Genomic DNA, 55,905 nt, shown 5'->3' on the forward strand with positions numbered 1-55,905 from the left:
AGAGCATGGGAAGCTGGAAAGTCCTTGACTAGTGTGTAAGCACCGGAGCAACAACTAAAACATCGGTGTGTTATCAACATTGTTCTCATCCTAAATCCAAAACACACCCCTGTACCAGCTACTAGGAAGAACATTAACTCTATCCCAGCCGAAACCAGGACAAACAGTGTGAATTTTTGCCCTTAAGAATTAGCATGCATGGAAACAATCTAGGGATTGTGCTGGCTTTGCAGTTGGGAGGGAGGCAGACAGATGGGACACAGTTACGCAGTAAGATGAACGGAAGATAGATTGTCATTCTTCATTACAAATTTAGATGCGTCTGTCAGTTTAAATCACAACTCGGTATGGGGAGTATGTTCACAGCAGCTTATCAGGGATACAGTTAGTACAGTACTAATCGCACTGACAGGGAATGCCTTATTATAATCGTAGCTACTTTTGAGCAGTTACTGACCCAGACGATGGGTTCCAGCCCAAAGAGCATCGCTGAGCCGTATGGCGGTACTGCTCACAATATTATTTCATTAGTCACCATCCAGGAAGGAGCACCAGCTCAGGGAAACAGATGCTACGAGCTGGAATAGTGGTGAGAAAACAGTGCCAGGCACCGTGTGGGTCACCAGAAGTGACACCATCAGCACATTTCTGTAACTTTATCTTGGCTTCTTGACTGTCCTCACTCTTATTTCTTCCTGCAGCAAGCCGAGTATCTGAGCTGCAGCAGAACCACCTTGGGACGGCTCTGACTTGAGAATGATTTTACTGCAGCTCCTCTAAAAATTATTTTTAGTCTTTCTTAAGCCTTCTGAAGGGTGGTTAAATGGGGACTTACTGCATGGTGCACAGACTGCGTAACATCCACTGTACAGAGACTTTTTGATTCATTCACCAGCTTGTTAGATGTTGACATGACGGCTGCAACAGAAAGGGCGTCATGGAGATGCAGAGGAAGAAGATGGCAGTTAAGCTCTGACAAATGACCTGAAAGGACCCAAAGGGAATTTGTCTCATCTTTTGCATATACTAGGTTGCTGTCCTCTCTCCTCAGGTTACACTTCAGTGGTTTTAGGGAGTGCATCTACACATCCATGCCGATACAAGTGTTGGTGAGGATGCAGTTGTTTTACTGAGCCGAATTTCCCAATTGCTTAGCCCTACAAATCACCTCAACTTCCACAAGCTTCATTAAGATCAGAACTTGCACAGAACCTCATCATGCCAGGAACCCAAGTAGAATGAAGACTATATGCAGGCGCTGATCAGTCCCTCCCGACCTGATGCCTGCAGGACCATGGCTAAAGATAGCAACCACGCACGTGGAAGTTCAGTATCTCGGAAAGCAGCTAAACATTTTTACCGCTTCAAGTATTTTCTATTGTTTTTCTCTATTAAAAAGCCTCTGTGGTTCCAACTGAGAAGATGGCTCAGGATGTTGGATGTGGAGACTGAGAACAAGAGATCAAGACTCCAAGTCTGTGCCGCGCTGCCAGGAGACTTTTATAATGATTTAGGATTGTACTGAGGCTACTCAACCCAAGTTCCTCTCCTGGGTGCTGTGATTGCTTTTGTAATGCCCCTAAGAGCCAGACTTCAACAGGCCACCTGAATCACCATCGTGACACCATGGTTTTGAGGCCTGAGCAAGGCACAAGCAGGTGATGTGTATATGGCCTTTAAGGTTGCCCATAATACACGGTGAAAGTTTCGTATAAAAGTTAACTTACCATTTAAGTGTCTGTGACTGGTTTTTTTTTTTATCCTTTTGTACCACAACAAACTGCAACAGAGCATCCACATTGGAGGCCAAGGACTCTTAGGAACATGATTTACAAATTCTACATAGTGTGAGGTCAAACGTATTGTGTAAATAAATTGTTCAGAAGCCATAAAACAGGGGTAAATCCAAAACCCAGTGAAACCAACCCAAAACACCCCTACTCTTGCCTTCATTAAGCCTGGGGTTTAGCTCATAATCTGATATTCCCTGCCGCGCTGTAGAGTGCTGCTGGATCACTACAATGTGTGAAGTCAGCTGAGACCTGAAGGCATCTCCCTGTCTACAGAAATTCAGCAATAATTAGTCTCTTTTCTCCCCTATCCTTAATGAAATTCGAGGATTTAGAGGAGGCTCTCACACCTCCATTTGCTGAAATATATCTGCTAAATCCAAGCTTCTAATACAGCTTTGCCAGCTTCTGTTTTCAAATTCTTTAACCACCACCAAAACCCCCAACTCTCCCTCTCTTAGTTCCATTTTCCAGGATGGCTTTAAAGACATTTATTTCTATAGCCTGTTTTCTGCTTCATTAAGTTTAGCCAATAAGAATGCAGCTATGAGAGATTTGAGATGTCTCGGGGTACAATAGTTCAATGCCTCAATTACTTCTCGGACTGACCAGTTCCATGCACTAAGATTGTCAGGGTCACTATGGAGATACAGCAGGAGCTCTGCCAAAAATCTGACAGATTGATTATTTACACATTTTTAGAAATGCATTGTCATGAGGCCTCAGTTTGAAGATCTCAGACCTTGACTCGAAGCCCAAAGGGACCTCCTGCTGGCTTTACTTCTCCACAAAACAAATACAAATGCTTCATATTTGTGGAAACAGCTCTATTTCAATAAATTCAGGTTTGCTTTAGCCAAACTGTGGTATTACTTCCAAATGGTAATTGCAAGCTGTCTCTGCCCTAAGCATATGTAAGAGTTTGCTACCTGTTTTGATGAAAGCTGAAATTTCTCCTATCTTCCCCCTGGGTAATCTGCCCTTGTTTACAACCGTTGCGCTGTGTGCCCTGTTGCCACTGAAATATTGCACGAGAAGCCTGTAAACATACACCTTACAGATGTTTCCTTCTCATCTGTGATCTCCAGAGAGCCTGTAAGCTTAACGCAGGGGCTAGTCAGTATCTGGATGCAAGACTCGGAGGACAAATCCAGTGTGCAGTGACAATTAAAGCTGGGAATCTGGTCAACGAGGGCTTCTTGAATTCTTTCACGGAACGGCTTGGCTGGCAAGCTTCACCGCAGTGCCTCGTGGGGTACCTGTCAGTCACCCTCGATGGGGTACCCATCGAGAGCCCAGCGCAACAAGCGATTGCGTGGGAACACATGCCGTCAGGAAACAAAGTCTCTAATGGTATTTAATCCAACAAATACCCTGTCCATTTTGAGGAAAGCACAATTTAGCACTGAAACAGCTGAAACAGTAGGACAGCACTATTTACTAAATCAAAACACTAACATCCTGGGTCTTCCTTCTCAGTCTCTGAACCAGACTGAAATACACTTTGTTTGCAAGAGCTGAAATCATAGCTCCAGATGGGATAGCTATGAGCAGCTGTATCCAAAAAAGAAACTTGTACTAAAAAATGCTTATTTTCAGATATTGCAACAAGGAGACATAAATATTGTGTGAATTTACATTACAATCAAACTGAAGAATCACCCAGGGGATCCTACCCATGCTGACATCAACAGCAAGTTTCCCACTGACTTAAATGGACAGAATGCCAGTTTTTATTTAGTAGTGGTATACAGAAAAATTGCACTTTGTTGGTGGGAGGGGTATTGTGGGGTGCTCTGTGTTAGGCTTTTAAACTGCCTGCTTTACCCTGATACCTGAACACCTCTGAGCCACACCTGAGTTCTAGTGTGTTTAAGAAAAGGCTTTTTGCCAGCAATCTTACAGGACCTGTAATGGTTTACAACAGCAGTGAACTGAAGGCAAATCTCTGAAATCTTTGGCAAGCAACCCAACCACCTTCTTATTTTGTATCACTACATTCAACGCCTTGCAGAGACAAGGAGTCACACATTCATTTTGGTTTCTGGATTCTCATACATTAATAAAATTTTTTTAATGCCTTTTGTTTGAAAAGCGTGATAAAACCCAATTTAAAATGTATTTACTCCTACATTCAGCAGCAAAGAGATAAGCCATTTTTCCAAATTTGCTGATGAAGAGAGGGAACAGACATTTAGTTTCACAAAAGAAAATACAGTGCAAATCAAACAACTCAAGCAGAAAAATAATTTATCAGCTTATCCTCCTAATGAGAAAAGAAAGATATGGAAGTGCACATTTTTGGCAGCGTAACAACATTAGCTAGAGAACATTAAGTAATTAGTTGGCAGTGGTGAGCCTTTGATTCAACTTCTTTGCTATGAATGAGTTTTGCATTGCAAAGCATGTTTGTAAAATTTAACAGCGTTTTCACACCATAAATTTTTTTCTTATGTTAAGTATCTCAAAATTAGCTGGGCCCACTGGACTTTAATGCTGTTGCACACTGGTAAAATAAAAGGGGAGATTTTCAAAGACACAAATGGAAGTTCAACATCCAGCTCCTGACTTTCAGGATGACTTTCAATGGGAACCAAGTATTTAACTACTGTTTATCTAGGAGAAAGAAAGTGTAACATGTACAGTGAAGCACAGCTAAAAGACGCCCTCCTGCAGATGTGGTAGCTCTTGCCGTATACCTCAGGAGGTGGTCAGGCTGTTCTGTCTGGACCACTGAAACACATTATTACTCCAAATCCCTTCTCAGCTGCTTGACCCATCCCTTGCTTTTGCTGCAGCATGACACCACATATAATCATACTCTAATGTTTTCCTGACAAAACGATCAATTTAAAAAATCCACTCTACTAAAAACATAATCTAGATTATTCTGAATGATTTGTGTTAGAAAGCAGCTTCATCTAGACGCACGTGCCAGCACACCTAAGAGGAGAATTGCCTCCAATAGGGAACGGTAACCAGCAGATGGACCATGCTGGAAAATAATCTCTTCAAGCTGGCCCAGGAGCACCCCAAATACAGCTTTATTGTTGCACAGCTGCTTCCAGGCCAGTGGAAGGGTCAGCTCCAGGAACATCTATTCCAGAGCAGTCAGAGCTGCGTGCAGAGTCGTCAAACACAGCCTCCAAAAACTAGAGAGCTGGAGAACTTGAGACACTCGTGCAAGAAAAAGAAATCCCTGTTCCCTTCAATCTACAGTTCATGCCCCCTCATTACTGTGAAGGGCACAACCACCCCTATGACAAGACAATATCAAAGCTGAATTCACAACTCCCCTTCACAACAGAATGCTTGATGCAACAAAATTTATGCTTTTTTTGTACTTGTTATCTGGGTCTACTTCTATTTTCATTTCAGAACCATTTGATTTTTGTGAGGTGATTTTAAAAAAGCCTGCTTTTCATTTTATGTTGTGGTGACAGATCTTTACATTATGACACAAGAAACCAAAAATCTTTCCAAAAGTTCTATTAATAAAAATTAATAAAAATCCTCCCAGCTGATCAGTTAGCTTCACTAAGATTTAGGAAGAAAGCCAGTCTTCCAACTGTGATTTGGAAGCAAGCCTATAAATGGTCTAAATACCAACAAATCCAGCTGTTCCCCCTATCCCTGGAAGTCCATCCCATGAAGCTGTCAAATTGTACCATCTCAAGACCAGGCATGATGTCTTTCAAATATCTGATTGCTTCTCACTCTCAAGTACCTCAACCACATACCAATTCCATCTTCCTGCACAGCACACATCCTTAAAATAGTGCCTGACCTAGAGAAACATAACGGGGAAGTGTGCTGAGAGCTGATGACATGTATTGCTTGAGACAAAAGCCAGCCCTGTTCTGAAATGTACTGCTTTGAGAAAACAGATTGTGATACATTCCCGTTGTACTCACTTATCACAGACCCTGAAGCAATTCTTGGTTATATCAAAAACATCCCTCTGTCTTTGTCTCAGAATAGGGGCAAAACGCAAAAGGTTTTCATCTGCAAAATCTCAACTGAATTATAAAAAAGGAAAATCCTTACTGAAAGCAGTCCAGCACTAGAATCACAGAACCTGTCATTTATTTGTTTTTTGTTCTCTTTCAATGATAAACTAACTTCATATCATGAACATGAAAATAAACTCAAAGCATGAGTATGGCAATTAGATTTCACAGTGAAATGTTCATAAACTGTTAAACATCAAATCATTCACCTCAGTTGCATAGGATTCCCCAAATCCCAAAGATAATTCAAACAAAATTCTAATAATAAAAAGGAAAATTAACTATGAATTGGCTCATTTAAGTCTATAATTTGACTGCTATGCATCTGTAATATTTTTCCCATTGGGTCATGTTAGTTTAATGGTTTCACTTACGCAAGATAGAAGAGATGCAAGTTATTTTGAGCACATCAGTTGCAGATTTTGGAGTTCGTAACTGGATTTCTGCATCCTCTGCGCCTATTCAAGGTCAGGTTGGACGGGGCTCTGAGCAACCTGATTTAGTTGAAGATGTCCCTGCCCATGGCAGGGGGGTTGGACTAGATGACCTTTAGAGGTCCCTTCCAACCCAAACTATTCTATGATGCTATGATTCTACTACTACTTTGTCAAAGGCAGCATGTTCTCCATAATAAAATGTTAAAAACTAGCATGAAAAATAAGGGAATAAGCAGCTTATATTGAGAAGGTTGAAGAGTGTCTAAAACAGTTCTAGAAAGTCAACTGTGTGATGAAAGGAGAGGAAGAGATAGGTTCTGGCCAAGCTCAAACCTCCCAACTCAAGCGACTTGCTCCAAGTGTTCATGGTAGAGCCCCGAGCTGCTCCCACTGAGCACCACAGCAAACCCCTTCAACACATCTTCTGTACAGTCCCCGCCTGAGACAGAACGGCAGCAGCAGCCACAGCATCTTCTATTTCCCTAAAAGGTGGAGCGTATCAGCTTTCACCTTGGCCACACTAAAGGACCCATTGCTCAGCTCCCCTCTAGGATGCACAAGCAGCTGTGACACAAGAGTGGTCCCAACCATCAGGTCACAAGATGATAGCCTGAGAGACAGAGGAAGCTGGCATAAATTAAGTTATGCTTAGGTGGCTCTAATTTAAAGGCTTTTTGAGCCCAAGATGTATAATCCTGTTTGAATGTACCAAATTCTCACCTAGGTGAGTCCAGGAAACCAGTCTAAGTTTAGAAACAAAAGTATAATGTCTACAGAAGGCCCTTCTGAAATTAGTAGGAAGCTATTCTTGTCAAAGGGAAAAGTAAGAGACAGCTTTTTATGTAGTTCATGAAAATATCTGTAAACCTATTTCTCTTCAGCATCAAGAGTAGTACAAATAAAGACAGGTTGTGCACCTATTAAAAAAAAAAAAAGAATTGGTAATTTAACTCTCTACAGGAAGTGCTTTCTTCCCCCAAAAAAGATTCTTTTCCTATTGGCATTAACCTCGATCAATTCAGTGCTGTCACCCGTTTTATGAACGACATAATTCCCAGAAGCAAATAATGGGAAAGGGAAAACTTTCTCAGGAAAAAAAAGGAAGGATAAAAGCTAGCTTTTTCAGTAACAGTGATGAAATTTGTAATAAAGATCAGCTGCCACCGAGTTCTTTTACTATTCAAGAGATCAGTTGAATCCACCTTACGTTACACATATATTGTTATTTATATCTGCTGCCTGTCAGTACATGGCTAATTTCTACAGAGACGGCGACGTGATTTACTAGGCACGCTGAGGTATGCGGCGCAGCTGCGCAGTCAGGAATGGAAGTGCTGACTCTCTCGTGACTTTTAAACAACCGAACCACTGAAGGACTTTGTAGTCTTGAAGGTCAGACAGACACTACGCAATAACGTTAGAACAAGTTTTCCCCAACGTTAGAGGAGCAGCCGTAAGCATACGGCAGTGAGGAAGGAGAGCTAAAAACCACTGGGGTGTTTGGCACTCACTTCAGGATAGCCTTACACTGCATTACTGAAAGAGCCGAAGATGATGCTGTGCAACGGTGGGCTAGCATGAGCACCCCGGCCAGTGCTGTTCCTCAGTCAAACGGGATCAAACGGATAAGGTTTACTCAGGCAAGTTAGCCTAGCAAGAATCAGGCCTTCAGAAGGACGCAAGTAAGATTATTACAAGGTTGTATTGCAATGGTATTATAATTTCATGTATCACCAAAAGGAAATTTAGTGTCTATACAGTAATAGAAAAGCTTCTACAAAATGTATGCGTCACTGCTGCAAACCAGCAATTTAGACAGAAGATACAGCAAAAACAATCCGAGAGAGTCGGTCTGAACGAATTGCCGTGGATGCATAAAAGCTGAGCCAGCTGTGCTATTTGTTAACTACAAGATGCAATGGCTGACTGATTATTCAGACTGTTTGTAAAAATATGATGAACCATTTAAAAAAATAATAAAAAAAGACAGTGTTATCACTATGCAAATCAAAGAACACGGCAACCTAAGTCACTTTTCCATATGTGGGATACAGCTCCATGCTACTGAAAAGCAAAAGAAACCCAGTAAAGAAATGGGAAATCAAGGAAACTGCTTGTCTCAAATATAAACAGCGTATGACAAAAGTGACTCTTTAGAGGGCTGTCTGCACTTACTGTTACTGGTTATATCAATTGATATGGACTGTTGCTAGGACAGTAAATTGGAGCACAGTTTCAGCACAAGAAAGTCAGGTTTTGAGGCAACCTCCCTGTAGAACAAGTAACCTAATTAGTTTCAAGATGAAGCCTGGTAGATTTATGAATGGTATCATAGGCCGCAAGTTCCCATAACAAGGACCTGGATTTAATCACACGAGAATCCCCTTTTGGTCCTGCATCGCGAAGTAAGTGGGGACTAATTTCTTGTTACGTGCCTATAAAGTGCCATGGGGCTGCTACTCAGCCCTTCCACAAAAGTCACAGAAAACAGTAATAAAGCAGGTTTACACCACGCTAACAGAGTGGCAAGCCCCTTCTGGAGAGCTGGGCAAGGATATTTCTAGACTGCACAAACTATTTACCTTTTTAATTTCTTTTCTAAGCTCTTGCTAGGTAGTCTGCTGTCACCGTTCCCAGGCCACTTTTAAACCATAAGAGGCCTGCAAATCACACTGCTTCTTGGTAGTTAATACTACACCTACACGTTAAGGTCCCATTTCTGAAAGTTTTATGAATCCTTGGGAGATGTATTATGATGTATATAAACAGCAGTGCCGTAGGACAGTATGACAAGGTGTTAGATGGTTTCATCTCATAAGCAACTTACTGACTTACTAGAATCTACTAGGTTTATCAACTACAAAAATTCTCCTTAATATCAACCTGTAGCAAAATATCAACAATGAAACTTTAGTAAGTGTGACAAAGAAATGCAAATTCTTCTCTTCTGCACCTGTACCAAGGTTCCTACTAGGGATTTTCTCTTTCAACTCATACATCTACTTCCAAATGTTTATCAGTCATGTAAAAAAAAAAAAGCACCTAACATCTTTATACACTGATGTATTCAAGCTCTATCCAGGGTATTCGAGCCAATGTATAATACCATACTATTTTGATACCTCAGCTCCACTGAGACCTGGGTCTTGGCTTGCCTTTTGTTAGAATTTCCAGTCTGAACCCTGCTTGCATATTGAATAGTTACATTAAACAACTTCATCTCTTTCTAGAGTCTTATGCCCTCATCTCTGGAAAGCAGGGACATTTCAGACACGTCGCTCTGCAAATTGATTCAGCAGAAAATAGAGTACATAGTTCACTTGATTCGTTAATTCTAACATTTGCTGTTTAGTGCCAAACATCTACAATGCCTTTTTTTTCTTAAGTAGCATGAGTCAAGCTTTTTTGATTATGTCAACCTAATTAGCAATCAGAACCTACAAATACAGAATGAACCCTCCATCATAAAAAGCTCAACAAAAAGAAAATCCAACCCTAAGAACTTGAACTTACTGATTTATATGTATGTCTCTTTACACTCAGTCACCCTAAATAAGAAACAATTCCCATAATGTTTCACATACAGAGGGAAAAGATGAGAAAGCTCAAACGCACTTTCAGTTCTGTTGGACAGGAAAGATGTTATTTATGAATGTGAATTTATGTGGTACTTCTGTTCTGTGAGTGTTAATGACACATTCATGATTTACTGTTTGGTGACCCTACCTGTGCTACATATAATTTTGGCTGTAGGAGGATATTACCATTGTCTTTCACCTTCAAAGTGCTTTCTTAGACAGTCTTGGGCTTTTCATCCCGTTATATACACCTTATATTCACGTTAGGAGATATTTGATTGCCTGTAAACAAGGAAATAGAGTAAATTAATCTTTTAGGCATTCATGTAATTTTGCCTCCATTAGTTCCGTCTTACTGACTTCCTACTAACCTGGAAAAGTTTAAGTGGGGGTGATGGAGGGATGGAAATGCTGCTTAGAGAACAATGACTGGAATTGCTTTAGCTGGTATGCAATTCCCATAAGACCATATCACTGTTTCTGCACAGAAACTCTTATGACTAGAAAAACAGTGGGGAAAACCATGTTTCTGTGTAAAAAGCTGCTTTTGATAGAAGGGGGATAAAATTTCATCATGAAAAGACATATTTGCGCCTGAACAAATTCACCGTTTTGCCCAGAGGGAGAAGTTCAGTCATTTACACCATGAATAGGAGTGTTGGCTGGCAGAAAGAGCAAACTATACACTGGATCAAGTTTTCACATACTTGCAAAACTATCAGTTTTCACATTAAGTGAAAATTGGTAGTTTTCTATAGCTCTGTTTTCAATATTCTCGATCACCATCAGTCCAGGAACCAGAAAGCCCAAGGTCAAGAACAAGCCCCCGCTTTCAGAGTCAAAAGTTCAGAATGTCCTTTTACAAAAACAGGCATCTTTTCACTAGTCCCTCCAGGTCTCCTGGAGTTACACTGCTTTTTCACAATGAACCATTTTGTAACAACTTCAAATTAACAGGCTAAATAACAGCTCTGTTAAATAAAATCAGATATTACAGGTGGAAATGCTTGTCTTCCCACTAAGACTCCTAAATCTTCGAAAACTAAACCAAGAGGAAGCTAAATGAAGAATTAGTTTGACTACACCATTCACCTGACTTAGTTTGCAGAAAGTTAATTTGCATCTATTAGTAGTAACCTACAATATTCTGCATTAATTGGGGCCTGCTTATAAGGCAACTGACATTCCTCTTAAAAGGTGTGCGTCTGTGGCTCACACAAAGAGGTCCCAATCCAGGACTAACACTTCTCAATGTTAGGATGATAATATTCATCATAATCCAAATTCCCTCAATACAATTCAATAAGAGGCTCTAGCTGACTTAGCGAGTTTTTAAAGCATCTCGTATTATGGTCGTGTCATCAGTCCTTTTTGTAGAAACTGAACAGAAAAAAATAGTGGTAATAAGGAGCTGAACCACCAACATCCACTCCAGCAGGCCTCCTCAGTCAGGCTCTCATGGGTTGCAAACCTCGGTGGATTGGATTTTTTAAAATTTGATTTGTGCTCATCTGAAAGTGTTAGCTATTAGATTGACGGTTGCGTTCTTGAACAACAGCAATATCTTAATGTCTTTTGACTAGTGGCAGTTTGGGGCTTTTTGATTTGGGGATAGCAAGTAATTATTTCTTTACAGAGGCTGATAGAGATGCAGCTGCACCCCTGCATGCTGCAGTAATTTCTACCTACAAAAATCAATCAATAATGCCAGGAAGAGAGTAAATGAAGGCTTGCATAAGGTACAAACACATGTAGCACTCTCACCATACCCTCTCCGCCCCTACTTGTTTCCTTCTGTTGCGTATTCGCTTTAAGCGCCTGAGCACAATCTTAACATATGCTGACAGAGCGCTCTGGCAGAACAGAGTTGAACGAGGCGCTGGTGCTCTCCCACTGCAATACAGTATTTTCTCTATCCGGAGTCCCCTTTAGTCGGTGTTTTCACACACACTAGTTGAAGTTTGTCACATCCTACACCTGCAGAAGTCATTAAGACCACAGTATAAGGAACCAGACAAAATGTAGCAGCATTGAGATCTTAAACTCTGCTTGACAGAACATTACTATTGACCAAAGCTAACAGAAGGACAAACTGCTGGTATCGGGCACAGCAAAGGACTTCAGCGCTAGTAAGTCAGTTTGCTGCTTTGCTGGTTTCCTGTCCTGAGAAAGGACCGTGAATTCAAAGTGAAGTTCCTGAGGGCCCATGTGGTCAGCATACAGGCACGGACAGTACAAGATTTCACAATCCTAACGTAGACTAAAGCCATCAAAACTCTGAATATTCACATATATCTGTATAGAGCAAAGGAAGAGCAAATACTGAGGCAAGGCCATAACCTCCAAACCCGAGGAGACCACTGATGCAGTGAGCACTATCTGTCCAGTCAAGGTAACAGCCAAGAACTCACCTGGGAGATTGGATGCACTTTCTTTCAAAGAACCCCAAGCAAGGCAGACTGCTTTCTGCCATGGGAAGTGGCACAGCAAATCAAAGTCTCTCCTTCACTAGAGGAAATTCAAATGCATAAAAGCTCATTTATCTTGGAAGAGACAGTCTCAACTTCCAGTGCTAAAGTGGAGCTGCTGTGCAGAAAACAAAAAAAGTCTTTGGAGAAGGGAAGTCAAAAAGTGTGCATAAGAAAAATAAACTTCATGGCAAAAGACAAATCACTCCTTGGGAACAAAGCCTTGATGTTATTCTTTGTTCTCCATTTTTGCCAGTGACTTGAGTAAAGAGGCCAGAACCAGCCAGCACCATACCTGTCTCTCCCTCCTTTCTTTTCTCCAAGTTCCCTGAATTCTTTACAGCTGCGATACATGCTGGAGAGGCAGGAAAGGTTCCTCTGACCCAGGAACAGCCTGTCACACACTTTTGAAAGGCAACAATCTTCTAGACAAGAAAAGGAATTTTAATTTGGGTCTCCTCTGTCTTCCCTGAGCACTCTTACCTTTATTTTATTTTTGTAAAGCAAAGTAAAACCCACTCAAGTAGAATGACACCAGCCATAGCAGTAAGGAAAGCAGCAGTCATTCCTTGCATTTTATTTCATACCTATTTCCAGGCCAAGCTCGTTAAGGAACCTGAAAAAAGGAATGCTAAGTTTCAGTATCTCAGTTGAGCTTAGGGCTGAGCTGCATGTTCCTGTCCCACTGAGGCATTTGTGGATATGAGCAGAGAATAATTTCCAGATGTTTGGCAAAACAAAATGCTGGGGGATTTCTGCAGTTCATCTACTATCAAGACGATGCAGCAAGGAGTCTTTGGCAAAACATAAGTGCCTAAGTCTCACTTTATACACCCAAGCCCTTTTTAGTCTATAGCATCAAGTGTCCAGATAGGTCCTCTTCAATCCCTAAATTTTAAGATTAAGTAGAAGAGGGTTTTTTTTTTAAGATTAAGTAGGTTGTTTTTTTTTTTTTTTAAGATTAAGTAGAAGAGGGGTTAACTGTAGATTTTACCTGTGCTGCATCAGAAGGAGGTATCTCTGTTTTCACACAACTACACTGTTGTGGTGCTTTCTATTCATGTTGAATGATGTGCTGACAGCAACAACTTGTAGAGTACCTAAGACTTTTCACAAAGGTGTTTGTCAGTAAAGTTTAAGCTTTGGTTACAGCACTGGGCATTTAGCCATCTGAAATCCATCAACTACAAAGGCTTACGCTTTTGCATAACTATCTTCTCTCTGGTCTGTAATGCCTGGAAACATCTCGGCTTCAGTGCTTATGCTACAAAGGAAGCTCTCCAGCTCCCAAGTTACTTAGGGCTGACATGCTGCTTTGAGAAACAAGCTCTTTCCAAGGGCATCAGAATAGCAAGGCAAAGCTCTTCCATCTTGTGCATCTTGTTCCATCAAGTACAAGGGAACCTGGGCATGCAAATTACATAAAGCTAAGTTAACCAAACTCTTCATTTTGATATAAAATGAAAGAAGGCGATTCTTCTTAAATCAACCATTAGAAGCTGCACTTTAATCTATCGTTTTGATGTAGTACAGACAACTTCAGACATGGGGAGAAGGGCGCGAGTAAAGCAGGGCCTGTTGCGATAGGACAAGGGGGAATGGTTTTAAACTAAAAGAGGGTAGATTTAGACTAGATATAAGGAAGAAATTTTTTTACAGCGAGGGTGGTGAGGCACTGGCACAGGTTGCCCAGAGAGGTGGTGGATGCCCCATCCCTGGAAACATTCCAGGTCAGGTTGGACAGGGCTCTGAGCAACCTGCTCTAGTTGAAGATGTCCCTGCCCACGGCAGGGGGGTTGGACTAGATGACCTTTAGAGGTCCCTTCCAACCCAAACTATTCTATGATTCTGAAGTTTCTCATTTGCAGTCTTCCAGGAAAGAGACATTGTATCATGAGGACTTAATGATCGTTACGTTATGCTGCAGTACCACCAAGTCCATAACAAAATGCTGCAAGTTTGGTACATGCTGAGGCCTGAATGCAATCATCCATCACAGCTCAAGAAAAACTGCAACATTAATCAATCTATTCAGTGATGCCTTCATCCAAACACTCCAGCAGACAGCTAATATTGACATACCATGTGTGAAAAAGCTCTGGTCTACATGCTAGGATCTACTGCATACAGCAATATTCTTCTTATTTCAGTGCAAATTTGCTCTTTGACTTCTAAATTAACACCACACAACTTCATCCCTAAACCTACTTAGGCATACTAAGCTATTTTCAGAACACTGTTAGTCTAACACTGTTAGACTATTCCCTGCTCTGGAGTGAGCTGATAGTTCATTTTTCCTTATGCAAATCTTCACTGACTAATACCTCCATTTTTTTTTCCTTTTGTCTTGGCCTTAATTTCATGTAAGAGTGAATTAGCCAGGTTCAGTATGAAAACCATTCAGCCTTCTCTTAGATATAGCCCACCTCATTTTTCTCAGGGTGACTCTGCTGACATTCTGCTCTTACCCTGCCTTTAGCAGAGACTACCAGGCTTCTTGCTCAGTCACAAGAATGCTGTTTATTCTGTCAGTCAGCTCAGGTGGTTTGTAGATATCACTGTCATAGAAGCTTTTTTTGCAGTGCTGACTTCAGTTTTCTTGTAGAAAAACTGATGTACTTCGATAATCTCGCTTTCTCCATCCATTATCCCTTTTAACACCAGAAGTCTGCAACTCAAACCATACAACCACACACAAGGAAATAAGCATCTAGTAAACAGATGCAAAGTCAAACCATGAGGAGAGCTAGGCAGTTTCTTTGTTCCTTGTTAACAGTTTAAACCCACCCCCTTCTCCAATTTACTTTTGTATCTAGCTTCAGCAAAGAGGGGCAACACTGAGTGTGCAAACAGGCCTAGGAATTGCTGCAGCTTTATTCCATCTCCCTTCAAAGTTGCATTTGGACACAAGGCTGAGGAGAAATCAGATATTAGGAAAGTTCCTCTACTCATTCCCCAGAACATGCAAACTAGAAAGACTGGATATAATTGAGTAGGATGCATATAGTATGTCATACCATACAGATTTCAGCTCAGAGCCTCATTCATCCCAGGGACTCAAATAAGCAGTTCAAAGTCATAGCAACTCCCTGTTTTCTCCAGGTACTGTCTCTTTGTCTGTATCCTTCTTTAGGAAGGGATTTACAGCGCTGAATCCCAATGTTATTTCAACTTTAGGAAGGAACGGGAAGCTTGGCAGATACTGCCACCACACATTGCCAACTCTCCATAATGAATAACGAGAGGTGTCTTTCATGGCTAGGGAGGAATAAAGCTCTAAGTTTCTCAAAGATTTGTCTGTCTTGAGATATTTGGGAAGAGGGGGTGGTTATGTCTTTTGGTCTTTTTCAGTAAGCCAAAACCCTCATACTTTCTTACTTATCTTTCAGTGTCTTTTCATGTCTTTCGTCTCTAAAAATCCCATCCCTCCCAAATTAATTCTGCACACCTTTTCAGGGAGGGGGGAAGAGTGAGGTAAGTGACAGCCCAAGTAAAAAGCTCAGATCCTGAGAATTACAGAATGCTGTCCCACAGAAATACCCCGTCATGTCCGAGGACCAGTCTCCCTGCCTTGCCATAAGAAAACAATTTTTTACCCTGGGAAAAAAGGTGATGGGAAGTAAGTATAGTTCTGGCTGAACTGAGCTATGGGGAACTGCAAGCACAAACTGGTTCACCCCTGTGTGGTTAAGGCATTTCAGTGTGTGTGGTTTTAACAGCTCTAAGCTGCTGTTGCTCGAGAGGTAATATTCCATTTACATCCAAGTTATAAAGTTTTGGCAATAGTCCCCTTGGTTTACAACAGTTTAGGACTAGGGCAGATATTCTTCTCTCTAATGGGGAAAGGTCAATATTTTTTATACTGGTTTTGTGATTTATTTTTTTTTTTTTTAGTATTGCAAAGAAAGCACTTTAAATCTTTGTCTATTGCCTGAATGAATTAGGGAATAATATTGGACCACCCTACAAGCATAGCTGGATGGTTGTCATTTTTCAGTATTTTCCCTCAACTAGTCTCTTAGGAAAATGTGTGAATGACAATAGATCATTCTTGTTTCAAGTAATTCAAACCATATTCCCATGTCTTTAAACATATTCAGCACAAATCCAGCTGGAGCTCCCCAAAGCAACTTGCAAGTCATTCAATCACTGTGAAGGCCAGGAAACGTTTGTAGTGGCAGAGCAAGGTAATATAAACTCTGTAAACTTTTACTGATAGCTACATTTCAGAAGAGACAGAAGGGAAACAAATACCTCAAGGAATGACAGAATGAAAGCACCCGAGAACTATCAGTAAAATTCACCAGCTTAGAAGCAAATTCTGCTTGCCTGCCTTTAGCAGCCAGAGGGAAAAAAGTTATCTGCACGTCATTAAGAATTATTTCCTGTAGGAAACAATGTTTGTGGACAGTGAAAGGAGTAACAACAGGATACGTGTCTTTAGCTATTTCCAGAGGATGAGGAAGGAAACCCCCATTTCTTCCCCAGACCACCTCTTGCTCCTGGATATGGCTGAAAATAGGGAATGCCTAGGGAAATCCATTGTGACTTCCCACAGAATTCCGTGCAGAATGTCCCACCCTCTGGGAAGAGATTCACACTTACTGGGGTTTCTTAGTAAGAACAGAGTTGTTATTTTTTTCAGCAGTCACTTCCTTTTTCTATCCAAAGGATAAACTACAGAAACTGGAGAGAATTTTCTCTCAAGAGGTGTGCTCTCCCTTCAGTATCTGTATCCACAGGGCTCTCACCGACACTCATTTTTACCCGAAGTCTACTCCGAGTGAATATTGAACAGTCCTGAGAACTGGTCTTTTCTCTTTAGAACAGGGCAATCTGAGTCCACAAAAATGTTTCTATGGACGTTATCCTGGAGAGGCTGTTGAGGAGCTAGAGACAGCACAAAGCCAGATGTGGCCCTGAAAAGTATTCATACTATTACCTTCTCAATGGAAGAATCTGTCACAGCTAAATTGGGATAAAAATTCTGCAAAGCTGTACTTGGAGATCTTTATTCCCTTAGGGTGGGAATTGCTGGCAAAGGGGACCACTTTTTCCATTATCTTAAAAATACTGTTACACATCTAACCTCAGATGATGAAAACAATAATAAAACCAAATCACACATTGCCTTCTCATTCCTTCTGGTCTATTTTTACATGTTTCTTCTTGTTATGGCAAGGACACTACTTACTCTTACTCTAACTCAGATGTGTCAAAGTAACTTCCAGATTTTTTATGCTTTCCAGAGAAATTCTTAACCTGTAACTTGGAAAAGACAGCTTCTCACCAACAAGTTCCCTCGAAACATTTACGACACCTCCACTCATTATTCCCAAATCCTTGCTTAATGCAGAAACTTGCCTTCACTACATAAACAGTTTGCATACAGACAGAGTTAGATGTCACCTTGGAAGTGCTGGATTTTCCTTCTGTACCCATTGCTGCAACACTCCCTCATTTTACCTTTAGCCAAAGCCTAACCTGAGTGACTACAGAATGATTTCATGGGAGTCTCGCTGGACCTTAAGGATGTGAGATGGCTGTTTCTAAAGAGGATGAGGCACGTTTGTTGTCGCAATCCATTTTACATCTACAAAATCCTTTCCCTGGGAAGCTAGAGGAAGACAACTGTATGCAACAGGAATGCACTAAGTTGAACCAGCCCAGAAGGACGTTCCCAGTAACATTTATCCCAAGTCAAAACAGTAATCAATAATATTAAGAGAAATGGAAAAGGGGACGGACTGATAGTTAGGTAATTTGTATTTAACTGATTAGTTTGGAACATACTGTATGAACTCATTAAACTGCAGTACGGAACAGGAACCAATACAACTAAATGTAGCAGGAACAAAGTAACAAACAAGGATAAAATTATTCATATTAGTATAAGAATTGGCAAATTTCAGTCCCAGTTTAGGTCAACTGAAGTAGATTTACACCAGGAATCTCCTTGACTCCTTGCATGCTCCGTGAGAAAGCCATGTATTCTTTCCTAACGTCTTGGCATACAACAGTGTCATTCCTCAGACCCTGACAAAAATTTAACACTTGCAGAAAAGCAACATGTGGTATAAGACCTGGAAAAATTCAGATCAGCAACAAAATATATGGTATTGTTCAGTTAAAGTGATAAACTGCTTAAAGATAGATGTATGAAGGGAGATGTTGGAAAGACAAGTTCTTGGTATCGGTTGATCGGGAGAAGCTGGGGGGGGGCAGGGAAGATAAGCCCTAGTTCATCTTTTCTATAAATCCTCTCTAAGGGAGAAGCTGGGGGGGGGCAGGGAAGATGAGCCCTAGTTCATCTTTTCTATAAATCCTCCTGAGAGAAGCCACGTGCACCCCACAAGCACAGGGTGATTAACTCCATCATAAACAGAGAGCCTAATCCTTATTAAACACACAAAAGAGATCATTTAGGTCTGTGCTATCGCAGGTCGCCAGATCACGCATCCCTTTCACGTGCTGTTCAGGCACTCTGAAGTGCCTGCCTTCCTGCTCTCACTACTATTTAAGACTGTTTTACATTGATCATTAAAAGCTTTCTTACATTCAGGGTAGATATAATAACAGCCAGCAAACAGTTCTTCATTTTGTAGCAGCAGGTCTTGTAACTTAATGCTTTCTCCCATAGTACTGAGTTTTTTCGTATGTAAAACCACCATATCCCTTTTCAGATTCTATTAGGTTAAGCTACAGTTTTATGCTCTGACAGGATACGCACACTTCTTTCCCTGATCAATTTTTATAACCTTCTCTTTTTTATAGCTGTGATGAACCAGAGCTGTGCATGTACCCCAAGTTAGGTGAGCCCAAGATTTGTACATACAGTGCTGTTCATGCTTCCCTTTAGCATCCTGGAACTGTATTATTTTTTTTTTTTTTTTTTTTTTTTTTTTTTTTTTAAGTAAGACGAGTAACAGTGATCATTATTGAACAGACTATACCTGGAGTCTTTTTCATCTCTCTTCTCCAGCTAAGGAAGTGACGCTCCTGGCCTATAGCAAAAATTCTCATTAGTATTTTGTAACTGATTGAATATGCATTTTGCGCTGTTATTTAATCTTACTTTGCTAGTCATAGCAATCTTTTTTTTAAAAAAATCATATTCAAAACAGTGTACTGCAAATTGTTTCAAATTGGTCATCCACAAATCACACTAATGCAGCCCAAGTCTTTCTGCCAAAACCATTGACAGACATAGTAAATACAATACCAAGACCAATTCTTGTAAAGGTCGTCTTCAGAGGTCATCAAGTACTTGTAGTATTCACTACCAATCCAACAGCTCCCATTACAAAACACTTTCTCTTTAGCCAAGATCTTACCCATGCTGGAATATCTAGAGATTTCCTTTGTGGCTCCACATCAGATAGTTCCACAAAAAACATATGGATTGGATCTCCTGCATTTACTTAATCTAAAATACAGATGAGTCACAAATAATCATCAGCTTATTTCAACATCATCAATTCTTCCTTATTGGCCAGTTACCGTATGTCTATAACATACTTTGCAGAAGAGGGATGTACTTAGAGCTCTGCTTGCTACAGACATGAGCCTGTAGTTTCCTCATTTAATTGTTTTCCCTTTTAAATACTGGTACTACATTACCTAGTCTCTAATTACATAGTGACAGTCCTAAATTCACAGAATCTTTAAAGTATTTTCTGCCACACTTGTGCATTGTATACCCGTTTTCAGAATTCTGGATGATGATCAAGTCTCAGAACAGACTGCTTTGGATTTTGTTTACGTTCCAGATACAGTAATTTCAACATTTACATCCTTGGTCCGATCCCAAGTGTCTGCTGCAGGAGCAGGATTAGGAAAAGCTACCAACTTCTAAACAGCCACAGTTAAGGGAGGAAACACTCCCTTGGGTAGAAGTCTACCCAGAATTAGCAGTAAGTTTCACCATCTGGAGCTTGTCTCTGAAAGCTTGTCATTAACTTCACACAATTCTATCTTTAACAAGTATTAGCGAAACCAGTCTTAAGAGCATCCCTTGAAATATTCCATCTACAAAACCAGAAGCTCCTCCTCTCCAATATATCTTCCACAGTTAAACACATTGTTTTGTTTGCATCAATTTGCCCAGGAGAACTAGATTCCTGCCCTGGCATTTCCTGCCTTTGACAGAAGCTGTGCAAGAAGATAATGATGTTCTGAGTCAGCACAAAGCACACTGGCTGGCAACAGCGCAGAGAAGATGAGAGGAGTATTTGTCTTCAGAAGTACCTTTTTATTTTAGTGTTAAGTGCATTACCAAATTCAAGGGCTTTCTTCTGTGAAAGAGATCATTGCTAAACCTCACACGCTTTTAGGTTGCATCTACATCAGACTACACTACTGCATTGATGCCAAGCCCTAACTCAATTAGGAGTTTAAACATACCTTCATTTTTCATACATGCTTTTTGTCCAGGGCAAGTTTAATTACAACCCCTCCGGCAGAAGGGGTTGTAAAGCAGCACGAATGTCAAAACATCCCCAAACACTTAACCTGAGCTCTGCCCTGCCAATCTGCCTCTTTCAGAGAGTTAAGTGGAAGATCAATTACAGACAGTTACAATTATGCCAGTTACGAGACATAATTTCAGATGTGTCAGGGATAAGCACACTGGTTGCCTGTACCAATTCCAGAAGACTGATCACCTCTAAGCCTGGCTGACCTGGAAGCCAGAAAGCCTTAGAAGCAGAGCAAGGTAGGTCAATTCACATTAACACCTACTGGAAGAAAAGAAAAGTTATCACAGATGTGCTGTTTTAATGCAAGTTTTGAAATAGTTCTGAATAGCTGAAAGAATCAAATCAGAGGCATCAAGCCTGGCTCCATATTAAAGGCTGCAAAGGATTCAGTTCCAGAACACACACTGACGGGAAAAAAATGCAGCACACAATCACCACCAAACAAAACCTACATACACATTTGCAGAATGATTTCTGAGGAAGTTCTGAGGACAGACTTCAGATCAAACAGCTATTGTTAAGAGAAACAAGATCTAATAATGTTTCAGATTCAAGGACTTGGTTATAACTGCACATGCAATTAATTCTGAACATTTTACGGAATTACTGCCCTTCATTTTTCTCAGCAGTGGTTTGTGCTAGCTGGGACTTGAAATGGATAGGAGTTTTCTGATCACTAGTTACTGAATCTCAGTTGACAGACAGTAACAGTTCTACAGAAGTAACAGTATTCAAATCCAACTGCAAGAACACATCCAACTAGTTTAAGTCATCCATGAACCCCTCTCCAAAAATAACATTATAGGTACAATACAGATACATTATTTTCAGCTACTGTAAAATGGCACAAGATGAAGTGATTCACTGGGATCTCCTCTGAATTGCTCATTTTTAATCACAACTGTCCAGGCACTGGTATATATCAATAATAAAAAAAATTAAAAGGTTAAAAATAGCATACAGTTTAGCACAGAAGGCAACGTTTGAATAGAAGCACATAATTTTAATTCGCTTTGAAGTTTAAAGCAATCCAAACAAAAAAGTTAACTATATAAATACAGAGTAAATGCACATAGTTTACAGCCAACTACATGTATGCAAGAATAATAGCAAACCTCACATGAGCACTGAAGTATTCTCAAACTGTCACTTGTGAGTGTTTAGCTATGACTCCAAGGGCATAATTATGTTCACATATGCAGGGTAGGCAGACTCTCAAATAGAAGAACTGAAAACTTACATAACTGAGTCTTAACAGACAAAGTTGAAAGAAGTAGTACATTTACCCAGGCACACTGCAGTGTTCAGCTTGTTTTCTGAATTTAAACAGTTTAAACAGGAAGCAACATTTATAAAGGCTCTCCAATCTTTTGTCTCTGGAAGCATTCTTTTAAAATGCTACAGTCTGAGGAATGTTACAAATGTCATTATAAGAACAAAAACAGAATAGCAGAAACTGTCATTAATAAACATCTCAATCAGAAAGGAAATATATGGAGTGCATTATGTAAACAGGGAACTAGATAGGTGCAATGTCAATGTACAAGTGGACAGGTTGATGTTTCAGTTACAATTAAAAGAACCAAAAAACTCCATAAATCCCTAGTGTAAACCTACTTAAAACAACACAGGCTAGCAGATCGGAAACTCAGACAGAAACAGCAGATATGTCAGTCGGTTTGAAGGCTGGGCTCAGCCCTCTGCAACACAAAACTTGCCTGTTTTCATACGGCGCTACAGGGACCAAACGGGTAATAGAGGGGCTGTGAAATGCAACTGCATTCACTGAAATCTGTTTTTTTTATGGCTTTCCAAACTCGGGCCACCCTTGCCACGTCCCCCCAACATGCCACGGGCACTCAGTGACAGCCAGTGCACCGTAAGGCACCGAGCTGGCCAGACCCTAGCAGAGGAGCCCCTTTTCCCTCCGATGAATGCATGCTCCAGTGCCATCTTTTGACTGCTTTGGGAAACCGCAGTCTCACAGTGTTTCCCAAATCTAACCGGTTGCCGAGTCAAAATTAACAGCTCGCAATAACATTTAAGTTTCGTCTAGGCAAGGGAAATATGAGGAAACCAATTAATTACTGAGAGTTTTTCAGACATCCAAGACCTTTGCCTCTAGCACAGAAAAGTATGACATAAATACACTACATTCAAATATAAATCAGGATGACCATCTAAGTTACAAGAAAGTTTAAATGCACTCCTTTCAGTTCTGTAGTTAAGGATATTACTGAATGTAGCATCTTCTTATTCCCTTTGAGTTTTTATAATAAATATCAAGAAAATTATATAAATAATTTAAAGATCTTTGGGAAATATTTCAGAGGTAACTTTGTATGTACTGGTAGTTTAAAAATAACAAAAAATCTCAAGAGACTTTGGGTTTATGTTTTGTTATGTAAAGCAAGCCAAAAAGAAGATCACCCCTGAAGTTTAAAACACTGCTTAAACACCCATTAAAAAGGTGGAATAATAAGCTGATTGTCTATTTTTAGCTGTTGTCTCCCATATTCAGTTGTCTTAGTTAAGATTTTCTACTTAGCAACTCCAGGGGGTCTGCTCTCACCCAGACAAGGCACACACACGGTACCCAGTGAATTAACGGGAGATGAACACGTAACCAAGGGAGAACATATCCAATAAACAGAGGAGAGTAACTCTCATGAAGCCTAGGCTAATCCAAATGTTAATTGTATTCCTGAACTCCACAGCTGAATAATGTCTTTGCCAATTTACATTTTGGCTATGGCTGAATAATCTGGATAGCCTGAAGAGTACATCCACTTTCTACAGAACAAAAATTACAGTAAGTAGCTATTCCTGCACTTAGTTATCTGAACAATGGCATCACAGCAAGACTTAGCTCAGAGTCATGAATACTCCAGACTTTTCCTAGAGAGATCACTAGAAAAAGCCCACTTTAGAACACACGTTTAAGCACTCCCCTCACTTCTTTAAAACAATCAAGTTCACCTTTGGTCACATCACAGACCATGCTATCTGTCTTTAAAAAGGTAAGAAAACATTTTCCAAGGAGAAGGACGTCAATACAGCCAAGCCTCCACGGCAAGGTTGCTGTACATACTATAGGTGGCTTTTAGAAGGATGAGCAATTAGTACAGAGAATTACATGAAGTACTCAAATACTCTGACACTGTGTGGAGAACATGACAATGGTCAAAATAAAGGAGAGCAAGTGAGAAAAACCCAGACTGATTGTTCTGTAAGCTTTGAGCTTTTACATACAGCCTACAGAACTACTGCAACAGAGATGCTATGGATCTAGAGCATAAAATGTTTTACCCTGCACAGCTTACACAGAAATCAAACCACATGCTTTGTTTAAAACCAAACTGCATGTTCTGAACACAGATTGACTACAGATAACCAGTAAGAGGAAGAAAAGTCACAAGCCATAAGAAGGCCACAAAGTGCATAAGGAGTCATTCATAAAATAAAGCCATTGCACACAACGCACAGTTTAAATGTACTGAAGTACCACACTGGAAGAGTTGATAGCACAGTTCTGTCCACACCAGTGTAGCAGCATTTATATGTAGAAAGCTATTGCCCCCAATTTATAATGATCATCTTCCTCATAAGGATCATGGATGCAGACTGAGAAGTACTCAAGGTGCAGATAAAAGATAAGATATCTGTTTGGAAAGCTGTACAAGTTCTTGTAACATTAAGCTTCTGATTTTGACACTCCAGCTGTATGGTTTTGGAAAACCCTGTAAATTATGGCAGAATAAACTAGCTAAGCCTCACTGCTGAATGCAAAGCATTGTTTTGCAATTGCCTTATAGAACAACAAAAACAATGCCTGAACATTCAGATAATTTGGAGGACAAGGTTATACTGTCAGCTGCAGTTCAGTACACAGGCTCAAGTTGGAAGAAGTGATACAGCAATTATCAAGGGGAATGCTTACAAGAAAAGTCTTAATTACAATTTTCTCCATTGTTCTACACAGAGGCTGTCTGCACTGAAAAGATCACAACTGTTTTCTGCTTTCTGGTCACCTTAGCCATGGTGATGTGTTCTCCCATATAGATACTGGTAATCCCAGTCAGGATTTGCCAGACATTTTAGGGTAATACAGCTTGTTCTTAGGTAGCATGAAACTATTTGAGTGAATCCTGTCTTCACAAATAGTAGGCTGGACTGGTTGAGATTTCTCATCACATTACGAATCCTTAAAAAGGCTATGAAGTAGCATTCAGCAGGTTCTTCCTTAGCTGTGTAAGTGACCTGACAGATTGGCAAGGAAAACTGATGATATAGGAGAACATTTCATAGGTGTCTCTTACTTAAAGAAGGAAAGTTCCAGAAAAGAAAAAGGATGATGTGGCAGAACTAAAAATCCACATACACCAATTTTAACAGATTGATAGCCTGAAGAGTTCAACAGTCAGATCCTCTCTCACTAACCTACAATACTGCTCAAACTTAAAAAAAACCAAAACACAAGTATCACCTTTTGTAGTGAAGAAATAACTCTGCTTGGGTCCCTGCGCCATATTTTGTCTTGAGGTAGCAACATGGAAAACTTTACACACTGACTACTACCTCAGTCTCTTTATGAATCTTCAGAGCAACTGAATGGAAGTTTTAGGTATGGAAAGGTATAAAAGTACTGTCTTCCCCATTCTTCCAACAGGTTACTGTGCAGTAAAACAGAACAAAAAGGATGTAGTTGAGAGCAATCACTAAGAGAAGTGAATAAGGCTGCCCAAGAATATATTTTACGCCCCCTCCCTCACCCATCAGGTCTCTGAAGATGACTGAATGGCCTTGTCTAGACTAACAGATGAAAAGAGAGTAACAATTTTGAATTAAGAGATGTATAAAGGCATTCCCTAAGGGGCAGTTCCCATTTGTCACATTGCCAAGAGACCATACAATAAGGCAGCAAAATTATTCAGTTGCCCACAATCAACCTTCTGTTTTGTCCATAGCTGCGTGTTCCTGATACAACTTTCCTTTTGCCCACCACATTGGCATTGACATTCAGTGGTCCACTCCAGTCTTTCCATCTTCCACCTTCTTCTAGGAAGCCTTGTCACACTGCTATCCATCGAGCAAGTAGACTACCACTTCATAGGTTGACATCATGATAGCCGTGTTTGGAATCTGTCTGATCAGATGTGTAGTTAAACCTCGGTAGAGGGATCCATACCCTTCTTCTCGCACAAGCAAAGATAGTGTCTGGAAGAAAGCTCTGTATTTTGTTCCCTCTTCTCTTAGTCTTGTTCGTACAACCTCTGTACAAAGAAAACCACATGTGGTTATGTTCACCACTTTTCAGACAAACAAAGAAGCAAACCAAGTATGTGTAAGGAAAACAAGTTAAATTTTTGGCAGTATTAGATATCTAACTAAGCAAGGAAAGTTCATTTGCTTAGTTAAAATCCAGACTGTTGTTTGGGCTTACGTTTTAGCTTGGAAGTTACCACTAACGAAGTACTCAATCCATTAACAAACAATGTATACGCAACTACTTTGCAGGAAAATTAAGTGCAACTGAAAATGAAACTAGTCTGGAAACAGGCTGTCAAGAACTTGCTGGCAAATTATGTGAAATTGCTGAGTATATAGAGATTGCAAATGAAAAAGGTACCTTCTCCTTAAGTACTTGGGCCATACCCTGGCAAATCCTTTGGAAAAAACAAACATCGCCTAAGAAGAGGCAATGCTAGATATCCACTTAAACATACTCCCGTTTCTGAATACTATACTCACGTGGACTCGTTGAATCTGACGAGAAAAACTTTAGACAAAGAAATAGTTCTTGAGCAAGTGAGCCAAAGTCTGCTACAAGTATCACTGAAAAGACTCCCTTTGATCAATTTGATTCAGGCTCTCAGCTGTACATGCCCCACTTACCATGGGGATACGCTATTGATGTTGCACAAGTTTTGGAAGTGGCAGCAGCCATCATCATTCCAACAAAGTCTGAAGCTTCTTTTGCCGATTCATCCTCATTGTCCATGGCAGAAGCAGTCTTATACTCCAGTAGTTTTCTCTTAATACTCTCATAAATAACAAAATGAATAACAGTCTCAGATATGCCTGCGTAGGATGCCGACATTCCTCTGTAAAAGCCTTTAATACCATCTGATCGATAAACTTTTCGGACACATTCAAAAGCACTCATTCGCTTTTCTCCACGATTCCTAGAAAGGAGAAAACAGGACAGACATCAAGCTAGTGCAACTTGAGACTGGAAAATAATTAAACAGTTCTGCCTGAGTGACAAGAGGACTTGGGAAACATCTTACACTGATGCTGAGGGGCTCCAGTTCAGATACATATAAGAACACGCAGAACTTAAAGTGAAAATCTCAAAGGCCTTCAGCACTAAACACAGGTGAAGCACTACACTGAATCCAAGGCAAAGTTCGTATGGTGACTAAAGAGTATCACGTGGACAAGCTGAACAGCTCTAGGCCTCCCCAAGTCTTACAGAATAAAGGACTAAACTGCTTGAAAACAGACTCCCAGATGTCAATGTCAGTGACTCATGAAAAAAAGTGACCGTTTTCTTCTGCATAATGGGAGTGGATTTCCCCTAAATTTTGCCTCAAATAAACAGCTCCATAGCATGTAATTACAGTGGCTAAGAGTTCGAACAGCAGGCCTCATAGCATCACAGCTATCAGCAAATAACTAGCACATCCAAAAGGAGCATACCAACCAATACAACACAGGTAGCTGTTATTTGATTCAACTAAGCCACTGCTGATGTCAAGGAAAATACTCATTAGACATGACTGTATCAAGCAGTATTTGGTAAATAAAAATCCTATTCCCATTTTTAGCTTGCTCACTGAATTGAGTCATGCATATTGAAATACTTCGCATACTGTACACAGCTATGCAAAACCATTACAACACTGCATAAAATATGCTTCATTGCAGCAGCGAGTACAGACACTTGAAGCATATGGATTCTGCCAGCAGAGGTCTCCCGAGCGAGCAAGTCAGAATAAAACAGCAAATAACCTTGTAAGAAGTTACGGTATCTCATATGGATACTGTCAAAGCAAGACAGACAGTGGCAGCAGCTATCATGTAAGTAGCATGAGGCACGACTCGATGGCAGAATTTAAGTCCTGATGGTTTGAACCTGCAATGTCAGAGAGCAATGAAACAAGGTACCAAGCACAATTAAGAGAAAGAGTAGGCACACATAGCTGCGAATCAGATCTTGAGTAAGCTAGGTGGCAGATGCTGCAGAGAACTGGGGCTGGCACTGATTTGCTGGCAGGCAAGAGGAAAAAGAGTCAAAGAACAACCGGTGAGAAGAGCAGCTGGACCTACAGCTGCAGCTCCAGGGGCACCCCGGTCCCCATACGTCCCTGGTACACCTGGACAGGTGCACTGACACAGACTGCTGTAACAGTTTGTTATTCTGATGCGCAAGATGCACAACATTGTCTTGAAGGCCAAAGCAATTTCACTTTGGAAACAGAACACATGCCTTGTCCAGCTCTTACTGGGATCAGAGGGATTTTTGAGAACTTCAACAGAAACAAGATCAGGCCAGGATAATCCCACAGGCCAAGTGTTTTTATGCCTCTGATAACAACCGAATTAGAAGAGCTGAGAATACAGCATGTGCTAGACTAGCCCACATAATTGCAGTGTCCCACACAAAGTTAGAAGATCCTTCTTCAGGTCCCCCACATGAACAATGTGCCTGATATAATGTACAGAAGTAATGTGCACAAGAAATCCATAATTTTCCCTAATTTCCTTAAAGCCCTATAGTTTAAGCAATTTAACTGATTAATCAGTAAAAACTAAGCAGAGGCACAAGATGCCATCAGGTTGCACATAGCACCAAAACCCCCTTGGAATTAGTCACAGAATTATCACTCCAATCATACGATGGCATCGCAAAAAAAAATCTCACGGTAAAACTAGTTCTGGGATATATTTACCGTGGTCACCTTGCAGCTGACAATATGCCTGCTAAGAGGAAAAATGCTAATATGCACTCAATACAGAAAGTCCAACAGATCTCCAAAATAGGAATATGTGGCTCAATGTATTTAGGATGGCTGAAGAAAGGGTTTTACATTGCATGCTAAGTTTTCAGTAAGAAAGTCTATAAAATGAACAAGAGAGTTGCACTGAGACACTTGCATCATATCAGTCTCTCCCTACAGTTTTAAATAGATGGGAATATAAAGGTCTTTCTTCCTCCCTGTTTGCATAGAATTCTACTTCCTTACAAGTTTCGTAATAATAAACAGTTTCTGTAATCAATTTTGTAATAAGCCCAAACAACTTCTATTGACTGTCCTGCATTAGGACAATTCCTGTGTTTCGATCCATGAAAGCAGTCTTCCCCTTTTTATAAGCTAGAGCTCATTGTATGTAAAAAATGAAAACCAGGATGTTTCAGGCATTTTTCTAAACTTTGCTAAAATACTTAAATCCTTATTTCAGGAAGGTTTAGCTCAACAGCTAAAAACAAAGAGAATGTATTACTGAAGGAGAATGTAAGCATATGGTTGGTAAAACATTATTTTAATAAGACTGTTAACCTTGTAATCAATTCCAAATTTGCTGGCCAGTCTACTGTAGGGCCTCAAGCATGCTTCAGAACAGAGACTAAAATAAAGAAAAATGATAGTCTAATTTGTAGATACATCAGCATCAACTTTCCAATTCAAAACATTGGATATTTAAAGAATCATTCCATTTTGGGATGCAGAACAGATTCACAACATTTAAGTGAAATCTTATCACAGCAGTGATATTTCCAATTGTCACTATACCTTGCATCAAGCTGTAATCGTGTCTTTACTAGCCAAATGGGATTAGTTGTTGTGATCGCAGTAAAACCTAAAATATTTAAAAAGAAAAGTTAGACGTGATAGTATCACAAGAGCAACTGCATCTAAGTTCGAAACGCACAGAGTAAGGTACAGTGGATGCAAAAACTCGGACTATACTGATTTTTAGAAAGTACCCATTGTAGCCCTTTACTGATATTTTATGAATCCATACAGCCAATAAATATTTAGCTTATTTAATTTTACATTAATGTTGAGTAAGTTTGATTCTTAGCAAGAGACGCCCCATATAAAATAAGCCCAATTGTGTACATTTCTCTGCCTACCTAATCATACCAACCCTGTTTTGACACCACAGAACAGCAAAGCTAGCTAGACTAATATTAGCCAATTTGGCAAACATGTCAATAAGAATGCATTGCGGATACAGCTATAGCAATTTGAGATGGTATAAAACATTGTGTCAATTTAATTTGCTACCTGAAATACAATCCGAGTTTAAAAGCATGCAGACTGAATAAATACTACTTTAGGTGCAGTTAAAAGGCATGTATTACTGTAAGTTAAGAGACCTTTTAATACTGAACTATAAAGAGCAGTTAAATTTGAGTGCTAAAGTTTTATTTAGTATTCAAAGCAGCGACTGTTGGTTGGCCTAGGAATACTTTTACAAGCATATGAGTGTTTAAATTGTTAAAGTAAATAGTATGTCTTCTAACTATCCAGACAGACAGCAACTATTCAGGCTTGCATAAGGGCTAAGGGTTAAAGCTTTGATTTTCAGTCCACTAAAGAAAAAGAAAAGGAAGAAAGAGAAAAGGAAACAAATTAAAAAAAAAGAAAGAAAAGAAGTAAGAATCACTCTTACTTCTGCACAACCGTGGAGAGAAAAAGAGCAGAGTGAAAGGCAGCTCTGAAAAAAAAAGTAAAATAAAAGACCATCTAGAGTTGTAATACCACACATGCACCATTAATGAGGTGTCATGTCTGCAGGAGAGAAGAGGAAGAGGGAAGAGCTGGAACATGGCCAGGCAAGAGATGATAAATTTAGACACTTGCTTTCTAAGTGACACACATCACTTGTATATCACTACAAAGACATGCTGCCCTCCTGCAAGGGAATGGACTGGGGTTGTGGGAAAGCAACAAAGAGTTACCTTGTTCAGTGCATATCTGGTGCACAATACTTATACAACGAACAGGCTATTGATAAGCTTGTTTATGGAGATCATTAACAGCTTACATATATATATATATTTAGCAGAACTGCTTGCATACATGTTACTTCTGTTCAATCACAATCCAGGTTTACATTGCACACAAATGACTGCAATACTCAGAGAAATGCCAGGGGATCTTAACTGTTTTAAGGTTTGTTCTACCCCACTCCCAAATATTAAATAGGTCATTATGATTTTCAGTTACAGTTCTAAAGACAAACTACACAGTTTAGCAGCTACTAAGATTTAGCTATATTTCTGTGCCAAAATAGCAAAACCACGTTACAGATTTCAGTTTAATCTTTTGATTAAATAGATTTTTAAACTGACTCAAACCTCTTAACTAACTTCCTGTGGCAGATAACAAAGGTTTGGGGTTGGCTTTTTTTTTTTGGATACACTACTCATTTTTTTCTATGACTAGGTACATATGTAGCCCTTCATGTGATGGAGTAAAATGCTAACAAGCCAGAAGTGTTTTATATCTACATTTCATGTAGGTAAATAATTATGTAAAAACTCAAAGCATCAGTAAACTACTCTGCCATAACAAGGCACGGATGTTTTTAAAACATACAGCATCTGCAAAAAAGGTTCTGTAGTTCAACTAGCCACAGCCCCTCTGACCTGTCACTTAATGCCATAGAAACTCCAGATTCCAACAGCACTTGACCCTGGGTGGAACTAAACTGAAAGGAAACATTGTTCTTGCATTTTTTATTTGTTTATGCTAGCACTAAGAAAGCTTTAATTTTCTTTTACTTCAAATCAGAATCCTTCCATATCTATAGTGCAGTGAAGGGCACTAGGAACACACAGGACTGCAACAAAGGCTTTGAAATAAGATGGGGAAAAATTACTAACTTCCCCTACCAATACATTTTCCAGGAAAGACTTCTCTCTACAAAACAAAATTAGTTCTTAAGTCCCTCCTAGTTCTTAAGTACAAGTGAACAAGACCAAGAAATCTTTTGCATTCCTATTTAAGTTGCATGCTTTGGAATTTTGTTACTGCTAGGCTGCATGTTACAAGCATTATCTGCTCAGCCCTTTCTCCTTCCTATTCAGCCCAAAACCACAGGCTCTGTAGATCCTGAATCGGGAACAGGAAGCACACAGGTGAGATCAGAGGCAGCGTCTGCGCGGCAGCAGTGACTGTATTCACCCACAGCAGCAGCCTGGTACTTCTAGGCAGGCTGGGAAGAGTATATTGGGAATTGCCAGTGAAGGGTGGTTGGCACAGGACGCAGCCTATTCTGTCCGAACTTGTACTTCCTGGGTTGCTCTGAACATTATTTAAGCATAGCACCCCGAACAGTAGGATCAGACGCTTAGCACCATAGCCAATTTTTTCCCCTAGGGCTGTCATAAGCCTAAATTGCATGACAGTTCAAACCAAAGCTTTCAAATCAAAGAGCCTTCAGTGAAGGGTGGTTGGCACAGGATGCAGCCTATTCTGTCCGAACTTGTACTTCCTGGGTTGCTCTGAACATTATTTAAGCATAGCACCCCGAACAGTAGGATCAGACGCTTAGCACCATAGCCAATTTTTTCCCCTAGGGCTGTCATAAGCCTAAATTGCATGACAGTTCAAACCAAAGCTTTCAAATCAAAGAGCCTTCAATAATTCAGGTTTCAAGATGAAACTACTACAGCTCAATTCTTACAGGTAATGTAGTAAATACAGTTAGTGGAAGAAGAAAAATAAATTAAGAGTTGAGTGATGCTGACGCCAAGGAAAGCACTCCAAAACACAAAACATACCATTTCGGATCTTTGATAAGACAAGCTTTTCTTTTTAAATACAGAAAATCTGTAGCAAAAGGACTTGTTAAAAAATAAAGGTGGGGGGCTTTCAACAACTAGTATGAAGCTCTATCAATTGTTTCATTTTTCTTTTTTTTCTTTTTTAGAAGTCTCAGTGAACTTTATAATGCTTTACAATGCTTATCAACATGTTGTATCCTCAAGAAAGATTCTGGATTCCTTAGAAGTGTAGATCAATTTGGCAATACCAGAAACTCCTGTACTTCTCTATGTTTTATTTTCTTCTATGAAATTGTATCCCACTTTCAGACAGAAAGAATTATCTCAATCTACTTTTTCAGCTATACCAGCTACTGACAGGTAAGATCCCAGGTATTCCTATTATGCATAGTATTTCAAAGGTTAGAGTTTTTTTTTAAATCTATAAGCCAATGTAATTGATACAGACGCATGTGAATATGGAATGCTGAATTAAAAATCCAAAGTAGTAAAATAAAAACAAACCAAAAGAGAAAACAAAGAGACAGAAAGGAGATTACATACATATTAAAAAAGAAAAAGAAAAGAGGTCTTTGAAATAAATGTGACAACACAATATCAGCTGCAGCATTTTAAAGGCAGCTCTGGGGCACTGGAAAAAAAAAAAAGCCTTGTTTAACCCAATAGGGACTTTCAATTAGCCAGAGCTAAGTAAAGTAGCAGCTATCAGTGAAAGGTATTTTCCACCTTTCCCTGAACTGCACAGAAAAAAATAACTCTTAACAGAGTTAAGGAGAAGTGATGTCTTTGCACAATGCACATCATCTGAGTTCAAGATAATGAAAGTGAATTCCCCTTATTTTGTTTATTTAATAGATATTACAAACCCAACGTGTGGTTCTTACACTAGAGGCTGCAAGAGACGCTCAGTTCAGTACTCACGAGGTTTAAGTTAGTCCATATTTCTGCAGGAAGTGACCTGCGGATGGGGAGCATGAGATGACACGATCTCACTCTTTTCACGGGAGAAATGTACAGTAAATGCCTAAAATAGACACAGGCTTTTCTGTATCATAACAACAAGCAGTGACCTCATCAGACACACGTGTACAAATCGAATCCCATTGGAAGGATTTGTGAATTAGTTATCGTGAGATCTAACTGTTTTCAGGTAAAAGTTTAGGAAAAAAAGACAGAAAAATAATCAGAACAGGCCACAGATATTAAAATAGTTGTGTAAAATGCACTGAGTACTGAAATTTCTGCTCATTTGCAGCAGTTCAATTTTATATCTCCAAATACTTACCTATATATCAAATTTACAAGTGAACCCTCCTCCTTCCCCACTCCGTCCCAAATATCATTCAAAAAAGCTAGCCTTGTCTTAGGACTGAAAAAGCAAGATAGATGCCTTATGAAATCAAACTTTCTAGTGTCAGTAATCAATGAACTAAATATGCATTTTATTTGGTATTAAGTAGCTGTGTACATACTACTAAAAAATTACAAAAGTAATAAAGTGGTCCCAATTTTTTTTTTAATAAATTAAAAAATAATCTACATTTGGGTTGGTTTGCCAGTAGAGTTCTAGAAAGAACAGCAATAGCATACAAGGCAAAGTAGTTTTGCAGCAGATTTGCAACCATGTTGTCTGAATGAGGCTATGAATCATTAAAAAGGCAAATCAGAAAGCCATACAGGAATTCAGTATCTCATTCAGTTTTCTCCAGTTTTTACTCTGTGGCAAAAGAGGTTGAATAAGTGCAATGAGAAGGCAGAGTTTGCAGTGAATCTAAGAATTTAGCCTGACTTTGAAATGTACAGAGATAAACTATCTTCACACAAGCAAACGCTCTCATTCTTGTAGTACGCTTCAGATATATTCACTGTCCAAGTTTGCGAAAAGAGAACCATGTGATATGCCGAGTAGTAAGCAAAAAAGATTGCCGAGTACTTCTTCATGTCAATACAAAGATATTTTAGGTATGAAGGTGATGTGAATTATATGCTGGAAGCTAGCACGCAGCAAGAGAAAAACATTAATTTCTAATTGCATAAGGCATCGGTTATAATATGTAGCGTAATTCATCCTCCTTGGGATAAAACAAACTTACTAAAAGAATATTAATAAAACCAAAAATATATGTTTTATCTTGAGAAGGAAGAATCAGGCCTAAAAACAACAAAAAAACTGCTTAAAATACCATACCTCAGCTTCTCACTCCCAAAAATGCCATGTGCATAAAATAATCCTTATTTAACAATGACATCAGTCTAGCCTGAGATACTTATGTATTAACATATGATACAAGTAAACAGTATTTAAAGTTGACTAAAGTTCACTACTTACAGTACTTTCTTAAAACAGTAAGTTACAGATTTTTTTTTTAAATTGTATTTTTGCATCATTTTTGTATTTTGCAACCTACAGGAAAAGCTTTGGAAGTGCAAACACCACCTCATGCTCCTTAGGTATTAGAAGCCTTTATGCAACAGAAAGGTCATATCCAAACAAAAAACCCCCCTCATTTAAGTCTGAATTACTCAATTCCTTACTGAAACCAATGGCAGCTGCAAAAGAAAAAACCAATACTGATTATTTTTTGCTAATTATTAGAAGCGTTTATCTACCTTGCCAATTTTGAAATCTTAAGTTCCAAAGCAAATATTATAGTGATCTTCTGTGTTAACCTGTTTAAGTCAACCAATTAAGAGCTCACATTTGATCTTGTCCCTGTTATTTTGCCATTTCCTTAAGTTGATTTGCATCATATAGCAATACAAACCTTGCAGGTAAAACTGTTAATAGCTGGTTTAAGTGCATTTTCTGAAATATATTAGAATTACAAAAACAAGGTTAGCATATTCCCAAGAAAGTACTGTTAATTTTAACTGCAGTCCTTTTCATATAAATCAGAATAGCGCCAGTACTGAGTATCAAGAAATCATTTGTCAAAGAACCTTCTTTTAAAGGTCTTCCAGAGAATGTCTGTAGTACACAGTGCCAAGACATTTCAGGAGAGAAAGTTAGTTGTGACCTGTAGTGTGAACCCGCGCTGGGCATTCAGTTTCATTGGCTATATGGTTTAGAAATACAACTGCAGAACTAGGTAAGTGTGAGAAAGGTCCCAGCCACAAAAGTTGTTCGATATTAAAACTTGTATACAGATGTAAAAAAAGGTGAACAGCAATTACGGCTCAAATACATTTACCCCAGTCTCCTGCAGTCGTAAGTACAAATGCGTAATACCAACCTTCTGGAAGGGAAGCAAGTTAATAAGCAGATACAGAACTCCTTGACAAACTACAGTCTGTGTCTGCAAGCACTTGGGAAAAGTCACTACAGCGCACCTGCATAAATGTTCTTTTCATTACAGAATGAGGGCAGTAACTTCCAAAGATAGGGAACACCGAACCTTCATTTGTCTGCAGCACTGCATGAGTTACACAAGTTGTCTTCAATTGAGGATAGACTTGTTTCTATTACCCATACTCCCCCCCACCCCAAATTTAAAGACATGTTTTATCCCCTTGACAAAGAGCTGAAGACAATTCATTTTTCTTGGAGCAATTAACTGATTAGGATGAACTTTTCATGAAATCCCCTTCCATCCCATTCCCCATGCTGTTCACCTACAAACAAACCACACATTTCCAGGTGATAAAAAAATACTGCGTCACCTGAGCACCTTATTTTGCCCATCTAAGACAAAACAGTTCTCCTTACATCTCTAAGAAGATTAAAAACTGACATCGCATTTCTCATGTGCTAGAGATGAGCGTTAGTATGTTATTTAAGTACAAAGCTAATGTAACTTAAATTTTCTATGCTATGTAATGATTTCTTTGTATCAGATTATTAGCAAGTATTAAATAGAAAACTAATCCTATTCATTATTCTGACATCACCTTTGGCAGTCCATTCCAGATTGCTATTACTCACATTATGTACAGTGGTTGTAAAATTTGACAGGAATTAGAAACTTCAACAGGCTACCATAAAATTGTCAGAATTCATCTGTGAAGTGTCTATGGCCTATACAGAAAAAAAACTTTTGAAAATTTGCTTTTGTGTAGGAAAGACACAGGCAACAATAGGTAAAGTGTTGCCAGCCCAAGTTTTGATTTCCCCAGCACAAGTCCATGACCATAACTCAGTTCAGTTGCCTTTAACTCCCCTTGTTAATGATACCAAAGCACAGAACATACAAATCAAGCAACAAATATTGGTAGCTGCTAAAATATACCAAAGTTACACTGCTGATATAAAATAGGAATTTATTTCCAGAGATCAAAGTATATGAAAACTACAGAAATCTGCTCTTCTATGTCACTTTAGTGGTAGAGCAAACTTCACAGACTGGTATTTGAACAAAGGAGGAGGGAGCGTTACATATACAAGTATCTGCAGACGTTTTTCAGAAAGACAAAAATAAGTTAGATATACAAAGCTGTAACAGAAAGTCATGGTAAAAAAACCAGATTAAGCAGCATTAAACCAGAGTTCAGTGCAAACAAGGTTGTTCATAGCTTGCAGAGCAAAAAGTTACTCTTTTGGAAGTTTTCATTTTACATTTCACAAATTTACAACTGAAAAAGCAGGCATGCAAGTTTTCCTAGAAAAGACTATTCACACACACAGTTAAAGATCTTCATTAACACTAAGTACAAAGTTTCATGCACATATTCACCAGATAGCTTGTTTAATGAGAGGCCAAAGAAGGTAACCACTACAAAAAGAGATCGTTCAATCACTGAACATTTTCTGTTTTGTTTCGTTTTCTCCACATTTATTGCCACCTCTCATTTGTAGATATGGCTCTAGAATGAAGCTAAAAAGTTACAGATCCTTACCTGCCACACCAGCTGAAATCATGTGTACCTGGGTAGAATCTGGATTGAAAATATTGTTCAACTTTTCCTTGCAGTTTGAGTAAGCAGCAAAATATATGGCTCTAAAATTAGAACAAAATCCAAGTTATGTTACATTTTATGTGTTGATACCCTTATGAGCGGTGCCATTAACTTCACTAACTCAAGATGATCTTGGTTCAAGTCTTGCTTCCTCAGTAAAAAACTACTCAAGGAATAACTCTTGCAAAGTAGCACGACTATTCTAGGAATGGTAAAGAAAAAAAACAAATCATACTTTACAACCTTTTCTTCCACAACAGCTCCAATTAACAATTAGTGAGGGGAAGGATAGATAATTAGAAATATGGCGGTGATTTTTGTGACACTAGGAAGTTTAGCCAGGGAAACAAAACACTGCTGAACTAAGAACTGAAGTTACAGTATTCTGTATTTCTTTAATAAGAGATCACATTTATTCTAATGGACCTAAACTCATTTCAACAGCATCATAATTTCAAGAGAACTAGCAAGTATCTAGCATTTTTTTAGAAAACCAAACAGCACACCTAATATTTATATTATTCTAGCATTTAAGATGTAAATATTGATAACTTGTGGTTATACTTTATAACTTGTAGTTATAAATATTTATATTTTACATGCTAAAACAGCTGTGAAGCTGGGATCCGCATTTTGTTTCTCTAGTTCTGTATTTGGAATAGACCAATTTTTTTCCCTGAATACACTACCAAAAAATTTGTAAACTTGTAACTACATTCAAGTCTGAGCTGCTATCAAAACAAAGCTAGACATAAAAGCATGCCAATGCAATATATTATGAAAAATGCCTGTTTTCACTCATTAAAACAAAAAAAAAATCTTTTTAAGCACATCTAAACCTCATGTTTAAGGTTGTAACCCAGTTTTTTTTTAAACTTAGACACCCCTCTACAAGAGAAAAAATGAACATGCAAGTTTTCATGAACAGAACATTAACCTCATTAGCTGTGCAAACATGTTTTTCTTTATTATAAAAAAAGATAAAATGCTTTCTTCATGGGTGTAATTTCTAAAATGGAATCTGAACTCAGTTAAGTATACTGGATGTGTTATGAAACATGCTTCTCTACAGCTTATTTAAACAAAGAGCTGCTGTTAAATCCACTTAGCTAATGCTTAATTGAAACGAAGTACTGGATGAAGACTGAGTCAGCTGGAGGGGAATGAGGATGTGCTTATTTGTAAGACTTCACACATTATCCCAAGTTGACATTTTTAGTATGGGGCGGGGGGGGAGGACGACAAGCTAAGTATTTCACATGGGGGAAGAAGGGAAGGGAATTAGAAGATTTAATGAGCTTTTTGCAGTTGAGGATATTTTTCATTGAGGATAGTCCCTTATAAAATGGAATCCATTGCTGTATAAAAATTGCTGTTAAAAAGGTAGTATCAACGTTGAACATTCAGACCAGACTGGACTATCAAACAAAAGTACAGGCTCTTCAGATTAGGAAGTGCTGATACCCCACAGGTGTCAAGAACAAAGAAAGCTACTAGAATTACTTCAGCTTCTCCAAACAGCAATGCTAAGTCAGTGATCAGAAAATACCTAATTCCTTAAAAAGTCTGCTAAAATAAAAGCACTCCAATTCCTGAATTATGTTTTTCTTATTCATGCAGACGATCTACAGAACACCACCTCATCTGTCAGATCAAGACGACAGATCAATGCTGAATGGGAAGTCCAGTTTAATAAAATTTTCCAGAAGCAGCCAAAGACCTTAAACCAGAAAAGTTAAGATACTCTCCAGCTGGGTGTGCAGGAGACAGGAATGTCTTCTCTTCAGACAAAAAAAAAAAAATAAAAGCAAGCAGGGCACTAAGTCAAGGGAAGAATAAAACCTTTGTGGAATATATTCCCTCTGCATAAACACTCTTCTCTTAAACAGAATAGAAGGGAATAAAAATGGGCCAGAAAACAACTATAGCCTCATCCAGGAATAAGTAGTTATATTAGTTTTACACAGCTTTGTTTCTATACTCTTCCTTAGGTATTCTCCTATTTTTGGACTGAACTTAGGCTAACACTTGTACGTAAGGATCAATTCAGCCTGGCATAATCTGTACCTCACTGACTGCCAGCACCAGCCGAGTAGCTAGAGTATTTGTACTGATGCAGAGCAACTGACAGCAGCAATACCACTGCCAATTAGACCAGATTTACACCCTCGTTCGCTGCACTCTGACACTGCCCCAGTACCCTTTGGAGTCCAGCCCACTGCTGGATCTGCTTTCTCTGGGACAGCTGTTAAGTGGGTCATCCTACCCAGTCTTGTCCTTTTTGAAGTTTCAGAACAGCCCTCCTACTGCGGGGGGACAGTAGCCTGTGCTTCACCAGAATTCAGGAAGAAAGACCCAGCGTTTTGAGGCCACAGTCACACAATTGCTTCCTGAAGATTATGGATTAACTGAAAACTAAATCTACCTTTATTTTCAAAGGTACAAACTTCTTGTTTACATGTGCAACTCCTTAAGCATATTCCTTCTTAACTGGACAAAACTCTGCATAAGGGATAGTACACAACAGTAAATACTATTACAGTAGCATATAGGATAGTAAATGCTGAGACAGTTGGTGCAGGGATGCGGGACTGGAGCTGCGGAGTACATGAGTAGCTCAATTTCTCAGACAATGAAATTACCCCAGGAACCAAAGGTTATTTGCTATTAAGTATTTACAACTGCAGATGCAAAACTCTCTTCAAATAAACCTTAAATCCCTTACATAATGTACAGCAACCTAAATTTCATCAAAATTATTTCATTTACTGTACACATTTGTATTTACCTGGAAGGAGCAACGCCTACTAAATTAGGACCCAGCCCTCTGAACAGAGAACGAGGACCTTCCTTTTGCAAGATCATCCTAGAAAACAAAAAAACGGCAATACTGTAACATTCACATCAAAATTAAGGAATGCACTTACCACCATAACTACATCATTTTAAGCTTCACTCTGTGTAAAACTTTCATAATAACTGACAATGCAGTGCTAACCACAAAAAATTAGTCATTTCCTAGAATCAGCATAAAAAAATTCCACTATTGCTTGGCATACCACAGAAATCCAGGAACTAAATGCAGAAGTAAAGCCTTATGATGTCCATACAGACTTACCTCAAAGATAGGAACACATACATACATGGAGTTATCTGTCATTAGGAAGTTAAAGAAAGTGTCCTTTTATCAGGGAGAAAATACTAAGCATGGAAACGTTCACATTCCTGTAGGTTGTAGATTGTTCAGGAGACAAAAATATTTGATTCTATTCTACATCCCTTTCATCACTCTTTAGCTCCCAATGTTTGGGAACTTTTTTTGGGGGGAGGGACAGGGGATGAAGGGCAAGAGAGGAGGAGAGGAGAAAGACTTACGAAGGTTCAGTTACAGCAAGTCATATGCCTTCTGAGAAGAGCTCAGGAAGATGTTAGCTCTACTGCTTATCATGCCCAGCCAGAGATATCTTCTGCAATCTGTTATCCACTATTCTCAAAAAGACAGAAACCTCAACATGGCTTTGCATGTGCTACCCTGGTTTGATCCTACACAACTCCCAACAGCACACTAAGTTACATGTCAGAAGTTAGAGGAAAGCAGCCTTTCAGATACAAAGCCCCGCCTTCCCCATCCCTGTAAATGATTTAAATCCACTAAGCATTCAACTAGGAACCCATTCTTAGCTTTATTCTTTCTGTAAGATACGGTGATTATTTTGACTACAGTAAAAGGACATGGAAACCTCCGATGTGCAAAGTGGCCCTTCCTCGAGGCTGGCAGGGATTCCCTCCTATCAGTTCTGAACGGCTGCCTGTGTGCTACTACCCAAGCACTGCTGCTGGGCTGTGGAGCCAGCGGTTTTTCCTTTTCAGCTCTTTCCAGAAAAGACAATCCTCACCTCCTCATGCAAGGTAACTCACTTAAGTTTGAGATTAACTGAAAAAGGAATGTAACCCATGCAAAGAGTACCAGGCACAATACAGCCCTAACATCTTGTGGTACCAGGTCCACTATAAACGCAGCTCTGGAAAGACTGCTTGGGTAGCAGGGGGGTGTCACCTCCCATCTTTGTGGGATTTACAGAGAAACAGAGATACGAGCAGTGAATTGAGACCTCAAATGAGGCATTACTAGTACTTAAGTGTTTGGAATACCGATCCCATGTAACTGTGGTTTTAAGAAAGAGTTGAAAATCACTATGCAGCAAGGTACACTGGCACAGTAAGAGGATATCCATTAATACTCAGTTTTAATGAAATCAATCTGTCCAACAATCTAGATGTTAATCAGATATGGTATTTTTATAAAGTGTGGTAGGACATGGGAGGAGAAACAAGGACTATCTGCATCCCATCACTGCAAATTGCTCTAGCAATTGCTTTAGAACCAGGTTTAAAGTTAAGAATTAACTACTTCACTAGATGTTGCAAAACAGAACTCTGTGCTTATTGATTTATAAACACTGGCCAATACACACAAATAGTTCTCCTGTATATTTCTTCTTCAAAAGAGACATGCAGGTTAATGACAAGTCAATTACTCAATAAAGCAAACTACCCTTCTATAAATGGCTAGTTTGCTTGGAATTTATTATCAGAACAAACAGGTGAAAGCCATCTATAGCACTGAAGGAGATTCCAAACCTATTCTGATTTCCAGCAGCTGATTCACCACAGTTCTGCTGCTAAATCAAACTGAAAGTTTACATTTGTTTTCAGTAAGCAAAAATAAAATGGTGGTTCTGCAGAGTCACCATCCCTATTTAGGAATGCTGGCATAGAATTATCCAGCAACATCTTAGCTTCATGTCCGTAAGAATTAGATATGATTTCACTACATGGGTAGCGTTGCTGCACAGTAATAATTGAAGTATTGAACGCATACTCAAAAGCACTTTGGAAATACAAATTACTTAGACATGTCTGTCATCCTGAAAACATTTCTAACACTTATGGAAGGAATTATTAAAAAAAAAATCTTACCATATTCCAGAGCTCAGCATGGGCACAGCATCAGATTACAGCAAAGCTGAACCCAATTAACATGATCTGTGTCCACTTAAAACACTACTTAAAAATCACTATCACCACAACATCATGTGTTACACATGTATATATGCACATATAACATATGCATGTATATGAAGCAGCAGGAACCTCAGTGTCTTAAGAGAAACTTAGGCGTGAAGTGTACCAGGTCTGTTTGTTTCTTCTGGATCTACAATATCCCAAGACTTGACAGAGCAACAAAGGGTTAAAAAGAGGTTGCAGCAGACAGGATTATAATGGTGGTAGTTACTGATGCTCTTCTGCATTCACAGACACCAGCTGGAGGAGTTCCAGAGCCTACACTGAAAAATAAGACACCAACTTTTTGCATTAAAGAGCAGATTCCAGAGCTCGCACTGTTTTGAAAACAGTAAATAGCAAATCCATGGTTGGAAGAGCAGCACAAGTGCTCCATATGGCCTCAGCTGACCTGCTTATGTCACATGGGGAAGCCTGCACTGGGAGGCAGGCAGGTCAGATTTCCATTATCAAGACCTCAGGTTTAAACTCAGCAAGGTTAGCTACGAGAGGCATCCGCAACATGATATACACCAGATATTTAAGAATAAGGGAATTCGCTTTTGTTGCCAGAGAATGCAGTCACCTGTACCAGTTCTTCAATGTTTGTTTCCTGACAGACATGCCTTTGAAGTCACCTCTGTTGACACTTAAGATGCAGAAGTGATTCCACAGCAGTCAGTTAATGGAAATTCTGACATTATTTGCCTGATTCACCCTGCTTTTAGACTGAGTATTATGAGCCTTGGAGCACTGCACCAAATTTGGTATGAGAAGAGACAACCAAACCCTGAAAATATCAAGTGACAGTAAAGGTGTCAGTAAAGAGTGACAGAGGGATCCAGTTTGATTGCCTCACTAAACAGCCCTAGTCCCTTAACTAAGAATAATTATGTCCTGCACCTATGTATTTTTACTGTCATAGTCCATTGCCATGTCATTTGGGATTTTTTCATATTTGCTCTATTTAAAGAATCTAAAACCCAGAAAAGTTACTTGGCATCTCAGTTGTTTGATACTGACCTGGAAGAAAACACATCTAAGCAAAGAACAAAAGCAGCAAGAGAGACATATTCTTGTATCACAGATAAACAAACAACATGTCTAAGAAGCAGAATTTAAAAAAAAAAACAACCACAAAACAAACAAGCCCTACCAATGAAGTTAATCATGGACTACCTCTACCTATAAACAAACAACATTTCTAAGAAGCAGAATTTAAAAAAAAAAAACCAACCACAAAACAAACAAGCCCTACCAATGAAGTTCATCATGGACTACCTCTACCTCAGTCTGAATTTGCTTCCTGGGAAGACCAAGCTATTTTAGGTTTTAGGGATGGGTTTAAAGCAAAGCAGGCTTCTAGCAGAGGGGCATACGAAACAAACATCTATTCATCCTGCTATTCATTCAGATACATTTCTAAACAGAAGATAAATTCATAACCAAACATTCAGGGAAGAAGCTGAAGGGCTCAACTTCCATCAAGAGAAGCCAATAAGGCAAGCGTTTTGGATAGAGCTCTCCTTCCTTGTCACAATTTGAGCCCTTCCTTCCCACATACCTGTTCCCAACATGTTCATCCATCAGACTCTTATACGTAAAAAGGCTCTGAATCAAAACTTCCATGGTAAGAACTATCTTCCATTCAAGGACCTATTTGGGTACAACCTCCATTTAAGCAAATCCTATCCTCTAACCAGATTAAGTCTAAATCCTACACTGCAACTGCCAGAAGGGGCTCTCTACAAACTACTTCTCACTGATTAATTGGGGATAGAAGATAACTGGTCTGAGTCTTATCAAATTCTTTCTAATGCAAGAAGCAGTAGCAGGTCCTTTCTGGAGGAAAACTCCCCTCATTCCCAAATACCAAAGGCACCTCCCCATAACCAGCTAGCTTGAGTCCCCCAGAGTGAAATAAACCCTGCCTGCGGTCTGTACTAGCAGTTTAACCGTGGCCATACAACTTTCCTGCTGGCTACTGAACATCACAAGCACTGGTGGCAAGGAGAGGAAAGGCAATCCCCGTTCAGTGAGGTGCTATGCAAACAAAATGTCCCAGATCATGGCAAAATCTGGCCTTATGTATCTCTTACTAGCTTTAAAAGCGTTACTAGTCACATATCCAGCAGAAGATACCAAAAGGCAAGGAAGGGTATGGAGTGGTGAAAGTTGAGAGAGACTAAGAAACTGAGTTAATTTTCATAGGGCTTCTTGCCTCCATATTCAGCAACATCTATGATTTGGACACAGAACACAGTTTAAAAAGTCTTATACTAACACTTTTTCAGGATGAAAATAGAGTCTGGCACTTAAGCGTTACAGTACTCCCAGTGAGTTCTGGGGACAGAGTTTGGAGCTGTGAATTGTACAGGGTATACATGCTCTGGCTAATTCAAGGTACAAACTCAAGCATGACGGACATTCGGAAAAGTGGAATGTGAAACTTAATTACAGATAAAAGGCAAAATATGGAAAGTCATCTCATGGTAGCATCATGACAGACGTAAGTCTTAATCTTTCATATGGATTTGTCCAACACACCTCCCTCCTCCTCCCTCCCCAAAATGAACCAAAAACCTAGTAACATGTAGACTCACTTCAAACAATGGAGAGGTCCAGGAGAAACTCTAGTTACTCGATTGACGCTAGCACCATTCACAGTGTTGAGATGGACTTCAGAGATGTAGAGAGTCACAGAGGAGGACTGCAATCGTGTTTTCACAACTTCCAGTGGACATGTCAGAATTGCACCAACAGTACCTCCACATCTGCAAAAAGAAATAGGATCATCACATTCTTAACTGCAAAGAAAGTGAAGCACACATTCACATACAATTAACATTATGCTCAACACAGTCAAACTGCAAAAGGTGAAGGAACAACTGGAACATGCATGACAATGCTGCAGTTACTTGCCCTTGAAGGCAAGCAAACTGTTAAGTCAGTTTGTTAACTCCACAACTTGGAGTGAAAATTTAAACAGACAAAAATGAAGTTTCCCAAAGTAGTGAAGGTGCACAGTCTTCAGTACATGCTGTTCAAATCAGTTCTGGAAAGTAGCTCAGTATCTGAAATGTTTAACTTCTTATGGTAAATTTTAACTTTTTTTGAATGTTTAGTGCACTCCTGACCACAAACAAGGTGCCAAAAATACTTAAGGGTAGAAAAGATTTATGCACTATGCACACAGGGCTACATGTAAAAACTAACTGTGGTATGGCAATTTAATAAAATTAAAATATTTATGAAGACATCTTCAAAACCCCATTTGTATTTTGGGCATTGTACCATGAAAGCAACGATTCTCTGAGTGTTTCCTGAGTTCTGCCCGTTACAGCAAGACAGACTAGATACCGTTGAGTAGAACTTGGGAAGACAAAAGAGCTTTAAGTGGCTAACCAGGTGAAGACTTGCAGGTTTTGCTTCAGTCTGCCACTTGTTTCCATGAGCAAGCCAAGGCAAGCCGTGCATGACTTGTGCTGACAGTGGAGTTACTCCCATTCTGACAGAGCAGAACACAGCCAAGAACATACTGCCTTTTAGCAGCTCTGCTCAGAGAATTCTTCTGGTGCTTGTTCATAACCGATTTATTAATATCTACATTCCTATCTGTTTAGCTACGATCACATACGGCCTGTGAGAGAAAAAATATCAAATCCACAAGTTCTGATTCCAAAGACAACTCCAAATTCCTTGGCGTTACCATTACAAGAAAAGTGCTTCTCTTGAACCTTCCCTGAGATCAGTATTCTTCACTTTGCCAAATACCCTTCTTAAAACTATGACCAGGACACTATATGCAGCCTTTAAAAAAAAAACCCACCACCAAGCAAAAACAAAAAGCCCCCAACAAAACAAAAAAACAAACCCAGATATGAATTAGGGTATTAATTAATGCTACCAACAACTCAGTCTGAAATCCACTAACACAGAAATACAATTCATACTAAATTCAAAGGGCCCAGCATTCACTTCTCCGACACAATAACTAGAGCTGGTGATTCCAACAAGATAGTTACCAGGAGCATTTCAAACACCCCTAAAACCTTTAAAAAGCTGTAAGACTCGTTCAATAGTATTTTTGAAATAATGTCTTCCAAAACACAAAGGAGAGTTCAGTACAAATTAGGAGTAACAGCTAAGACTCAAGATCTCCTATAAACTTCCATAGGAAGGTTGCTTTTAGTCTGTTGAATCTCTTCTACTGCAGAGAATACCAGAAATAATGGTAGTTGTTAGCACAGCACTGCATCCTAAAAAACTAATCTGTTTGTATGAATTGAACTGACAATACCAAACAGCGGCAAAGTAGGATAATGTCTGATGATGTTCATTTAACACTGTTTAAACCTAGTGACCTAGAGGTATCCTATTACTAAGCCTAAAGGCATCTTGTCCCACCCCTAACTCCAACATCAGACTGAATTCTACTCTTCAAGTTTAAATTGAGGAAAGAAATCAAGTTTCTTTGTCAGTCTGGATAAAGTGTTCTCACAGGAAGATGGAAGACAGTCTTCCAGTGTGTGCTGTACACATGCAGTAACAGACTGATGCAGCTTTCAGAGTAGCATGTTTAAAACACCTCTGAATGAGCAATTCACTTGCTTACTCTTCTAATGGTAAGCCACAAATAGACTTTTTAAAATAAGAGTTGCAGGAAGAGACAGACTAGATGTGCTGATATTTATTTTAGCCAGTGTTGGAAGCAGTAGGAGCCTGTAACACGTTAAGGTTCATGACATGAATACCACATGAGAACCACAGGTAGGCCAGCCCTCAAAACCTGACGCAGAGCTTTAGAGCTTGAGCATCTTCTAGCCAGACAGCAAGTGACTGTGTTTCCTGCAGTTCAACAGCAGACACTGCTGTACGGTAATGTGCCTGTGCAGGCAATGTAGGAAGTTGGCTTTAGAGTTTATTTCCTTTCTTGCAACCCCTCTGTTTCTGACCCCCTCGAGCCTACTCTCTTTAAGATCTTTCTGCATTTGATTTTGGACAGGTTACATGAGGACTTGTTTTCAAGTAACAGCAAGAGAAAGCACGTGGTATGGTTTGTATTAATGAGGTAAATACTATGGAAGGGAGAAGAAAGGAGGAAGAAAAAACTTGGCCCGCATTCTTCAACAGGGCTCGGAATTAGGAGCCTTTAATGCTACTGGCTCCACAGCTATGTCGCACTGGAAAAATTTTCCAAAGTTGAAGATTAACACTGACCTGGAGCTTGTATCCTGCATGATCCCCTGCACCACACCCAAATCACCACAAGGGATGCCTGACTGCAACAGCACTTCTGTCAGACATTCACTGTGGATAGGTTAGAAATACTTCATTCAGAAATGGATTACTAGATTACTAGGGAAGAGGGCAGACATACAGCTACTCAATGCTTTTTCTTTTTAAGTCTGCCTACACCAAGCATTGTTCAGTGATAACCAGCTGATTTAACAGCAGCCAGCACGATTTTTACATGCATCATAAGGAAGCAGCAGACCACCCGCCTCCCTTTAAGAACTGTGCACCCTTTACTTGCACCACACTCTGCCATTCAAGCAATTTCAAATAATCAGCCTTCTCTGCAGTTTCTTACTGTTGGGTGGTTTGTTGGGTTTTTTTTGTTTGGTTTTTTTTTTTCTTTAAACAGTTTAAGATGTCTCAACTGAACCTGAGAATATTTTGAATGTTTTCCACTAACTATTGACAGTTTGGATTAAAATTCTTCTCTGTCCCCTTATCTTCAAGATCTCAAATTGCTACTTACAAATGAAGAGAGCAGAGAAAGTTTTATAGTGCTATGTGGTTCTGTATTGCTCACAAACAAGTCTGCAAAATACCCAATTTCTACTTCTGTCAAAATGTAATACCTCACTCTCCCAGCCCTCAAAAAGCCCCATATAATAGAGAAGGAGTGAAAGAAAACATCCCCAAATGTTGAGGAACCAGATCTTGCTCAGTAGTCACAAGATCCACTGAGTTTGAACTGAACCACTAAATGAAAGCATAATCCAGGAACTACACCGATTTATCTAGTTCACTTGAACTTTAAGATAAACACTGCAAGGCTTGACAAAAATCTGTTTATGAGAAACCGTCAGTAAACATAGTTTGTAGGTAAACAAACAAGAGAGACAATTCAGTAACTATGCACCCTGTACAAATAAGCAACTTCTAAGCAGCATACCAGCTGTTCTGTCACCAGCATCAATGACAGTGTATTTTACTTAGAAATATATTTCCGGCCTTGCTTATTTAACACACTACTAGAAATACTGTGAAAGAGACAGCTACTTCTTTGTGCTCCAAGTCCTGGCAGGCCATTGACAGCCAGCCACCAGCTCCAGCTTCGCAAAAAAGTGTTCTATAAATTGCCAGTAGACTGCCGCCACCATTCCTGCTACCCTACCCACCGGCTCAAATTAAGGGGAGTTTTTTTAGTTTGTGGCTTAACACAAATTAGGGAGTAGCACAGTTTGGAAAAACATTTTTTAAGACTTAGAAAATTATCAGATTTCTTCTCCTCAATAACACAGGTGGGATTTTGTAAACTACTTAAGAAATTTCTACTACCTAAAACCACTCTGGGCTTCAGCATCTCCAGTCATGTACTAGCCCCCAACAACTGTGACTTGTGAGAACACTTACTGATGGGTAACTTCTTCTCCAGGATCAGATGAGTTTCAACTGGTAGAATGAGTAGGTAAGCAGATACACTCCTCTGAGAGTATAAACTGGAAGTGAAGAAGGGCAAAACCCAAGACACTCCTGTGTCTGAATGTTTACAGCAGTTTCTAATGAGTGCTGTTCAGAAGACCACTTGCTCATCTTACCTATCCTGAATTTGACATTTGCCTCTAATCAATGTTTACTACAAGCCTTTTTCAGCTTTGCCAAGCAAGTATAAGAAAGACTTGCAAAGCTGACTTTCATCAGAAACACCTGATCATACAAGGCCATGAGAATCCACCTGTAGGCCCCAAGTAATTTGAAGGGCAGAAGAGCAAAGATCAGTAAGTAAATCCACAAAAACAAACACACAGGTAAAAAAGGAAGATTAAAATCCCACTACTATTAACACAGTCAAGTTAGAGAGTTAAGTCTGCAGCTTAAACTGTACAAGAAGGCACAAGAGACATTGCACTCAGTGAAACAGAGACCTGTAGTTATCATCCAACCTGCAGGATTGTGACAAACTTAAAACTACAACAGTAAAACTAAGAACAGTTGTCTGCTTGACATCTCTTGGACAGAAGAATCTAGGAAGATGGCAATGCTCTCCTAAACTGCAGCTTATTCCAGAGAGCACCCATGAAAGGAAAAACCCCAACATTTAATTTGATCTCTAATGTGCATTTAGAAGTCCATCACCTCACTGGATTAACAGAAACAAACCTGGAACTATTTGGGCTTTAAACTCTGCTAGCAATTCAATACAGATACAGACAACCATTTTCCTCAGATAAACCTGTATTATTTGTGAGACACTGCAAGGAAAGAAATATGCACATGCTTCAAAAACCTAATCCTGTTTGGCATTCAAATCCCAGGTTCTATTTCCAGAGATGGCTGCACAAGAAAACCTTCTTTTATTATTGCAAGTGGAGGGTATCTGCTAAGGAATCACTGCCTTTGTCCAGAGTAGTTGAGTATCTTCTACTGTTACCTTACACCCCTGCAAGTAAAAGCAGAGACAGCTCCAGCATGGACATGGGTCTCAACTTCAGCCACTGGACTGTCCATAAATGCTCCAAAGCAGATTAATATTCCAATGCCAGTGTCAGCTGACATAGAATTGAAACTGTCAGTGCAAGAATTTTTTTATTCCTTCAGATAATTATGTATTTTATACAAATAAAAGACGAGGCTGCATAGTGCTTGTCTCAGATTCACCTTTCACAGTATTTGTAACCACAGCCTCAAAGACTCAAAGATAACCCTTGACCCTGTTATCTCGGGTCTACATTAATTCATGTATTTTACCAGCTGTTTCTCTTTCCTGTATGAAAATGAAAGTTCCATGCAAATACTGGTCGCAAAGAGAAACAGCAAGAAAATTGAGCTCAAAACTCTGTCAAAAGAAACAAAACCCAAGCCACTTGCCAACAGAACTCCTTCTAATCTCTTCACCAGTTACTGCAAATTCAGGTCCCAAATCTATCAGCAATTTCATAGAGCAGTCTTACAACACGAGTAACTCACATCAACAGATAAAGTTGCAGGTTTGGATATTAAGTTTACAGTATCCCTCTTTTTTGAGGGTATTTAAGGGCTTTAGCAAGCACAACTTTCAGAAACAGCAAGAATGTATCTCATTAATCCCGAATTTTCAGGGTTTTCCTGTTACCATACTGCTAGACTTGTGTATTATACACCTTTCCATCTTTAGTATTAATATGATGACTAGGAGTACTGGCAGCCAAAAACCCTTAACCCCTTTATTCACCCATTAAGTTTCCTTACTGAAACTTAGAAAGTGTAAGTTAAGCTAACATCCTTAAACTAAAAATACTAATCAAACTTGCTATTTCTAATTAACAGTGTAAAAACATAAAATTCCCCTGATGTGCTGACATATAGAAACCTACAAGTGAAAACAGGAAAAACATCACAAGGCAAACAAGCAGCACTGGGTTCCATTATCCAAAACAAACATCAACATGTACAGTGTAGCTTCTATTAGGAACCAGGGTAAATAAATATTTACAATGACATTTGTATTAAGTAAAACCAGCTGAAAACATCGGTCATCTAGAAGGAAATAAGAGAAACACACAAGTTTCACAGTTTCTCAAGTACTGACAGCAATTTCCATGCATTTTAGTAACCTCATGGAGCAAAACCCAAACTACTCAGTGCTTTAAACAAATGCTGCCTTATTCCCCACAGAAGAGTATCAGAACACAAAAATAACCTGAAGTTTGGACAGGAAGGTACTAACCTTCTCCTGTGCCTTACAACAGGAAGAACTTGTTCTGAAAGACATCCAGGGTTATGGCAGGAATGTATTTTAGGGTAGAGGGGAGTCCAAGTGCTTGGCAACTCAGTTATGGCTCAAGTGGCTATTTTCTGAAAGGGAGTAAAAAAAAGCCCCTATCATCACACTACCTGCTACATTATTAACTAATATCTTCTAAATCAAAAAAACCCAAGGGTCCTTCACCTTTACTCCATACATTTCAACAGTGTCTGATCTTTCTGAAGAATTCAAACATTTATCTTAAATATATTTTGGCCACTGCAGGGATTTGCCAAGAACCTCTGTCAAAAAGTGATTTAAGTTACAGATCAATTTGAGACAATTCTATAATCAGGACAAATAAACAGAGACTCCTCCCTGTACTCCCTCACACATTAGAAATCAGCCAACTTTCTGCAAGAAGCACCAAGAGTAAAGAAAGAATTAAGAAGTAAACCTGAGACTGTCCAATCCTGATCTCAGAAAAGCAGCTGTCCACCTCCTAATCCAAAACAGTCCCTCCTTTTGCTGAGGAAACAAAGCCCAGGCAAGTTCCCATGCCCTAATGGAAGTTTGTATGATATAGAATTACTGTCATAAGTTTTCTCAAAATGAAGAATAAATCACGAAAACCTGGAAGTTATTTTTGTAGCCAACACCTGAATTTCCATTCGATGTACCAATTATGATTGCAAGCAGGTACATCCAAAACATATTAATCTTCCCTATAAAGCAAAACATTAAGGTCTTTCTACTTTTTTTGTTGCTTCAAGTAGTCCAATAACTAGAAAAGCATGAACTGTGTAACTTACATACTTGAACTAAAATGTTCATCTAAAGCCTACATTTCAATCAGAAGACTTTGTAATTTCAGGATGCAGAATGTTCAATTGATTCTGCTTGGTTTGGAATAAAAGCACCTGAGTTTATACTACCAACATGCTGTCTACAGTGACAACAGTTGCTATTTGACTAGGAGATGGAAAAACAGAAGACATGCAAAAAAGCTACAGTACAGAGGAGTTCTAAGCAATGCAACCGAGCAGCTCAGAAGGAAAAAAAAAGAAAAAAAAATTAAGTTTCATCTGAAGCACAATTTTGTATCATGATCCAACAGTACAGGCACCCAGCTAGTTCCTGCTCCCACAAGGACAAGATACTATTAGCAAACAGAGCTGTGGTAACTACACGGTTTGCGGAAACACAGCCTGACAAACAGGGGCATCATGACAAAATAGGAGCTAAGTAAGTGATTTCAAACCTGTCACAGCATGAAACTGAACTCCAGGTACACTATCAATCCATTCAGATACGCTCCCTGCAATTACTCTTCAGTACAGAGTGCACGATGGCAGTTTTGAACATAGCCTAGAAAACCACGCTTAAGTGTCTTTAGGTGACAGCAAAGTTACTGCATGGAACCAATTGCTTACAAATTCTATCAGTTAAAACTGCTTTTCTTTAAGGAATGTGTTCTTAAAAGTTAGTAACCTTTTTTTTTTTTAATCAAAAAGGAATTCTTTATTTTTCTACCTTATTTCCTGCAAATGTGATGTTCTTCTTATGCTATGTATTTCCTACTTCTAAATGTGATTGCTGTTATTTTTACATATCGAACTTCAGAGAATATCCTATTTAAAAAAGTCAAGAAGGTCCAAGTAGTACATGAGGGGGGGTTGCATGTAACACAGGGATATCCCACACCACATGGCATCATGCTCAGCATATAAACAAAATAGTATTTTGTTGATGTATTGGCTAATGCATGAACTAGTCCAGCAAAATCATTTAGATGAGCTTTCTTTTCTAGGAAAAAAAATATTGCACCACTTCAATGATGGTGCTAGAAACATTAAAGCCATTCCAAAAAGGAATACTAAATTATTTCTTTTTAGACTTAGAACTAGTATTTCTATCACAAAATATTGGTTGTATTTACAATTAACATGCAGTTATGAAACAGAGATGGGAATCTTAAAAATGAAACTACTTGAGTAAAAATTACTTTAGAAAAACAAAGCAAGTAGTAATTGCTGAGCAATTCCCTCACCATCACTGCCCCAGCAGCCAGCACTGCTAAAAGAGTCTATCAAACCTGTTGGGAAGGGGTAAGGATACAGAGATAGGAAAACAGAAATGAGGGGAAAAAAATTATTAGAAATATGAAACTAACTCCCAACACAAACTTACAACAGCCCAGAAGTATTGCAGTTTGACAGCTGTTGTTGAATTGGGCATGAAACAAGCTAGGCAGCTACAGAAAAATCCCAGGATGGCCCCACCTACTACATTACTAAAACAGCAATGTCATCAGTTACAGTTTCATTACAGAAAGCAGGAATTGAAGACTGAACTTAGACATTACAAAGAAGGCCAGCAGATTGAGATAATCATGTTGTTTCCATACAGTCTCTAGTGAAACCTAAAGGAAAACAAAGCTTCCTTCCCTTTAAGTTTCACTGAAGACTAAAGATCACTCAGGTGATCTGTAGTCCACCATGCTCGCAAAGAAGTCATGAGATGACCCTGAATAACTTTTCTACTGCCAAATGTGATCAAATATACAGTTAGCTGTGCTGAACTAAGGTTACAGGAAATGTGTGGCTGGCACGTGAGGAAATAGCATTCAGCCTTTTCCTCACAGTATAACCCCTGACCCAACTGGCCAGCAGCTAACCATACACCAGACTTCTGTGCAAAAAATAGGAATGAACAAGCTGAGCTGAGCAATCTTCATCTGGTCTTAAGTTCTGGGTTTATCAACCTGTCTCTATCACGTGCTAGTTTTGGCTGGGGTAGTTAATTTTCTTCCCAGTAGCTGGTATGGGGCTGTGTTTTGGATTTGTGCTGGAAACAGTGCTGATAACACAGGGGTGTTTTCGTTACTGCTGAGCAGTGCTGACACAGAGTCAAGGCCTTTTCTGCTCCTCACCCCACCCCACCAGCGAGCAGGCTGGGGGGGCACAAGAAGTTGGGAGGGGACATGGCCAGGACACCTGACCCCGACTGACCCCAGGGATATCCCACACCATATGGCGTCATGCTCAGCATATAAAGCTGAGGGAAGAAGGAAGGAAGGAGGGGACGTTTGGAGCGATGGCGTTTGTCTTCCCAAGTCACCGTTAGGCGTGATGGAGCCCTGCTTTCCTGGGGATGGCTGAACACCTGCCTGCCCATGGGAAGGAGTGAATGAATTCCTTGTTCTGCTTTGCTTGTGTGTGCGGCTTTTGCTTTACCTATTAAACTGTCTTTATCTCAACCCACAAGTTTTCTCACTTTTACTTTTCTGATTCTCTCCCCCATCCCACCAGGGAGGGGTGAGCGAGTGACTGTGTGGGGCTTAGTTGCCAGCTGGGGTTAAACCACGACGATCATTACTGGACAGAATCATGCATAATCTCCCCTGTGCAGAGCTATCAAGTTGAAGTGCTACGCGGCATTCCTTCTACTGCTTTTCTGAATGTTTACAAGGATGTGAATTCTGAAGAAAGAAGTACACACTACCACATCTTGGGCCTCCTGCTGCATAATCCCTCTCCTCTTAAACAGAGTGCCAGAAATCAGGGGGGTGAAAAAGCAACCCACATAAGCACTAAGTCAGGTGTGTAAGAGTGAAAACCTGCAAAGTGTGCCGGAAGCAGAGAATGTGCTCATGTCTGTCCAACTCACCTAGACCTCCTCAGAGTAAACGCTACATTCCTCTTCCATCTCAAACACCCCAGTCCAAAGTCAGTGAGTAGAAATGGAAATCTAAGCTTTCAAGCTGTCTCTTGGGATGCAAAGTATGTTCTCAGTCTGCCACTTTGCCCGCTTCCATGCAGCCGTGCTCACTACTCAAATACACTTTTATCATTACGCCAAACAGGATCCCCAGCTTCCTCTTTTAAGCTAGGTGCTCTTCCCACGTTATCCCTGGAGTGACCGCTGGCTGTGTAACCACAGACATCCCCAGCATTACAACGCTTAAAAAGATGAAGACAGACTAACACCTGCAAAGGTACAAGAGTTACCTCAAACCTAACCAAGGCTACAAGGGCCCCATCTTTACTTCTAGCTATAGTCTTCCCTCTGATTTCTTCTGTCTTCGTAGGCGGAAAGCTGCACGACCGTGTCAAGCCCCACACCTAAAAGCAGCACACACCAGAGCGTTGAAATGCATTCAGGTAACACAGCGGCCCTTCGACACTGGCGTTACCAGCTAGCCATCTGTAGACTGCCAGAGGACTGGCATGTTTGGGCAGCCTCTCCAATGCGGCGGGGGAGCCCGTGCAGAGGGCTCAGCGTGTTTCTCCACGGAAACGCCGGATAAGGGGCAAACTCCTGGAACGGCGATCAGAGGGAACGGGCTATTTTTAAGGGAAACCTTCACCCCCGCTTTCCCCAAGGGCCCACGTACCACCCGCACGCTGCCCCTGACAAAACGCAACAC

General features: G+C 39.6%; 1 protein-coding gene across 1 annotated transcript; it reads right to left on the reverse strand.

Annotated features, from left to right (window-relative positions):
- Positions 1–21,740: 21,740 nt before the first annotated feature.
- Positions 21,741–46,106, reverse strand: SLC25A36 (solute carrier family 25 member 36). Its single transcript, XM_009273365.1, has 7 exons — positions 46,060–46,106; positions 45,124–45,294; positions 40,245–40,322; positions 37,397–37,497; positions 29,559–29,625; positions 26,656–26,945; positions 21,741–26,033 (listed from the first exon to the last, which is right to left on the reverse strand). The coding sequence occupies exons 1-7, from the start codon at positions 46,104–46,106 to the stop codon at positions 25,840–25,842; spliced, it is 948 nt and encodes a 315-aa protein (XP_009271640.1). The 3' UTR covers positions 21,741–25,839.
- Positions 46,107–55,905: the final 9,799 nt, after the last annotated feature.

Source organism: Aptenodytes forsteri, unplaced genomic scaffold (genome assembly GCF_000699145.1).
Source record: "Aptenodytes forsteri isolate BGI_AS27 unplaced genomic scaffold, ASM69914v1 Scaffold382, whole genome shotgun sequence".
NCBI classification, from domain to species: Eukaryota; Metazoa; Chordata; class Aves; order Sphenisciformes; family Spheniscidae; genus Aptenodytes; species Aptenodytes forsteri.

Coding starts and splice junctions, on each gene's coding strand:
- SLC25A36 (XM_009273365.1), bottom strand. CDS start 46,106: ATGAACAAGCACCAGAAGAATTCTCTGAGCAGAGCTGCTAAAAGGCA. Junction 29,626..37,396: donor GATTTCAGCTGGTGTGGCAG/GTAAGGATCTGT, acceptor TAAATATTTTAG/GTTTTACTGCGATCACAACA. Junction 26,946..29,558: donor CGATTACAGCTTGATGCAAG/GTATAGTGACAA, acceptor TCTCCTTTCTAG/GAATCGTGGAGAAAAGCGAA.